The sequence below is a fragment of the Haematobia irritans genome, chromosome 4 (assembly GCF_050003625.1).
Source record: "Haematobia irritans isolate KBUSLIRL chromosome 4, ASM5000362v1, whole genome shotgun sequence".
NCBI lineage: Eukaryota > Metazoa > Arthropoda > Insecta > Diptera > Muscidae > Haematobia > Haematobia irritans.
In genome coordinates, this window is record NC_134400.1 from 117,149,546 (window position 1) to 117,221,634 (window position 72,089).

General features: G+C 34.2%; 1 protein-coding gene and 1 long non-coding RNA gene across 2 annotated transcripts; both read right to left on the minus strand.

Annotated features, from left to right (window-relative positions):
• Positions 1 to 8,513: 8,513 nt before the first annotated feature.
• Positions 8,514 to 33,050, minus strand: Rh7 (G protein-coupled receptor family protein rhodopsin 7). Its single transcript, XM_075307515.1, has 4 exons — positions 32,354 to 33,050; positions 21,304 to 21,489; positions 21,106 to 21,236; positions 8,514 to 9,847 (listed from the first exon to the last, which is right to left on the minus strand). The coding sequence occupies exons 1-4, from the start codon at positions 32,761 to 32,763 to the stop codon at positions 8,667 to 8,669; spliced, it is 1,908 nt and encodes a 635-aa protein (XP_075163630.1). The 5' UTR covers positions 32,764 to 33,050; the 3' UTR covers positions 8,514 to 8,666.
• On the minus strand, positions 11,263 to 12,860 carry LOC142236244 (uncharacterized). Its single transcript, XR_012721955.1, has 3 exons — positions 12,017 to 12,860; positions 11,571 to 11,783; positions 11,263 to 11,504 (listed from the first exon to the last, which is right to left on the minus strand). It is a non-coding gene; the product is annotated as an uncharacterized LOC142236244 (long non-coding RNA).
• Positions 33,051 to 72,089: the final 39,039 nt, after the last annotated feature.

Below are 72,089 nucleotides of genomic sequence, written 5' to 3' on the forward strand. Positions count from 1 at the left end.
AATTTGCACTTAAAATAGCCTGATTGCGTTCTTTGTAATACTTGTCCACAAGGACTGCATCGGAAGTATAAAAAAATCATTAGGGGATCCCAAGATGCGGTTTAGAAGAAATGCTTGTGCACTTGTCTAAAAGGACTGCATCGGAAGTGGAAAAAAATCATTGGGGGATCCCACTATGCGCTTTAGAAGAAATGTTTGTGGACTTGTTCAAAAGAACTGCATCGGAAGTTGAAGAAACTCTATGGGGGATTCTGGGATGGGCTTTAAAAGAAATGTTTGTGGAACAACTTCAAATTTTTTTTGCTGGGATGTTACTTGGAGACAAATTTTAATTGAAGTTTTTTTTTTTGTTTTCTTCATGTGCCATCAAGATTTAATCAGTAAAAAATATAAAATTGTACGTCTTTGACGCAAATTTTTATATAAATTGATGGGGAATAACCCAAAGCAACTTTTTACAAAGTTTTTATTTTTTATAGTGGATTAATAAGGAAAAGGATTAATCGGGTAAAATGGCGATTGTAGCGGCTAAACTCGAACTTAATATCCACCTTAAGATAATTGCTTTTTAAAAAAGGGATTTGAAATCCGCTTTTAGTAGATTTGGAGCCCAATGTGTTGGTTGGAAATCGGTTCTAATAATGAAAATTCTACATTTAGAGTTATATATTAGTTGTATCAATCTCCCTCCTTTAATGCAATCATTTTTTCATGCCTACACACAAAACATTTTTTTCTGGTTCAATCACGAAATTAATTGATCCAATTAATTTTTTAATTGAAATGTCTTCAATCACAGAAATGATAGTATCAATTAAAAAATTAATTGAAGGTCAATTAAAAAATTAATTGATCCAATTAAAAAATTAATTGATACTATTAATTTTTGGGATTGTTTTTTGTTTCAATTAAAAAATTTGTTGAATCAATTAAATTTTTAATTGAATATTTTTTAAAACTCAATTAAAATTTTAATTGGAAAAATTTCCGTGAAATTTTTTTCTGTGTACTATCATTTGGCAATCATTTCAATAGAATTTCGTTTGTGATTCAAGACACATGGTTGAATCAACAAAATCAATATATTTTGAAACATTTGTTTTGAATCCTGTTGGCACGACCAACTTTAAATAAATTTCGTAACTGCTATTTAGTAAACAGCACTGATATACAGTATTCACATGGTAAAATAATTGTCAGATAGTTGCAGTATTACAAAAACAATAAAAACAACAAAATTCAAGTACATCCAGATGTCAGTTTTGTTTACAAATATAATGTTAGTAAACAAAAGATATTAAATATTTTTAATTTGTTTTGTTTACATTTTAATTTTAGTTACCAATAGTAAACTATGTAACCAATAGTTACCTATGTAAACAGTAGTAATCAAAACATGATTTTGACAAAAATAACCTGTGGCATGTAAAATGTAACCAATAGAACCTACGTAATCCATGTAACCAATAGTTACCTATGTAACCAATAGTAACCATACATGTTTTTGACAATAGTAACCTTTGGAATGTAAAATGTAACCAATAGTACTAAGACATGTTTTTGACAGCTGGATGTACTCAGCTGTGAACAGCTGACTGTGATATAGTACCTTTAGTAGTTTTATCATGCAGTATTCACAACCGAATCCTATTTGAAATATTTATACCCTAAACCACATAGTGGTTAGGGTATAATAAGTTTGATCTGCCAAAAAATGTGCCTACCAGAAATATTGATTTTAGACCCCATAAAATATATACCGATCGACTCAGAATCACCTCCTGAGTCGATCTAGCGCTTGGTGTCCGTCCGTCTGTCCATGTATTTGTTGTTCACAAGATTCCGGTCACAATTATTAACCGATTTTGATGAAATTTGGTACAGGGAGTTTTTTGGGCACAAGGACGAAAGTTTTTGAATTTGGATGAAATCGGATCAAAATTTAGATATAGCTCCCATATATATGTATCGCCCGATTTCGACAAATGGGGTAACGTTGCGCCTTTTTTCAAACGGATGGTCACCAAATTTGGCAGAAGGTAATCTTTTTCACCACCCTTCAAGTCTGCAAAATTTCATCCAAATCGGTTCAGATTTAAATATAGCTCTCATATATATGTATCGCCCGATTCTTCTAAATTTGGCCATAAAACCCTTATTTATCAACCAATCTTATCCAAAGTTGGCTAAATGTAATCTTCTATAGCACTAACTATATGTGCAAAAAATCATCGAAATGGGTTCAGATTTAGCTATAGCTCCCATATATATGTACCGCCCGATTTTTCTAAATTTGGCCATAAAACCCTTATTTATCAACCGATCTTACTCAAAGTTGGCTAAGTGTAATCTCCTATAGCACTTACTATATGTGCAAAAAACATCGAAATCGGTTCAGATTTAGCTGGCATATATATGTATAGCCCGATATTCCCAAATTTGGCCGTAGAACCCTTATTTATTAACCGATCTTTCTCAAAGTTGGCTAGATCCCGTCCCCTATAGTACAAACGGTATGTGCAAAATTTCATCGAAATCAGTTCAGATGTAGATATAGCTCCCATATATGTATCACCCGATTTTGAAAAAGTCGCCCCTAATAACCTTATTTTTGACCATAGAGGCCTCATTTCTTAACTGATCTTACTCAAATTTTGAACAAGGTAACCGTCTGTGGTATTAATCAAACCCGAAAAATGTTATGCAAATTGGTTCAGATTTAGATATAGCTTCCATATATATGCATTGCTCCATTTTCCCAAATTTGGCCATAGTACTCTTATTTATTAACCAATGTTATTCAAATTTCAAATTTTGATGTACTGGCCGATCATATTTATACGTACTTGTAGCTCTTACATAAGAATAATGCTCGATTTTCACAAATTTGGATTTATTACCCACACTAATTGAACAATTTTCTCTTTTTTAATAATGGGCTAAATATTAGTGGCATACTAACTCCGTAGGTGTAATATCAAAACAGCCAGTGTTGCTAGAAGTAGAGGAAATTCCCCATATGTAGGGATTTTCTAATATTTAGCGTCTTGTAGGGACGTAGGGCCACAATGTAGGACATTTTCACTCAACACAATTTGTAATAATTTTTACATTTTGGTGGCTCCAGAGGAGGAAATTAGAAGCCGGCAAGGCTTGATCTTTAACAATGTGTGGTAACAACAGTGGTAAACTCGTGCCAAAAAAAATCAAACAAAATTTGAAGATTACCACAAATCTACAAACAAATATTTCTATAGAAAATTTTGTCAAAACTTTATTCCTGTAGAAATTTTTCTCAACATTTTATTTCTATAGAAAATTTTCTCAAAATTGTATTTCTATAGAATTTTTTTTCAAAATATTATTTCTATGGAACTTTTCTCTAAATTCTATTTCTATAGAATTTATTGTCAAAATTTTATTTTTATAGAGATTTAACAAAAAAGATTACTATTTTGGGTAGAATTCTACCAACTGTGGCAACCGTGGTGGTAATACAAATTTATATTCTAAGTTATATACGTTGCATATTCATGTTTTAAGATAATAAAGTACTTAGAACCATTTTTGTTTTGTAAAACTTTTGAAATTTAACGAAAAATATTTTAGGGAAATTTGTATGGGAAAGTAGGGAACTTTTTTTGTCCTTGTAGGGTAAACCGAATATTTTCCCTGGCAACATTGAGTATGAGCTATAGTCAGATTGAGACAATGTTTATACTAATTCAGTAAGGGTGGTTTAGGGTATGATATAGTCGGCCCCGCCCGACTTTCTACTTTACACTGGTAGAAAAATGTTTCGTACTATTAACGAACGGGCTTCGTTGATTATTTTTCGTTAATATTACGAAATTTTTCGTTATAAGAACGAAAGTGATCGTTAATACAACGAAATAAATCGTTAAAAGACAATTTTGTGTTTTGGTTTTTCGTTATATTAATGAACCCTGTTTCGTTAATATTACGAATATTAACTTTGTAATTTTTTCAAAAATTAGAATAAAATTTTTTTCCAAGATGAAATTATTATAATCATTTGCACATAGAGAGTAACTTTTGGAAACTTTTAGCCCTTAAAACAGTCGTTTTATATACTTCGAAACTGGAATTGAAAATTTCACTTATAAAACGAAAGCGATCGTTAATATAATGATATGAATCGTTAAAAAATAAATTTTAAATTGTTATATTTCGTCATATTAATGAAATATGTTCATTAATAATATGAATGGGCGTTTGAGTATTTCTGCCTCTCCGTACTCTCTCTCTCTAAAACGTCTCTCCATACTCTCTCTAATACGTCTGTAGCAGGGATGGAAAATACAATTTTTAAGAAAGTACAAAAAAGGTATTTTTTGAGCGGAATGGTACTTTTTGCTAAATTTCAACAAAAATTTCACTGGAAGATTATTGTCGAGAGACTAAATTTTAAAGAAAATAAAATTTTGACAAAATTTTCTATATAAATAAAATTTTGCAAAAATTTTCTATAGAAATAAAATTTTGCAAAAAAATTCTGTAGAAAAAAAATGTTGCAAAATTTTTTCTATAGAAATAAAATTTTGCAAAAATTTCCTATAGAAATTAAATTTTTACAAAATTTTCAATTGAAATAAAATGTTGACAAAATTTTCTATAAAAATAAAATTTTGCAAAAATTCTATATAGAAATAAAATTTTGACAACATTTTCTACCGAAATAAAAAATCGACAGTATAGAATCGCATTCTTTTTTCGACTAAAACATTCTTGAAGTTCAATAAAATCCTATTTTTGACTATGTCTTTTACAAAATCAAGATTTTCTTCCCACATGAACATGTCTGGTTTGCCATATTTGTAAAAGATTATTAGCAAATAAGGTTGATAAAGACTTTCTCAAAATATTAAAATATTTTGTCAAAGCTATTGTACCATAAATCTGATATCGGCTCAAAAATGTCTACACAAAAGGTACTAAATCATTGGCGGGGGTACTACGGTACTGACCGGGGTGAAAAAGTATTGAAAAAGTACTATAGTACTGCATTTTCCATCCCTGGTCTGTAGCGTCTATGTAATTTGTACATACACATTTAAGCATGGCAATAAGCATGTTTGCGTGTGCGTCTTGAAAAACAAACGGTAAAAAGTTCAACAGAAAACTAGTCTGGGGCCGAATCACCGCATTCGTCATCGAGTTCTGTTTCGTATAGAGAAACATTTCGATCGCATTAAATTTTTGGATCACCGCATTCGATCGTAATTTATTTTGTCTACTACTTTTTTTTACATTGCTGTAAACATATGGTAATAAGAAATTGAAAGAGAGTAGAATTTCAAAATAATGTTTTGTTATCAAATTACGTTATTTCTGAGATATTTATAGTGTTTTTGTGTGTTAAAATATATGTGTAAAAATATATTATGAATCCAAGTGTTTTTTCCCTCGTTTTCGGCTTCAGACGATGAGTACAAAGTGGCATTAATAAGGAAAAATATTCGTGACAAAAGCAATCCTTTAGCATTGCCTGAAGTAGAGTATGAGTAAATTGTGTTTTTAACATCCATAGATTTAAAAGACGTTTTCATATGTCAAAAGAAGCTTTTAAATATGTTCTTGAAAAAATAAGTTTTTTTTTGAAGCGGCTACTGAGCATTCCTTTCTTTGATCCGATTCCCTAAATGCAAGTAATATTATATTTTCTTAAATGTATTTTGCCAAAATGGAATAATAATTACATTTTCACCAACTTTTTTCTTTTTGTTTACCTTTTTTCTGCTCAAAAATCACTACATACTTCGTTTTCGATAGCATGCTACCTATCGTGTTCAACTTCGAGTAGAAACAGTTCGATAACGACTGCGGTGATCCGCGTAAACTACATTACGAAGACGAAGTACTCGATTTCGACTGCGGTGATTTGGCCCCTGATGGGCAAACCTTAACAACATTTACGTTCTTTTCGCTGAAGAGTGCACAGGCTTATTACCAAAAACAATAGAAAAGGAAGATTGGAAAATGGGCGACGTCATACCAAAAGTTGCATTTACGGTGTTCGATACATACACGTTCGTTCATTTTTAATTTGCAATATTTTTGTTAAAAACTCACAAATGATGTTAAATTTTGTGTAAATAATAATGAGAAACTTTTGACCGATTGTTCTACGTCATTCCCTGATATAAATTTCTTTTTATTTTTAGTTTAATTTGTGGAACAAAAAATCATAAACGACACGTTTGCATCGAACGCCGTCAATGGTTTGACACCCTCTGCTGCCATTTTCCCATCTTCATCTTCCATTGTTTTTGCTTATTACAGTTTCGTTGTGAATAATAAACATAGTTAAATTGGTGTTTTTTGTATATTCGCAATAAATTTAGTGTAAATTTTAAATCTTTAGTGAAAATGCCAGGGGGAAGTGAACTTTCAGATGAAGAAGGCGGAACAATTGCCGTAATGAACCTTGGTTGCAAAAATAAATTGGATAAATGGACACGGCGATACGATTATCATTTCTTGGTCATAGAAATTAGAGGCTTTTTTTCTTAAGTGAAAGTCACACTATATGATTATCAAATTACTTAATTTATCAATAAATATTACTGTACGAGTATATAAATCCTATTTCAAAGATCTTAACAAAAAATAATACACTACCAATGACTACACTCAAATGCAATAATTGGTTGGGTTTCATTAATACAATGAATGAATGCAGCTTATACGTTCATACAACGTATAAGCTGCATCCATACAATGAATAAATTTCATTCATACAACGAATAATATTCGTTAATGCAACGAAAAGGCTACGTAATAGCAACGTAATTATTCGTTAATACTACGAAATGTATTCCATAAAGGGTTTCGTAAATACAACGTAAAATTACGTTGTTATAACGAAATGCTACGTTGGCTGACTTTTAATGAAGAATTTCGTTAATACAACGTAGAAATTCATCGTATTAACGAAACTTTTTCTACCAGTGTACATACTTGTTTTAAATGTCACTTCAATTATTTGGTGCTCAAAAGACGATATATCTTATTTCTTTCAAACGAAACATCACAAAGGACGGTTTTTAAGCCGCTGCAAATTTTATTGTCATCCACAATGCAGTCCAAGTTATTCTTTAAATGATGACCGATTGTAATTAATGGGCGTAAGTAAAAGTCACGATATTGAAGTGCATCATTCACGTTGGGTATATTATAGGGCACAAATAATCTACAGGATGCTTTGTCTACTTGAAACCTCACAGAGATGTCGCAGTGAATAAAGTGGTAGGTTCTGAACTGTTTTTATAAACATGAATGCACCAAAATCTAACTATTCTTATTTTATTTATTTTTAAATAATAATCCAATATTGCAACGTTGTACAACGGTCCCAAATGGATACAAAGGGCCCTGGGCCAGATTCGGCCGAACACTCAAAAGTTATTTATTTATCATAATGCCTAACACACTATCGGGACGCACTCAGCAATAAGAAGAAGTTAATCACTTGTGGTTTCAAAATTGGCTTGCTTGTCCAAACGTGTCTGTAGGAAAAGACCAAAATAACTTATAGCGACAAAAAATAAGTTATATGCACAGACTGGTAATACGGGTCCATTTTTATGCCTTTTAATATTTTAACAAAAGTCGACTTTCAACTGAAGGTCATAATGGGGTGTGTATTAAATTTTGTGTCCCCAACCGCTAAAACATTTTAAGGACATAAATTTGTTATCATACATTGTATTTAGCTATACCAAACATAAAAATAAAATTCAAATGAAATTAATTTTTTATTAGGTTTTGTGCTATTAAAATTGGTAGGCACGACCAAATAAAGAAGGGAGCAACGACCCATTCCATCGTCTGATACAACCAACTCCATATATAGTATTAGTTGGATTTCCCATAATTCGATTGAGTCGACCGAATTTGTCGGGTGACACAACTGCCAACAGATAGTTGGTCCAATTGCCAAAAGGTGGTTGGCAATAAATTCGGTTATAACAACCAATTTGTATTCTCTGTGTATTTTGTTTTTTCGTCATATATTTTTGTATAAATATATTTTTTCCATTAAAAATCAACAAAAAAAATAAAAAATATCGTAATTTGCAAAAACTTTCCAAAAAAAACACAGGTTCAAATCGCAGCGGTGATGACTTTTTTTACTTTTTTATTAATTTTCTATTCTTTTTTGCGAAATTTAATTGTCCAACCCTTAAATGTTCACTTAAAACGGCCTAATTCCGTACTTTATTCCAAAAGGATTGCATCGGAAGTGAAAAAAAAAATCAATAGGGATGCGCTTTAAAAGAAATGTTTGTGGACTTGTCCAAAAAGACTGCAAAGGAAGTGGAAAAAATCGATGGGTGCTTCTGGGATGCGCTTTAAAAGAAATGTTGTTGTGGAATAACTTCCGATTTTTTTGCTGGGAAACGAAGAAATAAACAAACATAATTTCTATATAGATGAAAATAATTTTTTTTTCTGTTTTGAAAGAATTATCCATGTGAGTGACATCAATAGCACAAAAATTATTTTTTTTACAACTTAGTAGGCAATAATATTATTTAAATATTTCTTTTGTTTTACAGATATGATTTTTTTTTTGAAAATGACATTAATGCATTTTTCTTAAAATATTTTGTCCAATGTATAATTTAAATTCTTCTTTGGTTTTACAAACTTGTTTCCAGGGGTTCCTGCTTTATTGCAGGTCCTGTATCGCTGGGCATAATACCATTGGTATCGGTATCAATCGCAGCAACTGGTATTGAAATGGAATTTCTGATTGATGAAACCCTATCGCTAACTATAAAAATAACCTCTTCTTCAGAGTTGGCTGACGCCCGCTCGTTGATAATAAAGACTCCACTTCCTTGGGAGCCCGTAATAATCGCCTTTGGTGAGCCTTTGGTTTTCTGTGGATCCTTAACAATCATACATTTTTCAGCCATCATCGAAGGGCGTGGTGTTAATATAGCGCCTCTCGGATATGAGGATATAGCATCAGTTGCGGATCTGGATCGTACATTTTTCTTAACCATAAATGACCTATTATTGCAGACATTGTTCTTACTATCACGTCGACGGATGCTGGCAATATATTGTGAAGGTTCCATTCCGGTAATTTCATATTGGCGTTGCCTTCGCGAGGACTTTGTCATGTATGATGACCTTGTTATGGAATATTGAGCAATGGGCTTGCGTTTACAGAATATTCGCAACAATTCATGACGAAACCGTTTATGGGATATCGTGTACAAGAAAGGATTGAGGCATGATGCCGTTTTACAAAATAATGCTGGTATCATGGCACGCGTGGGTGTCAAACAGCCATCTTTATTGAATATCCCACAAACGGCTACAACGGAATAGGGTGTCCAAGCCAAAAACCAAAGCAATATGACTAGCAATACAATGAGGGCCAGGCGCATTTCAGTTTTTTGTTTGTTTTTGTTGCTCTGAATATTTTCACGTGTAGCAATCACAACTTTCAGGATATGGAAGTAGCAATAGCAAATTATGTTCAGTGGGACAAACCATGCAGCTATAAAGAAGGAGAACATAAAGATACGCGCATTCATTGATCTGTCCAAATAGTCAAAGGAACATGTGGTAAAATAACCCTCCGGAACATATCGGGAGAGGCCAATCTCTGCCAATGGCATGGAAGAGAAAAACAATGCATATAGCCACACGAATGCGATCCAAAATGAATAGTAGTGGGTACTGTAATTGATGCGATTGGGATTTAGTGGATTCACCACAACATTGTAGCGGTCCATCGCAATAATGGTTAGCATTCCAATGGATGCTGTACCACTGAATCCTCCAATGAAGCCATATATTCGGCAACCTGCAAAAGGAAAATTATGTGCATTAGTAATTTCAGCAAGTGATGGTCTCAAAAAAGCATATACGGCCGAAAGTTCAGCAAGGCCTAATCTTATGTAGAAACTTCTACTAACGACTGACATCCACAATCGAATTACTTGGGTTATGGTAATACTTACCGATGGCAATGTTTCTTAAAACTTCTTAACGTCGTCTTCTAAATTGTAAGTTAGCCCATACGTGGTTTATATTAGACAAAACAAGTAAGATCAGAGTTAAGTTCGGTCCGGCCGAAGCTTAAATACCCACCACCATGGAAACGCAGAGAAATTCCAATAACATTGACTTTTTATGTTATACCCTCCACCATAGGATGGGGGGTATATTAACTTTGTCATTCCGTTGTAACACATCGAAATATTGCTCTAAGACCCCATAAAGTATATACGTATATTCTGGGTCGTGGTAAAATTTTGAGTCAATCTAAGCATGTCCGTCCGTCCGTCTGTTTAAATCACGCTACCTTCCGAACGAAACAAGTTATCGACTTGAAACTTGGCATAAGCAGTTGTTATTGATGTAGGTCGGATGGTATTGCACATGGGCCATATGGGGCCACTTTTACGTATAGACCCCTTATAAATCGACCATTAGATATGGGTTGCGGAGTCTCTTGGAAGAGCAAAATCCATTCGATCCGGTTGAAATTTGGTACGTGGTGTTAGTAAATGGTCTTTAACAACCATGCAAAAATTGGTCGATATCGGTCTATAATTATATATAGCCCCCAAATAAACCGATCCACAGATTTAACCTCCGGAGCCTCTTGGAGGTGCAAAATTCATTCGATCCGGTTGAAACTTAGTACCTGCTGTTAGTATATGCACGCAAAAAAATAATTCTTTCCTCCCAAACGAAATTTTAGACAAACAAAGTTCGTTTCTCATTTGCTTTTCGCTGTAAGGAAGTGTATTTGGAAGAAAAGTATATACTTTTTGTGTTAAACGTTTATTCTTTTCCAGGATGTAAAAACAAATTCATAAAGACAAAAAAACATTGTTTTCTTGCTAATTGCATTTTCCCTCACATCTTTCTCACATCCACGAGGTTTTTTAGTTCTTAACACCTTTTCCTGTAATCCCGTGTAAAAATTGGTGGATCTGACCAGATATTATTAGATCTGCCGCCATATCTGATTAGATACGGTAGTATATCTAGGCAGATATGGTCAGATCCGAAAAATGGTAATATCTGATCAGATCTAATTCTAAAGGAGTTAGATCTGACCAGATCTCAAATTTTGCCCACATCTAATTATATCTAATCTGATATAATTAGATGTTAATATATATAATTATATATAATTTTATCTACAAATTGTAACACTTCCCCGTTACATATAATATTACCCTATTTAATAAAACGAATTATATAATATACTATATTAATAATGGTAAAACTGTATTATTTAAATTACTATTGAGATCGTACATTTTATGTATGTTAAATAACTTAAGTTTTAGAATTCATTAAAAACAAAAAACAAAAAAACAAACAATAGTGGTCTATTTACTACTTTTGTCGTTTGATCTCGCCAAGACGTTGGGACATATCCCTCTCGACGTTTTTTTTCGATTGTGGCTCCCAATTCCGCTCTTTCGCAACCCGGAATCAAAAATCTAAAGACAGAAAAAGATTTATCAGTTAATTTGAAATTTATAGATTTGGTATAAGGGTATACTTACCAACAATAGCTTCTCTGGCCCTGTAATTTAGGGCAAAAACGGGTTCTAACTGTCTCTCCAAACCCTGTGCCCTTGGGGGTTGTCCACGCCTTCCAGCAACTTGAATACGCCTTCCAGCAACTTGCGAGCCACATGCGAAGCCTTGCGGGACGTCCCCAATGCCATGTTGTGAATGATGGCACGACAATATATGCTATTCCCAAAACATATCATCTGTAAAGAAACAAAAATAAAATTACTTAATTATTCATGGTTATGTTGAAATCATTTTATTCATTATTCCACAAAACATTTATATTTCTATCAAATCTTATCAACCTATGGATGGGAAGCATCCAGAGCATTGCAAAATATATAATTTTGTCTAAATTCATTGTTTCAAAAAAAGTAAAAGTAGGTCCAACAAAACACTTTTGACAACTATTAGATTTGCTCTTGATACTTACCTTTTCATCAAAATTGCTGCCAAGAAACTCTCCTCATCATCACTACATTGGACGGATTGCTCTACCGTAATTTCTGGTAAAGCCTGGCTTTGTTTTACAGCTTCTAGTTGATCCTCCGTCTCTCTTATGTTCTTTTGCAGAAACTCAATTTCATTTTCCTGAAAGAAAAACCATTTATTTTTATATTTATATATAGATAATAACAAAACACAAAACTTACCTCGTCACTGGACGTAGTTATGAGAAGATATTAGATTTTTATATGAAATAAAAATATCAAACTCGCATTATCAAATATTTGATATATATATTTTTTTCAAATTTAATAACACAGGCGTTGCTAATGGTGATAGTTATGGGGTGACATTTTTGAAAACAAAAAGACAGTTGTGTCTGAAAGTTAAGCATTTTATGAAGACACTTTAAAATGATATTTAAAAGGGTTTCTTGAAACTGTCGCAACATATAAAGATTGTTTGGTTATGTTCACCACTTGTTTTGATGTGCGACCAAACATACGTGCTTGTAACCAAGTATATCACGTTAATATTCTCGTAACAAACACATTATTTTTAAACACAAACATATACAAATAGTTTTTTATCCGTGTTACAGAACTGGTTCATGATTTAATGCGATATATATATAATTAGATATGGTGCTATATATAGTATATATAATTAGATATGATGTCATATATGAAGATATACAATTAGATCTTACCAGATATGACTGATATAAATAGATATAACAACATATATAATAAGATCTTGAATCAGATCTAATCATATATAACACTATACATAACATATCTCCGTAGATCTATTTATATCTACAACCATATCTGAGCAGATATAATTATATATACTTTGATATTATTAGACATGATTAGATCTCTCAATTTTTACACGGGATACCAACAATGTAGAAGAAATTATACGATTTTATAAATTTTTAAAATTTTTTTACCTTTCGCCTGGACGGAGAATCGAACCGCGGACCATGCACTTTGTAAGCCAACACACTAACCACTGAGCTATGTACCTGTTATGGTCATCAATAGATAAATATCCATATAAGTTATATTTATATAGCATAGCTTGCGGCGCCCACGAACCGAATAAACAAAGTTTATTTAACAGAAACAAACATTTAATTTGGCACCGTGGAGCAGTGGTTACTACGTCAGACTTGCATGCCAAGGGTCGTGGGTTCGATCCCTGCTTCGACCAAAGTTTATTTTTTTTTTTTACATATATTCCAGATATGTTCGGAAGATTCCGAAAAAATGTTCAACATTACATTGTAGTATATTAAATTTTGAACTGTAAAATGTGTCTTATTAAAGACCTAAAGTCAGAAAAGAACAGTGTTTGATATAAACGAAATGGACTGTGTTGTTGTTTCCAAAATAACTTTTTTTATTGAAAAAATAAAAATTTTGTAACAAACGAATTTTTTTGGTGAAAAAAGTTTAAAATTTTCGAAGCAATTCAAAAAACTCTCACAAAAGAAAAACGTTTTCGGTGCACGTTTTCCAAACGTTTTTTTCTTTGCGTGTGGTTTCTAACAAACATGCAAAAATTGGCCCATATCGGTCCATAATTATATATAGCCCCCATATAAACCGATGCCCAGATTTGACCTTCGGAACCTCTTGGAGGAGCAAAATTCATCCCATTCGGTTGAACTTTGGTACATTGCGCTAGTATATGGCCACTAAGAGCCATGCAACAATTGGTCTATATCGGTCTATAGTTATATATAGCCGATTGTCAATTACACAAAAATTGGTCCATATCGCCAAAAACAATCTACCAAAATTTTATTTCTATAGAAAATTTTGTCAAAATTTTATTTCTTAAGAAAATTTTGTCAATATATTACTTCTATAGAAAATTTTGTCAAAATTTTATTTCTATAGAAAATTTTGTCAAAATTTTATTTCTATAGAAAATGTTGTCAAAATTTTATTTCTATTGAAAATTTTGTCAAAATTTTATTTCTATAGAAAATTTTGTCAAAATTTTATTTCTATAGAAAATTTTGTCAAAATTTTATTTCCATAGAAAATTTTTTCAAAATTTTATTTCTATAGAAAATTTTATTTCTATAGAAAATTTTTGTGAAAATTTTATTTCTATAGAAAATTTTGTTAAAATTTTATTTCTATAGAAAATGTTGTCAAAATTTTATTTCTATAGAAAATTTTGTCAAAATTTTATTTCTATTGAAAATTTTGTCAAAATTTTATTTCTATAAAATTTGTTTTCAAAGTTTTATTTCCATAGAAAATTTTTTCAAAATTTTATTTCTATAGAAAATTTTGTCAAAATTTTATTTCTTAAGAAAAATTTATCAAAATTTTATTTCTATAGAAAATTTTGTCAAACTGAATTATTTACGTATTTAATCGGCCTTTTTTGTTTAATATATACCTCGGATGGACTAACTTACAATTGGTAAGACGGTGTTAAGAAGTTTTAAGATACCTTGCCATCGACAAGTGTTACCGCAACCCAAGTAATTCGATTGCAAGTTTCTATGCAATCCATGGTGGAGGGTACATAAGATTCGGTCTGGCCGAACTTACGGCCGTATATACTTGTTTTGTTTAATATATACCCCGTATTGACTAACTTACAATTTAGAGGACGGTGTTAAGAAGTTTTAAGATACCTTGCCATCGACAAGTGTTACCGCAACTTAAGTAATAAGATTGTGGATGACAGTCTTTAGTAGATGTTTCTACGCAATCCATGGTTGAGGGTACATAAGATTCGGCCTGACCGAACTTACGGCCGTATATACTTGTTTATTATTAAAAAAAATCATCGATATTTGTTAATATATACTTATATATTTTTGCAAAACACTGTATTTTATATTTATTAATATTGAATATAATTTGAATACTATCATTTGTATAATCCCATAAATCCTATTTTTATAATCCTATAGTAACTATGATTACATTTCATTTCACATTTTGCTTGTTGGTACTACAATATTGGTTCCACGTTTTGTTGTGTTAGCATTTTGATCTAGAAGTGAGTTAAATCACTTCGTTAGTAGTTGCCTTTCAGTCAGGTTACTGGTCCTTTTCTGCAGACGTTTAAATCGCCAAGAATAAAAATTTCGGACCATCCTATTATATTATCTTTTAAATCATCTATAGCTTGAGACATCATAGACCGAAAGTTTGGTCCAGGGTATGAAGGACTTCTATAAACTATAAATAATGTATGATTCTTTAAGTTTTTGGCACAGTGTATTGAAAAGTATGTTCGCCGTTGCTCCATTCCCTTTGCAAATTGCTTCCGATTCAATTAGCCTTTCAATTTGACGTATACCAAATATCAAAAAATTACATATCCTACTTTTACGACCGCTCTATGTCTTCTGAAAATTTTATGTAAATCGCTTTAGCCGTTTTCGTGCTCAAGTAATTCGGAGAACTTAAGCCATTGGTCTTAAAAAGTCGGGCAAGGGGAGGCTGCCCTCCCCGTCCAAATATCGGAAAAATCATGTACCCCATAATAATTTCATAAAATCCCCCTCGTTCTCTGTAAATATCAAGTAAAACGAAGAAGTTTAGTTTTTTCACTGAAGTTTAGATTTTTCATCCCTACCTTTGAGCTGAACATGGGATCGGGCAGCACTCAGTGATAAGAGAGAAGTTCACCAATGTGGTATCACTATGGACTGAATAGTCTACATCAGGCTGCCACCTAACGTAACCTAACCTATCCCTACCAAATATCGAAAAATAAAGTAGCCAATCTTTGTCCAGAGGCCAAACGAACATTCTCTGAAAATTTCAAGCAAATTGGAAAACTTAAGTACAAGTTGTCAAAAATTCGGGCAATGGAGAGGTCCTTCTCCCCGACAAAGATATAAAAAAAAACAAGTATATACGGCCGTAAGTTCGGCCAGGCCGAATCTTATGTACCCTCCACCATGGATGCGTAGAGATCCACAATCGAATTTTTATAAATTGTGAGTTAGTCCATAGGTGGTATATATTAGACTAAAAAGGTATGTATAGGTAAGTCTACAAATAATTACGAATCGATACGGACTTTTGCACGGTACGTAGAGAGCCAGAATTGAAATATGGGGGTCGCTTATATGGGAACTATATACAATTATGAACTTGATATGGACCAATTTTTGTGTGATTGGGGATCGATTTATCTGAGGGCTATATATAACTGTAGACCGATATGTTAGGCATGATTGTTAACGGTCATACACTAGCACAATATACCAAATTTCAACTGGCTCGGATGAAATTTGCTCCTCCAAGAGGCTCCAAAACCAAATCTCGGGAACGGTTTATATGGGGGCTATATATGATTATGGACTGATATGGACCACTTTTGGCATGGTTGTTAAATATCATATACTAACACCTCGTACCAAATTTCAACCAGATCGGATGAATTTTGCATCTCCAAGAGACTCCAAAACCAAATTTCGGGATCGGTTTATATGGGGGCTATATATGATTATGGGCTGATATGGACCACTTTTGGCATGGTTGTTAAATAGCATATACTAACACCACGTACCAAATTTCAACCACATCGGATGAATTTTGCTTCTCCAAAAGGCACCGGAGGTCAAATCTGGGGATCGGTTTATATGAGGGCTATATATAATTATGGACCGATGTGGGCCAATTTTTGCATGATTGTTAGAGACCATATACTAATACCATGTACCAAACTTCAGCCGGATCGGATGAAATTCGTCCGTCCGTTGAAATCACGCTAACTTCCGAACGAAACAAGCTATCGACTTGAAACTTGGCATAAGTAGTTGTTATTGATTTAGGTCAGATGGTATTGCAAATAGGCCATATTGGACCACTTTTACGTATAGCCCCCATAAAGTCATCCGATCCGATTGAAATTTGGAACGTGGTGTTAGTATATGGCCGCTAACAACCATGCCAATATTGGTCCATATCGGTCTATAGTTATATATTTATTTATTGATTTATCATATATCGCTTTATATATAGCCGATCCCCAATCACACAAAAATTGGTCCATATCGTTTCATAATCATGGTTGCGACTCGAGCCAAAAATAATCTACCAAATTTTTATTTCAAAATTTTCTTTCTATAGAAATTTTGTCAAAAATTTATTTCTATGGAAAAGTTTGTCGAAATAGAAAATGTTGTCAAAATTTTATTTCTATAGAAAATGTTGTCAACATTTTTTTTCTATGGAAAATTTTGTCAAAATTTTATTTCTATAGAAAATTTTGTCAAAATTGTATTTCTATAGAAAATTTTGTCAAAATTTTATTTCTATAGAAAATTTTGTCAAAATTTTATTTCTATGGAAAAGTTTGTCAAAATTTTATTTCTATAGAAAATTTTGTCAAAAGTTTATTTCTATAGAAAATTTTGTCAAAATTTTATTTCTATGGAAAAGTTTGTCAAAATTTTATTTCTATAGAAAATTTTGTCAAAATTTTATTTCTATAGAAAATTTTGTCAAAATTTTATTTCTATTGAAAATTTTGTTAAATTTTATTTCTATAGATTATTTTATCTAACTTTTAGTTCTATAAAAAATTTTGTCAAAATGTTATTTTTATAGAAAATTTGTCAAAATGTTATTTCTATAGAAAATTTTGTCAAAATGTTGTTTCTATACAAAATTTTATCAAAATTTTATTTCATTCGTTTTGTTTTGTTATTGTTGGTTTTTTTCCTTTGCCCAAATAAATTTGACAAACATTATTTTCCTCTGTTGGTTAAGCTACACTTGTAGTTTAGTCAATGCATGGTTTTAAGCTGAAATCAAAAACAACAACAAAATTTTATTTCTATAGAAAATTTTGTCAAAATTTTATTTCTATAGAAAATTTTGTTAAAATTTTATTTTTATACAAAGTTTTGTCAAAATTTTATTTCTATAGAATATTTTGTCAAAATTTTATTTCTATAGGAAATTTTGTCAAACTGAATTATATACGTATTTAATCGGCCTTTTTTATCACGTATGGACTAACTTACAATTTAGAAGACGGTATTAGGAAGTTTTTTGAGACACCTTGCCATCGGCAAGTGTTACCGCAACCCAAGTAATTCGATTGTGGATAACAGTCTTTAGAAGAAGTTTCTGCGCAATCCATGGTGGAGAGAACATACGCTTCGGCCTGGCAGAACTTACGACCGTATATACTTGTTACACTTAAGTACTTAAGTACGGGAAACGAAGGGAAAATATCGAAAAATGAAATATTGCGTTTATATGTTCAACATCTAACATTTTAAATATTTCAATTATAATGTTTTGCTTTTAAATATTAAAATCTGTTAATTTTAAAAATCTATTTATTCTGGCGGTTTCAGTAAAAAACAGTTCCTGGTATTTATGCAGTTGGTAAAATTAAGTTCAATGTGAAGATGACGATGGAAATATTTTGGTAGTGCAGAGTTGACCAAATCAGTTTATCCTAGCAACCTGATAATTGAAAAATATGAAAATATAAGATTTTCAAGCGAAACATGTTATTATATAAAATAAATATTTTTATTTCAATAATTACAACATTACGGTTTATCCACTATTACTATATGACATGCTGTGGCAGTCTCAAGCTGCAACGTACTTGGAGATTATTTCATCCTTCCACGCAATTCTTCACTATGCAGTGAAACATCTCAGAAGTGGATGACCCCGTTCGCCTAAATTTAGTCCACATTTGGGAGGTGTCCACGTATGATAAATTAATTTTAATTTAATACTATAAGCAAACGTCCCATGAAAATGTCACACTCTCTATTACTCCCACATTTCTGGTAGACACTCTCTACTTTCAACCACACTGTCAGTTTTCTAGGAAAAATTATGATATTTTAACATAATAAACATAAAAAATATATATTTCTACTGCTTCATCACCATATTTTTATACCCACCACCATAGAATGGTGACGGGGGTATAATAAGTTTGTCATTCCGTTTGTAACACATCGAAATATCGATTTCCGACTATATAAAGTATATATATTCTTGATCAGGGAGAAATTCTAAGACGATATAACGATGTCCGTCTGTCCGTCTGTCTGTCTGTCTGTCTGTCTGTCTGTCTGTCTGTTGTAATCACGCTACAGTCTTCAATAATGAAGCAATCGTGCTGAAATTTTGCACAAGCTCGTCTTTTGTCTGCAGGCAGGTCAAGTTCGAAGATGGGCTATATCGGTCCAGGTTTTGATATAGTCCCCATATAAACCGACCTCCCGATTTGGGGTCTTGGGCTTATAGAAATCGTAGTTTTTATCCAATTTGCCTGAAATTGGAAATCTGGAGGTATTTTATGACCATAAAGAGGTGTGCCAAAAATGGTGAGTATCGGTCCACGTTTTGGTATAGCCCCCATATAGACCGATCTCCCGATTTTACTTCTTGGGCTTATAGAAACCGCAGTTTTTATTCAATTTACCTGAAATTGGAAATCTAGAGGTATTGTAAGACCACAAATACGTGTGCCAAAAATTGTGAGTATCGGTCCATATTTTGGTATAGCCCCCATATAGACCGATCTCCCGATTTTACTTCTTGGGCTTATAGAAAACGCAGTTTTTGTTCAATTTACCTGAAATTGGAAATCTAGAGGTATTGTAAGACCACAAATACGTGTGCCAAAAATTGTGAGTATCGGTCCATATTTTGGTATAGCCCCCATATAGACCGATCTCCCGATTTTACTTCTTGGGCTTATAGAAACCGCAGTTTTTATTCAATTTATCTGAAATTGGAAATCTAGAGGTATTGTAGGACCACAAATATGTGTGCCAAAAATTGTGAGTATCGGCCCATATTTTGGTATAGCCCCCATATAGACCGATCTCCCGATTTTACTTCTTGGGCTTATAGAAATCGCAGTTTTTATTAAATTTACCTGAAATTGGGAATATAGAGGTATTGTAGGATCACAAATACGTGTGCCAAAAATTGTGAGTATCGGTCCATATTTTGGTATAGCCCCCATATAGACCGATCTCCCGATTTGGGGTCTTGGGCTTATAGAAACCGTAGTTTTTATCCAATTTGTCTGAAATTGGAAATCTAGAGGTATTTTAGGACCATAAAGAGGTGTGCCGAAAATGGTGAGTATCGGTCCATATTTTCGTATAGCCCCCATATAGATCGATTTCCCAATTTTACTTCTTGGGCTTCTAGAATCCGAAGTTTTTATCCTATTTGCCTGAAATTGGAAATCTAGAGGTATTTTCGGGTCACAAAGAGGTGTGCCGAAAATGGTGAGTATCGGTCCATATTTTAGTATAGCCCCCATAAGAACGATCTCCCGATTTAACTCCTTGGGTTTCTAGAAACCGTAGTTTTTATCTGATATGCCTGAAATTGTAAATATTCTGGTATTTTAGGCTCACAAAAACGTGTATCGGATTAAGTTTTTATCGGTCCATTTGGTAATGCCTCCATATAGACCGACTTAACTTCTTGAGGGTGTAGAAGGCGCACTGATCATGAAAAATGCTTGAAACTCAATGTAAAATTTCCAGATTTTACTTCTACAGATTTATGATTTCAAATCAAGACGTTATTTTATAATTTTCTAGCACACTTACAATAGATGTTAATGATTCCTCTAAAACTCAAACAAAAATGGTTCTTATAAATCCAGAATCTGATATAGTCTTCATAGGTGAAATCTTTAAATTTATCTTCGGGAAGTGTCCCCAAGTCCTCAAGCCCTCCTGAAATTTCAAAGGAAACCCTAATATTTGGTTCATGATGGTGGGTATTTAAGATTCGGCCCGGCCGAACTTACTGCTGTATATACTTGTTAAACATCAAATGTTGACAATTATATCATTGATGTCAGTTATTCTAGTGAAGACACATAAAATAATAGAATACAATAAGTTGGAACAAAGTTAAATAGCAACGTTTCCTAAACACGTTAAACATTTTTAAGGCGCATGACGTCCAAATTAATATTGAAAAATTTTAACATCTTTGGCAAAGTGATGAAAGATGTTAGATGTGTGTAGTGTAAGAGGGCTATTAGCCATTATTTCTATGCAATAATACTTACCCCAATCCCCTAGAATTGGTCCTCGCATATAATTGTTGAAAGCCGCTAAGGGACACTTGAAAACAATAATGAAATCGCTTATGGCCAAATTAAGAACCAGCAAATATGGGGATGTTCTCAATGTTTTACATCTGCAAGTGGGACACATCGACTCATCAACATCATATTATGTTTGTGAAAAAACATCCACCATCTTACCTGAGAAACATGTAGATAACCAAACCATTACCGGAGGTGCCAATACAAAATATGACCATGTATAGCGTTGCCATGACATAGTAATATCTGTCACTAGGAGGCTCAAATTGTAGCCAGAATGGATTAACACGTGCAATCAAATTGTAGTCATAGTTGCCTCTGAATGCTTTCAGAGCGGGATATAAACTGAAACGAAATGAATTAAAATCAAATTCAACGATAAAGAGCAAATGGATTCGAGTATTGTGTTTGTACTAGCCAAATAAGACCGCTGTCCCTTTTAAAAATATTATCTTAATAGATTCTGAAAGGCAGCTATTCTATATGACAACAAGTATATACGGCCGTAAGTTCGGCCAGCCCGAAGCTTATGTAGAAACTTCTTCTAAACACTGCCATCCACAATCGAATTACTTGGGTTGCGGTAACGCTTGCCGATGGTAAGGTATCTTAAAACCTCCTAACACCGTTTTCTAAATTATAACTAAGTCCTTACGTAGTATATATTAAATTAAAAACAAGTAAGAAAAGTCTAAAGTCGGGCGGGGCCGACTATATAATACCCTGCACCACTTTGTAGATCTAAATTTTCGATACCATATCACATCCGTCAAATCTGGACCAGCGTTGCCATTTTGGTCCGATCGGACCAAAATTGGTCCAAAAGATTTCTAATTTTTAAATTTGATCCGATGGTCGAACCAAATGGAATTTAGCCCATTTTGGTTCATTTTCATTTGGTCAAATCTATGAATTTTTTGAAGTATTTAAAATTTTTATCACGTAGTCAATAGTATCTATGCACTGAAAAAAAATAGTGGCGTGAGGCTGAAGACTCATTTCTCTGATATAAAGTTTGTTTCCTAGCCCAAAAGTCTGAGATATTTTTAACACTTTATTTTAAGTCGTTTCTTACTTGAAACATAAAACAATTTTCAATTGTAGTCTTAATTTGGAAATTTAAGTAGTGGTTCAGACGTTTTTAATGGGCATTAATAGCACATGAAGAAAACAGCTGGAATAATTAATAAAATTTGTTTCCTAGAATCAAGTAAAACGCAAAACTCAAATTTTCAAGTGTATTGTAACGTAGATGTGTCCTTACTTCAATTCTCCGCTTCTTTGGAATCAGAATCAATACTAAAATCATTAATGTACAGACAAAATCTTTGGAACCAACCACCAATGTTTTTTTTTTCAGTGTGGGATTAGATACCATTTCAATCACAGAAAATCGAATGAAAATTTCGTAAAAATAGTAGGATTGAGCTATATAAGAATATGGACCGCATGAAATTATGGATGCAAAGCAACACTACAAAAAATTGGATGAAAATTCGGAAAACTATTATAATCTCTCTAGAAGTAAGATCGTGACTGTTGTTGTTTTTAACCATCTTAGAGATGGTCGAAAGTTTAAGTCAACTTTTTTTATATTGAATTTCGACTTTTGATGTCAACTAAAATTGACTTTAAATTTTTTTTTTCAAATTGTCTATTTTTTCAAATTCTAAAAAAGTTGAAAAGTCGACGTTTTGACTCCTAGGTTAGGTTAGATGGCAGCCCGATGCATCAGGCTCACTTAGACTATTCAGTCCATTGTGATACCACAGTGGTGAACTTCTCCCTTATCACTGAGTGCTGCCCGATTCCATGTTAAGCTCAATGACAAGGGACCTTCTTTTTATAGCCGAGTCCAAACGGCGTTCCACATTGCAGTGAAACCACTTAGAGAAGTTTTGAAACCCTCAGAAATGTCACCAGCATTACTGAGGTGGGATAATCCACCGCTGAAAAACTTTTTGGTGTTTGGTCGAAGCAGGAACCGAACCCACGGCCTTGTGTGGGCAAGGCGGGCATGCTAACCATTGCACCACGGTGGCTCCCAACCATGACATTCATGATTCCTATGACAACTGCTAAATTATATCATTTCTTTCTGGTTTACTTAACTTTTTTAATAAAAGCACTATGTACAATAATATAATACTTTTTAAGGTATTTTCTTCGAAATTGGAAATTTGGTCCGCTGGAGGGAATTTTGGTCCGATTTTGGAAAAAATTTGTCCAAAATAAATTTTCGTTGTGGCAACGCTGATCTGGGCAGAATTTGATAGACTTCTACAAAATCTATAGACTCAAAATTTAAGTCGGCTAATGCACTAGGGTGGAACACAATTTTAGTAAAAAACAAGTAAGTAAAGTCTAAAGTCGGGCGGAGCCGACTATATTATACCCTTCACCGCTATGTACACAAACATTTGTGTTACCATCTCAACTACTTCAAATTTGTTGGGAGCTGTATAAAGGTTTGCGTTTCCAGATACAAATACTTTTAATGGAGACATTTTTTTGTATTTCCACAAAATCTCTAGAATTAAAATTTAAAGCGGATAATGCCCTGGGATGAAACACAATGTTAGTAAAAAACCAGATCGGGGATAACTATACATGACAACTATATCTAAATCTGAACCGATTTTTTCTAAAATCAATAGCGATCGTCTTTGTTCCCCAAAACGACCCTGTGCCAAATTTGAGGACGATCGGACTTAAACTGCGACCTGTACTTTGCGCACAAAAATCGACTCAGAATTTAATTCTAAGACGATCGGTATACTAAACGATGGGTCTCAGACTTTTCCTTCTTGGTTTTATATACAAATGCACAAACTTATTATACCCCACAGTGTGGCGCAGGGAATAAATATGGGAAATATGAAGCGGCAGAAATTTTAATGCAATTGTACAAAAGAGCATTTATGATTTATCACGCGATACCTATGTATTCGAGCTATAGGATATTTCGAGTAACATTTACAATTTTTGCTACTTAGCAGTGGCGATTTTACAAGGATATTGGTTAGATCTCGCCAAGATATGTAGTCAAGAGTGGGTTGTGATATATTATTTGGTCAAGTCGGGCGACTTGGAGCCTTATTAATGTTATGTATTCGAGTTATAGGACAATTTTAGTAATATTTACAATTTTTTCAACTCATCAGTGGCGATTTTACAAGGATATTGGTTAGATCTTGCCAAGATATGTGGTCAAGTGTGGGTTGCGATATATTATTTGGTGAAGTCGGGCGACTTGGAGCCTTATTTAAAACTCAACCGTTCTGTGGAAATTCTGGCATTACAGTGTATAGGATATGACTAAGATATGGGGAAATCATCACAGAGTTCTGTATAAAGTCAAGGAATTTTGGCCATATTTGTATAAACCGGAAAAACGAATATATGGAGGCTTTATCTAAATCTGAACCAAATTAGATGACACTTGATACACCTAAATATCATACTTTTACGTATAGCCCCCATATAAACGAACCCCCAAACTTGGCTTGCGAATCCTCTTAGAGAAGCATATTTCATCCGATCCGGCTGAAATTTAGTACATGGTGTAGGTATATGGTCTCTAACACTCATGCAAAAATTGGTCCTCATCGGTCCATAATTATATATAGCCACCATATAAACCGATCCCCAGATTTGGCTTGCGAAACCTCAAAAAGAAGCAAAGTTCATCCGATACGGCTGAAATTTGGTACATGGTATAAGTATATGGTCTCTAACAACCATGCAAAAATTGGTCCATATCGGTCCATAATTATATATAGCCCCCATATAAACCGATCCCCAGATTTTAACTCCGGAGCCTCTTAGAGGAGCAAAATTCATCCGATCCGGTTGCAATTTGGTACGTCGTGTTAGTATATGGTCTCTAACAACCATGTAAAAATTGGTCCATAATTATATATAGCTCCCATATAAACCGATTCCCAGATTTGGTTTGGGATCCTCTAAGAGAAGCAAATTTCATCCGATCCGCCTGAAATTTGGTACATGGTATTAGTGTATAGTCTCTAACAGCCATTCAAAAATTTGGCCATATCAGTCCATAATTATATATAGCCCCCATATAAACCGATCCCCAGATTTGAACTCCGGAGCCTCTTGGAGGAGCAAAATTCATCCGATCCGGTTCAAATTTGCAACGTGGTGTTAGTATATGGCCGCTAATAAACATGCCAAAATTGGTCCATATCGGTCTATAGTTATATATAGCCGATCCCCAATCACACAAAAATTGGTCCATATCGGTTCATAATCATGGTTGCCATTCGAGCCAGAAATAATCATGCAAAATTCTATTTCTACACACAAAGAAAATTTCATTAAAATTGAGCCAACGAAAATTTTTCATTGATATAACGAAACATTTTCATTAAGACAATGAAAATGTTCGTTAATAGTACGAAAAGTTTCGTTATATCAATGAATTTGTTTCATTGGCTCAATTTTAATGACACATTTCATTAATATAACGAAACTTTTTCTACCAGTGTATAGAAAATTTTGTCAAAATTTTATTCCTACACAGAAAAAAATATCACCAAAATATTTCCAATTAAAAAGTTAATTGAATTCGAAATTGTTTTCAATTAATAAATTAATTGGTACAAGTAACTTTTTAATCAAGATAGAAACATTAAGTTAATTAAGTCAATGATTGAAAATTTTAAAATTTTTAATTAAAAAGTTAATTGATACAATTAACTTTTAATCAAATTCGGAAGACTAAGTCAGTTTATGATGATGATGAACATTTTTTTAAATTTTTAATTAATTTTTTTTTCAAACAATCAATTGTTAATCCAAATAAAAATTCTACGCCAATTCTGAATTTAATTGAAAATAGTTACCTTTTTTTAATTAATAAATTAATTGAGTTTTGCAATCAACATCAATTAAATTTTTTATTGAATCAATTAAAAAATTAATTGAAATATGGCAATGAAATCAATTAATTCTTTAATCAAGAACTTTTTCTATGCCCAATTAAAACTGTGATTGATACTATCATTTTCGTGATTGAAGACATTTCAATTAAAAAATTAATTGGATCAATTAATTTCGTCATTGAATCAGAAAAAATTTTTTTTGTGTGTATAGAACATTTTGTCAAATTTTATTTCTATAGAAAATTTTGGAAAAATTTTATTTCTATAGAAAATGTCAAAATTTTAATTCTATAGAGAATGTTGTCAAAATTTTAAATCTCTTGAAAATTTTGTCAAAATATTATTTCTATAGAAAATTTTGTTCAAATTGTATTTCTATAGAAAATTTTGTCAAAATTTTATGCTATAGAAAATGTTGTCAAAATTTTATTTCTATAGAAAATTTTGTCAAACTTAATTATATACGTATTTACCCAAGTAATTCGATTGTGGATGACAGTCTTCAGTAGAAGTTTCTACGCAATCCATGGTGGAGGGTACATAAGCTTCGGCCTGGCCGAACTTACGGCCGTATATACTTGTTTTTTTCCTAACATTGTGTTCCACCCTAGTGCATTAGCCGACTTAAATTTTCAGTCTATAGATTTTGTAGAAGTCTATCAATTTCTGTCCAGATCGAGTGATATTTAAATGTATGTATTTGGGACAAACCTTTATATATAGCCCCAACACATTTGACGGATGTGATATGGTATCGAAAATTTAGATCTACAAAGTGGTGCAGGGTATACTATAGTCGGCCCCGCCCGATTTTAGACTTTCCTTACTTGTTTAGTGTTACAAACAATCCCACTATATTAATAGTGTTCTTCCGAAAACTATACCGAAAGAGTATTTTAATATGATTTATGGCTGATGTAAGAGAACAACATCATAAAGGGTGATTCTTTTGAGGTTAGGATTTTCATGCATTAGTATTTGACAGATCACGTGGGATTTCAGACATGGTGTCAAAGAGAAAGATGCTCAGTATGCTTTGACATTTCATCATGAATAGCCGAACGATCTGCCACAACGTCGAATTTTCAGTGAATGGGCCCTAGAAAAGTTGGCAGAAAATCCGCTTTTTTATCGACAAATTTTGTTCAGCGATGAGGCTCATTTCTGGTTGAATGGCTACGTAAATAAGCAAAATTGCCGCATTTGGAGTGAAGAGCAACCAGAAGCCGTTCAAGAACTGCCCATGCATCCCGAAAAATGCACTGTTTGGTGTGGTTTGTACGCTGGTGGAATCATTGGACCGTATTTTTTCAAAGATGCTGTTGGACGCAACGTTACGGTGAATGGCGATCGCTATCGTTCGATGCTAACAAACATTTTGTTGCCAAAAATGGAAGAACTGAACTTGGTTGACATGTGGTTTCAACAAGATGGCGCTACATGCCACACAGCTCGCGATTCTATGGCCATTTTGAGGGAAAACTTCGGAGAACAATTCATCTCAAGAAATGGACCGGTAAGTTGGCCACCAAGATCATGCGATTTGACGCCTTTAGACTATTTTTTGTGGGGCTACGTCAAGTCTAACGTCTACAGAAATAAGCCAGCAACTATTCCAGCTTTGGAAGACAACATTTCCGAAGAAATTCGGGCTATTCCGGCCGAAATGCTCGAAAAAGTTGCCCAAAATTGGACTTTCCGAATGGACCACCTAAGACGCAGCCGCGGTCAACATTTAAATGAAATTATCTTCAAAAAGTAAATGTCATGGACCAATCTAACGTTTCAAATAAAGAACCGATGAGATTTTGCAAATTTTATGCGTTTTTTTTTTTTTTAAAGTTATCAAGCTCTTAACAAATCACCCTTTATATATTGTTAGTTGTCCAGAGAGCGCCTTATAACCGTAGCTTTAGGCTATTTCTAATTTATTCTAATGTCTAAATGTATTCCACATCAAAGCAGGTTTCCCTTTGACCGGGAACCCGGGAAATTCAAAAAAAAAAATCCCGCTTTCCCGGGAATGCAAAAAGTCCGGGAAAAAACCCCTACCAAGAAATAAAATCTGGAGATCGGTCTATATGAATATACCAAAACATGGACCTATACCCACTATTTTCGGCATACATTTTTATGGTCCTAAAATACCTCTAGATTTCCAATTTCAGGCAAATTGGGAAAAATCTACGGCTTCTATAAGCCCAAGAAGTAAAATCTGAAGATCGGTCTATAAGGGGGCCATATCAAAACATGGACCGATACTCACCATTTTCGGCAAACCTTTAAAATATCTCCAGATTTTCAACTTGAAGCAAATTGGATAAAAACTACGATTTCTATAAGCCCAAGAAGTAAAATCGGGAGATCGGTCTATAAGCCCAAGAAGTAAAATCTGGAGCTCGATCTATATGGGGACTATATCAGAATATGACCGATACTCACTATTTTTGGCACACCTTTTTATGGTCCTAAAATATCTCCAGATTTTCAACTTGAGGCAAATTGGGTGAAAACTACGATTTTTATAAGCCCAAGAAATAAAATCTTGAGATCGGTCGAAATACCTCTAGATTTCCAATTTCAGGCAAATTGAATAAAAACGACGGATTCTATAAGCCCAAGAGTCCAAATCGGGAGGTCGGTTTATATGGGGACTGGTCTATATCGGCCATCTTCGAGCTTGACCTGCCTGCAGACAAAAGACTAGTTTGTGCAAAATTTCAGCATGATTGCTTTATTATTGAAGACTGTAGCGTGATTACAACAGACAGACAGCCAGACAGACAGACTGATCAAGAATATATGTACTTTATATAGTCGTAAATCGATATTGCGATGTGTTACTAACGGAATGACAAGGCGACCGGACATATCCCCCAACGGACATTTCGCCCAAAATGATTTTTGGGCGTTATGACCTCCAATGGGGCGGTCACATCGCCCAATTTTAGTTTGGGCTTTATGTCCTCCCTCATCGCGGTCATATGTCCCAAAAAATAGGCGGTCAAAACGCCCAATATTTTATGGGGAAAATAATGTCGGAATACAAATCAAAAACTGTCCTAAATGAAGTAGTTTTTATCCCCAATTTTGGTTAACTAAATACGTACGGTATTTAATTCCAAATGCCGTAACTAGAAAGACAGTGCAGATCTCGTGGTCTATAAGTAAATTAAGGAGAAAATGGTGCAAAACGCTCCACAAAGTCCTCAAGAACTTGCCAAATCAGAACATATGAGTGAATACTAAATGTGCGAAAGTGTGCCGGAAAAGATATTTTAGCAAAACACTATTATGGAAGCCGATTTGGCATACAGTCTCTTTGTGTTCCAACCCAGTAACTGAAATAATGAATGAATGAAATATGGATGATGGAGATGCTATTGTTTTATTGATGTCCCTTTTTCGGTCGTTGTTAAATTCATCACATTCAGTTCGTCCTCAAATCCTAGCGACTTTCAGTTTATTATCTTGTTCTAAACATTAAAATTGGAAAGAGATGCCTCATCTGCCTCCAAATCGCGCGTGCGAATCCTTTTTTAAATTCATCACATTCAGTTCATCCTCACATTTTTGCAACTTTCGTTATATTATCTTGTTCTAAACATTAAAATTGGAAAGAGATGAGATGATCGATTTGCTGCTGATGGGTACTTGAAATAAATCGCGCGCGCGATTTTTTTCACGTACCCATCAGCAGCAAATCGATCATCTCATCTCGTTCCAATTTTCAGTTTAAAATACATAATTTTCAATTCAGCATTTGTCTGGTTTGTTCAAAAGAAAAAAATTATCAATTTCCGAATTTTCATGTTTCAATATATAAATTCAAATGTCTTGGAGTTTAACCGACCTATTTCACGAGCGAAATAGGTCTTCGTAGTGCCACTTTAGCCGCTTTTCCATTTCAATCGTACGCTGAGAAGAAAAATGGTCAAAAATTCTGTTCCAGTCAAAAACAATTAAAACAAACGATGAAGCCAAGATATGCTAGTTTTACATCTTCTTCCAGCATATAAAGGGTGATTCTTTTGAGGTTAGGATTTTCATGCATTAGTATTTGACAGATCACGTGGGATTTCAGACATGGTGTCAAAGAGAAAGATGCTCAGTATGCTTTGACATTTCATCATGAATAGACTTACTAACGAGCAACGCTTGCAAATCATTGAATTTTATTACCAAAATCAGTGTTCGGTTCGAAATGTGTTTCGCGCTTTACGTCCGATTTATGGTCTACATAATCGACCAAGTGAGCAAACAATTAATGCGATTGTGACCAAGTTTCGCACTCAGTTTACTTTATTGGACATTAAACCAACCACACGAATGCGTACAGTGCGTACAGAAGAGAATATTACGTCTGTTTCTGAGAGTGTTGCTGAAGACCGTGAAATGTCGATTCGTCGCCGTTCGCAGCAATTGGGTTTGTGTTATTCGACCACATGGAAGATTTTACGCAAAGATCTTGGTGTAAAAGCGTATAAAATACAGCTCGTGCAAGAACTGAAGCCGAACGATCTGCCACAACGTCGAATTTTCAGTGAATGGGCCCTAGAAAAGTTGGCAGAAAATCCGCTTTTTTATCGACAAATTTTGTTCAGCGATGAGGCTCATTTCTGGTTGAATGGCTACGTAAATAAGCAAAATTGCCGCATTTGGAGTGAAGAGCAACCAGAAGCCGTTCAAGAACTGCCCATGCATCCCGAAAAATGCACTGTTTGGTGTGGTTTGTACGCTGGTGGAATCATTGGACCGTATTTTTTCAAAGATGCTGTTGGACGCAACGTTACGGTGAATGGCGATCGCTATCGTTCGATGCTAACAAACTTTTTGTTGCCAAAAATGGAAGAACTGAACTTGGTTGACATGTGGTTTCAACAAGATGGCGCTACATGCCACACAGCTCGCGATTCTATGGCCATTTTGAGGGAAAACTTCGGAGAACAATTCATCTCAAGAAATGGACCGGTAAGTTGGCCACCAAGATCATGCGATTTGACGCCTTTAGACTATTTTTTGTGGGGCTACGTCAAGTCTAAAGTCTACAGAAATAAGCCAGCAACTATTCCAGCTTTGGAAGACAACATTTCCGAAGAAATTCGGGCTATTCCGGCCGAAATGCTCGAAAAAGTTGCCCAAAATTGGACTTTCCGAATGGACCACCTAAGACGCAGCCGCGGTCAACATTTAAATGAAATTATCTTCAAAAAGTAAATGTCATGGACCAATCTAACGTTTCAAATAAAGAACCGATGAGATTTTGCAAATTTTATGCGTTTTTTTTTTAAAAAAAAGTTATCAAGCTCTTAACAAATCACCCTTTACAATAAAAACAGGATTCGATATTTGTCAATAAGAGGCATATATATCTATTAAATATTAAAAAAAAAATTAATGGATAGATGAAGTAATCATATCTAGCTTTTGAATGATTTAAAAAAATACTTTTTGTTATTTTAAACTATTGTTTATATTCAATTATATTCAAACGGTCATAACACCCACATTTTTTATGGGGCTTATGACCGCGATGAGGGAGGACATAAAGCCCAAACTAAAATTGGGCGATGTGACCGCCCCAATGGAGGTCATAACGCTCAAAAATCATTTTGGGCGAAATGTCCGTTGGGGGATATGTCCGGTCGCCGAATGACAAACTTATTATATTATGGAGGTCATAACGCCCAAAAATCATTTTGGGCGAAATGTCCGTTGGGGGATATGTACGGTCGCCGAATGACAAACTTATTATACCCCCGTCACCATTCTATGGTGGTGGGTATAAAAACATATATATGAGGGCTTTGTCTAAATCGAAGAGAAATTTTAAGTTGCGGGGTTCATATGAGACTAAATAGGTTGAAAGGAGTTATATCTACATCCGAACCGATTTCAACCAAAAGTGGCGTGCATAGTTAGATATAGAGTATATTTAACATACTCCCTATGTAAAGTCTCGCGTAAGTCGGAGTAAAACGTTGCTCGATATGGTCTTAGGGGTGTAAATCGGGAGGAAGATATAACATATATGGGGGCTATATCTAAATCTGAAATGATTTCAACCAAATGTAGCATACATAGCTAGACTGTTAATTATACTCCCTGTGCTAAATCTGAACTGATTTCAACCAACTATCAGTTATACTCCTTGGGCAAATCTTAAAACAAATCAGGGTAAAACACTGGCTTCTGTTGGCCTTAGGGAGATTTTTGTTTTCGATTTACGTCGGAGGTTACCGGGCCTAATTTCTGTGAAATTTATGTACAGAGTACTCCATTTATATTTATATTGTACTTACCTTTCATTTAATTCGATTAAACCATTCTTGGATGAATTGACATATTTTGTGCAGCCAGTTACATTGTTGGGTATGCAGAGGAGTTGACTTGAGGTGTAATTTTGCCCTTCGTACATATCTTCTGGTAAATCCGTAATAATAGCGGATGTGGTATTTAGCATTGTATAAATGCCATCAACTGCAGTCAAAGAGAAGAGCATGACTGTTAAAACCACCCTGATGTCTATGCCATTCAGGCGAAAAGGACGGACCTGTGTACAAGTTTTTTCGGTCATTTCAACGGCATTGTTTTCAAGAGATCTACTCCTCCGTCTCGTTTTCCTTCGATATGAATAAAGAGCTGTAGTCTTTATGTCAACACCATTGTTAGGCTGATTGGAACTTGACATAGCGACACTTTCTAGAGTCATCTGGTTTCCGTCTCTTTATGCGAGTTCTGTAGGGGTAAACGTTAAAGTTCTTCTCAATTTGTTTCGAAAGCAATTGTAGCTGCTCGTAACTTTTCATTGGATAACTTGTGTCCTTTAACTTTCAGCCCGAGAAACTTTACAACACTCTGCTAAAGTTTTGCCAATTGTCAGCCAAATAGTAATACCTCAAATAGGATTGAATATCGATGATTGAGCGAACTGTTCTACTTTTTTTTTGTTCTCAAGGTGCAGCAAACTTCTATTCGTAGGCCTCAATACAATGATGGGATACTCTAAAAAAGACAAAAAGTTCAACTTTCAATTTCAATAGCAAATCCAAACTGAAAGTAATATCGGTTCGATTGTGCTTTTTATCTTAATAATCCTATTCATACTATCAATAGTTGATAACCGTCGAAAAGTTTTTTTATAAAGGATGCCAAATACGGTTATCCACCTATTTCAAATTTTATGTAGTATACACAGGAAAAAAAGTTCGTAGTTGAACTACACCGAAAGAATTCTCTTTGTTAGTTTTACGAAGAATTCGTCATTAACTATTCATCGTTAATTCTTCATTACAACAACGAAAATATCTTTCATTTTGGTAAATTTTACGGAGAACATTTTACGAATTTACGAAACGTCTACGAAATATTCTATATTAACTTTTCTTCCTAAAAAGTTCGCACTTTTAACGAAACTTTCTTCAAATTTCATGATTTTTGTGAAGAAGTTTTTACGAATTTATAAATATATTACGAAATATTCTGCGTTAAAATTTCTTCATAAAAAGTACGAAACATTTTCTTTAAAATAACGAAGAAGTTTCATTGAAGTTGTAAAATTTCCGTTCGCAACATAAACTTGTCTTTGATAATGTGCTTGAGTGTATTCCTTTTTACTATTTTTTGTGCATGTCTATGCTACTCTCTCATTTGGATGACAGCATGCTATGAATAAAGCAATGAAACTAAAAACAAGTAAGGAAAGTCTAAAGTCGGGCGGGGCCGACTATATTATACCCTGCACCACTTTATAGATGTAAATTTTCGATACCATATCACATCTGTCAAATGTGTTGGGTGCTATATATAAAGGTTTGTCCCAAATACATACATTTAAATATCACTCGATTTGGACAGAATTTGATAGACTTTTACAAAATCTATAGACTCAAAATTTAAGTCGGCTAATGGACTAGGGTGGAACACAATGTTAGTAAAAAAATAAGGGAAACATTTAAATCTGAAGCAATCTTAAGGAAACTTCGCAAAAGTTTATTTATGATTTATCGCTCGATATGTATGTATTAGAAGTTTAAGAAAATTAGAGTCATTTTTTCAACTATTCGACTAAGCAGTGGCGATTTTACAAGGAAAATGTTGGTATTTTGACCATTTTTGTCGAAATCAGAAAAGCATATATATGGGAGCTATATCTAAATCTGAACCGATTTCAACCAAATTTGGCACGCATAGCAACAATGCTAATTCTACTCCCTGTGCAAAATTTCAACTAAATCGGAGCAAAAAATATGCCTCTGTGGTCATATGAGTGTAAATCGGGCGAAAGCTATATACGGGAGCTATATCTAAATCTGAACCGATTTCAACCAAATTTGGCACGCATAGCTATAATGCTCATTCTACTCCCTGTGCAAAATTTCAATTAAATCGGAGTAAAAGATTGGCCTCTGTGGTCATATGAGTGTAAATCGGGCGAAAGCTATATATGGGAGCTATATCTAAATCTGAACCGATTTCCACCAAATTTGACACGCATAGTTATAATGCTAATTCTACTCCCTGTGCAAAATTTCAACTAAATCGGAGCAAAAAATTGGCCTCTGTGGACAAAGGAGTGTAAATCGGGCGAAAGCTATATATGGGAGCTATATCTAAATCTGAACCGATTTGGATGATATTTTGCAAGTTTTTCGAGACTCATAAAATATTGGGATGTTCGGAATTTGAGGAAGATCGGTTGATATACACGCCAATTATGACCAGATCGGTGAAAAATATATATGGCAGCTATATCTAAATCTGAACCGATTTTTTCCAAAATCAATAGGGATCGTCTTTGAGCCGAAACAGGACCCCATACCAAATTTTAGGACAATCGGACTAAAACTGCGAGCTGTACTTTGCACACAAAAATACATCAACAGACAGACAGACAGACGGACAGACAGACAGACAGACGGACATCGCTAAATCGACTCAGAATTTAATTCTAAGACGATCGTCATACTAAACGATGGGTCTCAGATTTTTCCTTCTTGGCGTTACATATAAATGCACAAACTTATTATACCCTGTACCACAGTAGTGGTGAAGGGTATAATTAAGCAAAAACTTAAAATGTAGAGTAGTGATGACATTTTTTCAAACTTATTACTACAACCAAATGCACTTTGGGATATATTGTTTTTCTAAAAGTTCGAACATTTTTCAAAAAAGTACGAAACATTTTTATATAAAGAACGAAATTGTTTCACAAAAAAAGTACGAACATTTTTCTTACAAACTACGAAAAATTTCGATGAACTTTTCTTCGTAAAAAGTACGAAATATTTCTTACTTTTGGTGTAAAACAATGACAAACGTCCTACTTTTAATGAAATTTTTCGTTCTTAAGTAATTATACTCACCACCTTAGAACGGTGATGGGGGCGATGGGGGTCTACCATTCCGTTTGTAACACATCGAAATATCGATTTCCGATTATATATGTATATATTATTCACCAGGGAGAAATTCTAAGACGATATAACCATGTCCGTCTGTCTGTTGTAAACACGCTACAGCTTTTAATAATGGCGCTATCGTCCTGCAATTTGACACAGATTCGTTTTTTTGTTCGCAGGCAGGTCAAATCCGAAGATGGGCTATATAGGTCCAGGTTTTGATATAGCCTCCATATAAACTGATCCTACGATGCCAGAAATTTGACATGTAGAGGCATTTTAGGATCAGAAATAGGTGTGCCGAAAATGGGCTGTATCGGTCCATGTTTTGGTATAGCCTCCATATACACCCTCAAAAAATCGCTTCTGTAACATATGCCCCAAGGTTAGGTTAGGTTGCAGCCCGATGTATCAGGCTCACATAGACTATTCAGTCCATTATGATACCACATTGGTGAATTTCTCTCTTATTACTGAGTGCTGCCCGATTCCATGTTAAGCTCAATGACAAGGGACCTCCTTTTTATAGGCGAGTCCGAACGGCGTTCCACATTGCAGTGAAACCACTTAGTGAAGCTTTGAAACCCTCAGAAATGTCACCAGCATTACTGAGGTGGGTAATCCACCGCTGAAAAACTTTTTGGTGTTCAGTGGAAGCAGTAATCGAACCCACGACCTTGTGTATGCAAGGCGGGCATGCTAACCATTGCACCACGATGGCTCTCCAAACACATTTTGCTTCAAGCATACACACAAAGAAAATTTCATTAAAATTGAGCCAACGAAATTTTTTCATTGATACAATGAAACATTTTCATTCAGACAATGAAAATATTCGTTGATAGTATGAAATGTTTAGTTGACTAACAGAAATTTCGCTATAATAACGAAAAATTTCATTATATCAATGAATTTGTTTCATTGGCTCAATTTTAATGACACATTTCATTAATATAACGAAACTTTTTCTACCAGTGTATATATATTTTCAGCAGTGGTCCACGCAAAATATTTTTTGTATTGCTCAAATATGTTATGTTTCATCTTAGGCATACACTGGTAGAAAAAAAATTTAATGAAATTTTATTTTTGTATATATATTTTTAAGGCGCCAATTATTTACTTGTATTCTTCTACTTGCAGCATACCCTCTAGGTCTCTCTTTCAAAACACATATATGTTTATAGACTATTTCTAAATTAATATATGTTTGCATCCACATATATTATAATTACAAACAGTTTATGTCCCAAACATAATATGTTCTGACATATTGGCATATATGACCCACACATGATATGCAAGTTTATGAACAATATATGCTTGCACTTAAAAATATTGTGTTAAAAAATTTTAGTTCCAAACATATAATTTTTATACCCAAACATCTGAGAACAGTCTTTGTCGTCCGATTTTACTTTTCTCTCCCGATTTTACTTTTTGGGCTTCTAGAAACCATAGTTTCTATCCGCTTTCCCTGAAATTGGAAATCTAGAGGTATTTTAGGACCGTAAATAGGTGTGCCGAATATGGTGTGTATCGGTTTATGGTTTACTATAGCCCCCATATGGACCGATCACCCGATTTTACTTATTTTTATCCAATTTGCATGAAATTTGAAATCTAGATGTTTTTTAGAACCATAAAAAGCTTTTCAGATAATGGTGTGCATCTTTCCTTGGTTTGGTATGGCTCCCATATAGACCGATCTCCCGAATTTACTTCTTGGGCTTCTAGAAACCGTAGTGTTCATCCAATTTGCTTGAAATTTGAAAGCTAGAGGTTTTTAGGGCCATAAATAGGTGTTCTGAATATATTGTATATCCGTATAGATTTTGATATATCCCCCTTATAAACTTTCCCTCCGATTTGGGGGTGTATATTTTGTAGGTTTTTCAGCATCACAATTAGGTGTGCTGAATTTGGTGTGTATCGGTGCATGTTTTTGGTATAGCTTATATAAGCCGTAGTTTTTGGTAAATCCTCCATTAGACAGATTTCCATTCTTGAAGGTATAGATCGTGAAAATTGCTTGAAACTGAATGTAAAATTTCCAGATTATACTTCTTCTAATAATTTGAATAATAATTGGTAAAAATCTGCAGATTTTAGATTTCAAATCAAGGCGTTAACAGGTTGGCTGATAAGTCCCCGGTCTAACAAAGAAAAGCACATTTTTTTGTCAAAATTCGTTTTTATTATTCAACATAGTTCCCTTCAAGAGCGATACAACGATTATAACGACCTTCCAATTTTTTGATACCATTTTGGTAGTACTCCTTCGGTTTTGCCTCAAAATAGGCCTCAGTTTCGGCGATCCCTCTTCATTGCAGCCAAATTTTTTCCCTGCGAGCATCCTTTTGGGGTCTGAGAACAAGAAAAAGTCGCTGGGGACCAGATCTGGGAAATACGGTGGGTGGGGAATCAATTCGAAGCCCAATTCATGAATTTTTGCCATCGTTCTCAATGACTTGTGGCACGGTGCGTTGTCTTGGTGGAACAACACTTTTTTCTTCTTCATATGGGGCCGTTTTGCCGCGATTGCGACCTTCAAACGCTCCAATAACGCCATATAATAGTCACTGTTGATGGGTTTTCCCTTCTCAAGATAATCGATAAAAATTATTCCATGCGCATCCCAAAAAACAGAGGCCATTACTTTGCCAGCGGACTTTTGAGTCTTTCCACGCTTCGGAGACGGTTCACCGGTCGCTGTCCACTCAGCCGACTGTCGATTGGACTCAGGAGTGTCGTGATGGAGCAATGTTTCATCCATTGTCACATCGTATTTATTTGCACACTTCTCTATACATGCAAAAAAATAATTCTTTCCTCCCAAACAAAATTTTAGACAAACAAAGATCGCTTCTCTTTTGCTTTTCGCTGTCAAGAAGTTTCTTTGGAAGAAAAGTATATACTTTTAGTGATAAATTTTTATTCTTTTCCAGGATGTAAAAACAATTTGATAAGGACTACACTGAAAAAACAGTCAACCCACCAGGAAGAAAACTTTTGACTAATTTTAGAAAATTTTTAATATTTTTAGAAATTTTTAACTAACCGGTTACAAGCGGTGGCATCACGTCGAAATCAGAATAATAAGTAAACCGTTTTCGACAAATTCAAGAAAATTTGTTAGACATAAATAATTTTTATACCCTGCGCCACACTGTGCAACAGGGTATTATAAGTTAGTGCGTATGTTTGCAACGCCCAGAAGGAGACGAGATAGATACATGGTGTCTTTGGCAAAAATGCTCAGGGTGGGCTCCTGAGTCGACATAGCCATGTCCGTCTGTCCGTGAACACATTTTTATACCGTGCGCCACACTGTGGAACAGGGTATTACAAGTTAGTGCGTATGTTTGCAACACCCAGAAGGAGACGAGATAGACACATGGTGTCTTTGGCAAAAATGCTCAGGGTGGGCTCCTGAGTCGACATAGCCATGTCCGTCTGTCCGTGAACACATTTTTGTAATCAAAGTCTAGGTCGCAGTTTTAGTCCAATCGACTTCAAATTTAGCACAAGTATGTGTTTTGGCTCAGAATAGAACCCTATTGATTTTGGAAGAAATCGGTTCAGATTTAGATGTAGCTCCCATATATATATATATATATATATATATATATATATATATATATATATATATATATATATATATATATATATATATATATATATATATATATATATATATATATATATATATATATATATATATATATATATATATATATATATATATATATATATATATATATATATATATATATATATATATATATATATATATATATATATATATATATATATATATATATATATATATATATATATATATATATATATATATATATATATATATATATATATATATATATATATATATATATATATATATATATATATATATATATATATATATATATATATATATATATATATATATATATATATATATATATATATATATATATATATATATATATATATAGATATATATATATATCGCCCGATATGGACTTATATGGCCCCAGAAGCCAGAGTTTTACCCTAATTTTCTTAAAATTTTGCACAAGAAAAACAATTAGTACTCTAGTCAAGTGAGCCAGATTTTATTGAAATCGATTCAGATTTAGATATAGCTCCCATATATATCGTTCGCCCGATTTACACCACAGTGGCCAATCTTTTACTCCGATTTATTTGAAATTTTGCACAGGTAGTAGAATTAGCATTGTAGCTATGCGTGCCCAATTTGGTTGAAATCGGTTCAGATTTAGATATAGCTCCCATATATAGCTTTCGCCCGATTTACACTCATATGACCACAGAAGCTAATTTTTAACTCCGATTTAGTTGAAATTTTGCACAGGGAGTAGAATTAGCATTGTAGCTATGCGTGCCAAATTTGGTTGAAATCGGGTCAGATTTAGACATAGCTCCCATATATATGTTTTTCTGATATCGACAAAAATGGTCAAACTACCAACATTTTCCTTGTTAAATTGCCACTGCTTAGTCGAAAAGTTGTAAAAATTACTCTAATTTTCCTAAACTTCTAATACATATATATCGAGCGAAAAATCATAAATAAACTTTTGCGAAGTTTCCTTAAAATTGCTTCAGATTTAAATGTTTCCCATATTGTTTTACTAACTTTGTGTTCCACCCTAGTGCATTAGCCGACTTAAATTTTGAGTCTATAAATTTTGTTGAAGTCTATCAAATTCTGTCCAGATCCAGTGATATTTAAATGTATGTACTTGGGACAAACCTTTATATATAGCCCCCAACACATTTGACGGATGTGATATGGTATCGAAAATTTAGATCTGTAAAGTGGTGCAGGGTATAATATAGTCGGCCCCGCTCGACTTTAGACTTTCCTTACTTGTTCTGTAATACAAATAATGTTGAAGAAATTATTTGATTTTATAATTTTTCTTAAATTTTATCTTTCGCCTGGACGGAGATTCGAATCGCGGACCATACAAAAGAAAAACATTTTCGGTACACATTTTCCAAAAGTTTTTTTTTTCTTTGCGTGTATATACCGGTCAGTAACTGAATTATATACGTATTTAATCAAATTTTTATTTGTCTGATATAAACCACGTATGGACTAACTTACAATTTAGAAGACGATCTTAAGAAGTTTTAAGATACCTTGCCATAGGTAAGTATTACCACAACCCAAGTAATTCGATTGTGGATGACAGTCTTTGCTAGAAGTTTCTACACAATCCCTGGTGGAGGGTAAATAAGATTCGACCTGGCCGAACTTACGGCCGTATATACTTATTTTTATTTTATCAAATAAAATTATTTTTTCGTTCTGTACATATCGCATATACTTCGAAGTAATTTTTTAAAGCCTATTTTGAGATAACTAAGTCAAGCACATACATTTAATGAAATAATCAACCACATACATTTAATGAATTTACACAGAAGTAGTTCTATTAAGAGTTTACTCATCACGGCATACAAGGGACACAGTGGGAATTTGTAGGAAATCCAAAAAGGAACAGTATACTGGAATAAATAAAGAGTAACCCCGTTCACAAATGGCCAAAAGTATTATTAATATTAATGGTCAATAAAATTGAGTTAATAACAGCAAATGATATAAGTGTAACATATCTTAATCAAATGGATGAACAGCACACGTGACTATAACCTGGAGTTTCTGCCATAAAATGCCTAAAAACATTCATATGATATTAATCGACGAATTGTAATTGTGTCACAATCATTAATTTGTTTATTCCCAACGGATATTGAACACATGCCAAAGTTCATTACAAACAGGGGAGCAACCATATGAAGAGGGAGAGTATATCTTCAATAAAAAACAAGTATATACGGCCGTAAGTTCGGCCAGGCCGAATCTTCTGTACCCTCCACCATGGATTGCGTAGAAACTTCTACGAAAGACTGTCATCGGTTTATATGGCGGCTATAAATGATTATGGACTGATATGGGCCACTTTTGGCACGGTTGTTAAATATCATATACTACCACCACGTACCACATTTCAACCAGATCGGAGTAATTTTGCTTCTGCAAAAGGCACCGGAGGTCAAATCTGGCGATCGGTTTATATGGGAGCTATATATAATTATGGACTGATAGGAACCATTTCCTGCATGGTTGTTGGGTACCATATACTAGCATCACGTACCAAATTTCAACCGAATGGGAAGAATTTTGTTCTTTCAAGATGCTCCGGAGGTCAAATCTGGGGATCGGTTTATATGGGGCCTATATATAATTATGGACCGATATCGACCAATTTTTCCATGGGTGTTTGTGCCCATATATTAACATCATGTACCAAATTTCAACTAAATCATATGAATTTTGGTCTTCCAAGAGGCTCCGGTGGTCAAATCTGGTGATCGGTTTATATGGTGGCTATATATAATTATGGACCGATATGGACCAATTTTTGCATGGTCATTAGAGACCATATACTAACATCATGTACCCCCCATCCTATGGTGGAGGGTATAACAAGTATATACGGCCGTAAGTTCGGCCAGGCCGAAGATTAAGATTATGTACCCTCCACCATGGATTGCGTAGAAATAAAATTTTGACAAAATTTTCTATAGAAATAACATTTTGACAATGTTTTCTATACAAATAAAATTTTGGTAGATTATTTTTGGTTCGAGTGGCAACCATGATTATGAACCGATATGGACAAATTTTTGTGTGATTGGAGATCGGCTATATATAACTATAGACCGATATGGACCAATTTTGGCATGGTTATTAGCGGCCTTATACTAACACCACGCTGCAATTTCAACCGGATCGAATGAACTTAGCTCCTCCAAGAGGCTCCGGAGGACAAATCTGGGGATCGATTTATATGGGGGCTATATATAATTATGGACCGATATGGACCAATTCTTGCATGGTTGTTAGAGACAACATTCTAACACCATGTTCCAAATTTCAACCGGATCGAATGAACTTAGCTCCTCCAAGAGGCTCCGGAGGACAAATCTGGGGATCGATTTATATGGGGGCTATATATAATTATGGACCGATATGGACCAATTCTTGCATGGTTGTTAGAGACAACATTCTAACACCATGTTCCAAATTTCAACCGGATCGAATGAACTTAGCTCCTCCAAGAGGCTCCGGAGGACAAATCTGGGGATCGATTTATATGGGGGCTATATATAATTATGGACCGATATGGACCAATTCTTGCATGATTGTTAGAGACCATATACCAACACCACGTACCAAATTTCAACCGGATCGGATGAATTTTGCTCATCCGATCCCCAGATTTGACCTCCGGAGCCTCTTAGAGGAGCAAAATTCAACCGATCCGGTTGAAATTTGGTACGTGGTGTTGGTATATGGTCTCTAACAACCATGCAAGAATTGGTCCATAATTATATATAGCCCATAATTATATATGGTTAATAGAGCCATTGAAAAGAAAATGCCAGATACAAATCTATACACGCCTGGACTGTACATGTTTCGGTTCGGGCGAATGAACCTTTCCTTTATTTTGTCAAAATTTTATTTCTATAGAAACTTTAAACTTAATTATATACGTATTTAATCGGCCTTTGTAGTTTAATATATACCAGGTATGGACTATGTGGTATATATTACGGTGTTAGGAAGTTTTAAGATACCTTGCCATCGGCAAGTGTTACCGCAACCCAAGTAATTCGATTGTGGATGACAGTCTTCAGTAGAAGTTTCTACGCAATCAATGGTGGAGGGTACATAAGCTTCGGCCTGGCCGAACTTACGACCGTATATACTTGTTATAATTTTTAATGGATTCTAACGCTTGTCTGAAACGTTTGACCTCAAATATTTTCAAAAATGCACAATTTTTTTCAGATTGGATTTAGTATTTTTTCGACAAAATTTAAATAATTTATATAATTTTATGAAATCTTAAACTGGTTTTAACCAATTAGAAATAAAACAAGTAAGGAAAGTCTAAAGTCGGGCGGGGCCGACTATATTATACCCTGCACCACTTTGTAAATCTAAATTTTCGATAGCATATCACATCCGTCAAATGTGTTGGGGGCTATATATAAAGGTTTGTCCCAAGTACACACATTTAAATATCACTCGATCTGGACAGAATTTGATAGACTTCTACAAAATCTATAGACTTAAAATTTAAGTCGGCTAATGCACTAGAGTGGAACACAATGTTAGTAAGAAAATATGGGAAACATTTAGGTTAGGTTAGGTTATGTGGCAGCCCGATGTATCAGGCTCACTTAGACTATTCAGTCCATTGTGATACCACAGTGGTGAACATCTCTCTTATCACTGAGTGCTGCCCGATTCCATGTTAAGCTCAATGACAAGGGACCTCCTTTTTATAGCCGAGTCCGAACGGCGTTCCACATTCCAGTGAAACCACTTAGTGAAGCTTTGAAACCCTCAGAAATGTCACCAGCATTACTGAGGTGGGATAATCCACCGCTGAAAAACTTTTTGGTGTTCGGTCGCAGCAGGAATCGAACCCACGACCTTGTGTATGCAAGGCGGGCATGCTAACCATTGCACCACGGTGGGAAACATTTAAATCTGAAGCAATTTTAAGGAAACTTCGCATAAGTTTATTTATGATTTATCGCTCGATATATATGTATTAGAAATTTAGGAAAATTAGAGTAATTTTTACAACTTCTCGACTAAGCAGTGGCGATTTTACAAGGAAAATGTTGGTATTTTGAAAATTTTTGTCGAAAAACATATATATGGGAGCTATATTTAAATCTGAACCGATTTCAACCACATTTGGCACGCATAGCTACAATGTTACTCCCTGTGCAAAATTTAAACTAAATCGGAGTTAAAAATTGGCCACTGTGGTCATATGAGTGTAAATCGGGCGAAAGCTATATACGGGAGATAAAGGGTGATTTGTTAAGAGCTTGATAACGTTTTAAAAAAAAGAAAACGCATAAAATTTGCAAAATCTCATCGGTTCTTTATTTGAAACGTTAGATTGGTCCATGACATTTACTTTTTGAAGATAATTTCATTTAAATGTTGACCGCGGCTGCGTCTTAGGTGGTCCATTCGGAAAGTCCAATTTTGGGCAACTTTTTCGAGCATTTCGGCCGGAATAGCCCGAATTTCTTCGGAAATGTTGTCTTCCAAAGCTGGAATAGTTGCTGGCTTATTTCTGTAGACTTTAGACTTGACGTAGCCCCACAAAAAATAGTCTAAAGGCGTCAAATCGCATGATCTTGGTGGCCAACTTACCGGTCCATTTCTTGAGATGAATTGTTCTCCGAAGTTTTCCCTCAAAATGGCCATAGAATCGCGAACTGTGTGGCATGTAGCGCCATCTTGTTGAAACCACATGTCAACCAAGTTCAGTTCTTCCATTTTTGGCAACAAAATGTTTGTTAGCATCGAACGATAGCGATCGCCATTCACCGTAACGTTGCGTCCAACAGCATCTTTGAAAAAATACGGTCCAATGATTCCACCAGCGTACAAACCACACCAAACAGTGCATTTTTCGGGATGCATGGGCAGTTCTTGAACGGCTTCTGGTTGCTCTTCACTCCAAATGCGGCAATTTTGCTTATTTACGTAGCCATTCAACCAGAAATGAGCCTCATCGCTGAACAAAATTTGTCGATAAACACATTTCGAACCGAACACTGATTTTGGTAATAAAATTCAATGATTTGCAAGCGTTGCTCGTTAGTAAGTCTATTCATGATGAAATGTCAAAGCATACTGAGCATCTTTCTCTTTGACACCATGTCTGAAATCCCACGTGATCTGTCAAATACTAATGCATGAAAATCCTAACCTCAAAAGAATCACCCTTTATATCTAAATCTGAACCGATTTCAACTAAAGTTGGCACGCATAGGTACAATGCTAATTCTACTCCCTGTTCAAAATTTTAACTAAATCGGAGCAAAAAATTGGCCTCAGTTGTCATATGAGTGTAAATCGGGCGAAAGCTATATATGGGAGCTATATCTAAATCTGAACCGATTTCAACCAAATTTGGCACGTATAGCTACAATGCTAATTCTACTCCCTGTGCAAAATTTCAACCAAATTGGGGTAAAACTCTGGCTTCTGGGACCGTATTAGTCCATATCGGGCGAAAGATATATATATATATATATATATATATATATATATATATATATATATATATATATATATATATATATATATATATATATATATATATATATATATATATATATATATATATATATATATATATATATATATATATATATATATATATATATATATATATATATATATATATATATATATCTATTTAAATCTGAACCGATTTCAATAAAATTTGCCACACTTGACTACATTACTAATTGTTCTTCTTGTGCAAATTTTTAAGGAAATTAGGGTAAAACTCTGGCTTCTGGGGCCATATAAGTCCATATCGGGCCAAAGATATATATGGGAGCTATATCTAAATCTGAACCGATTTCAATAAAATTTGGCACACTTTACTATAGTACTAGTTGTTCTTCTTGTGCAAAATTGTAAGTAAATTAGGGTAAAACTCTGGCTTCTGGGGCCATATAAGTCCATATCGGGCGAAATATATATGGGAACTATATCTAAATCTGAACCGATTTCTTCCAAAATCAATAGGGTTCTATTCTGAGCCAAAACACATACTTGTGCCAAAGTTTAAGTCGATTGGACTAAAACTGCGACCTAGACTTTGATTACAAAATGTGTTCACGGACAGACGGACATGCTATATCGACTCAGGAGCACACCCTGAGCATTTTTGCCAAAGAAACCATGTGTCTATCTCGTCTCCTTCTAGGTGTTGCAAATATACGCACTAACTTATAATACCCTGTTCCACAGTGTGGCGCAGGGTATAAAAATTAAAATTACCCATTAAAAATATGAAAAAGCATTTTATAAAAAATTGAATGAAAAGAACTTCCTTTGTAGTTATAATAAAGAACATCATTGGGAGTACATCTTCTGTAAGTGCTTTTTAAGATGTGCCTTTTGAAGAAATTCCAAATTTTTTTGCTGGGGCCTTTTTATCTAAGAAGTAAGAGTAACCCAAGTAGTTCGATTGTGGATGACAGTTTTTAATAGAACTTTGTACGCAATCTATGGTGGACGGTACATAAGATTCGTCCTGACCGATCTTTCGGCCGTATTTACTTGTTTAACATTTTACGTCGTATATATTTGTATATGGCGATATAAACCTTTATACAGTTCCCAAAAAATTTGATGGATTTTTAGACTTTCCTTAATTGTTTCTTTTTAATCTGTTATATTTAATCAAGAATAAGATCCATATGGATTTACATGACATTCAAAGATTTTATCTATGGATGACTGATAGATAATTAAGGCAGTTTGTAATAAATATGTTTAATTGGCTACAAAAATATTATTTCCCACAATAGAATATTCAATTGAGAATATAGAGCAAAGAAGATTTCATCAATTAAAATATTAAACTAAATTGTGTCGATTTACCGCGATCTTCAATTTGCATACTCCATTGCCCATTGTGAGTTTTATTTGATTTCGCCTATACAAATCTGAATAGATTTACAATACATTGACAATTAACGATGTACAAAATAGGTTGCTGCATTTTAGTGTTCGCTGCAATATAGTTCTGAAGCTGTGACATTCATTGCTAACAACGTCAATAACTACACGCTGCAAAAAACAACAATAATAATAATCCACCATAAGATGGGGGTAATATTAACATTGTAATTCCGTTTGTAACACATCGAAATATTGCTCTAAGACCCCATAAAGTATATATATTCTAGGTCGTGAAATTCTGAGTCGATTTAAGCATGTTTATCCGTCCGTCCGTCTGTTGAAATCACACTAGCTTACGAAACAAGCTATCGACTTGAAACTTGACACAAGTAGTTGTTATTGATGTAGGTCGGATGCTGTTGCAAATAATCCATATCGGACCACTTTTGTGTATAGCCCCCATATAAACCGATCCCCAGATTTGGCTTGCGGAGCCTATTGGAGGAGCAAAATTCATCCGATCCGGTTGAAATTTGGTACATTGTGTAAGTATATGGTCTCTAACAACTATGCAAAAATTGGTCCACATCGGTCCATAATTATATATAGCCCCCATATAAACCGATCCTCCGATTTGATCTCCGGAGCCTCTAAGAGAAGCAAATTTCATCCGATCTGGATGAAATTTGGTACGTGGTGTTAGTATGTGGTCTCTAACAACCATGCAGGAATTGGTCCATATCGGTCGATAATTATATGCAGCCCCCATATAAACCGATCCCCAGATTTGGCTTGCGGAGCCTCTTGGAGGAGCAAAATTCAACCGATCCGGTTGAAATTTGATACGTGGTGTTAGTATATTGTCTCTAAGAACCATAAAAAAGTTGGTCCACATCGGTCGATAATTATATGTAGCCCCCATATAAACCGATCCCCAGATTTGACCTCCGGAGCCCCTTGGACGAGCAAAACTCACCCGATCCGGTTGAAATTTGGTACGTGGTGTTAGTATATGGTCTCTAACAACCATGCAAAAATTGGTTCATGTCGGTCCGTAATTATATAGACCCCATATAAACCGATCCCCAGATTTGAACTCCGGAGCCTCTTGGAAGAGCAAATTTAATCCTATCCGGTCGAAATTTGGTACGTGGTCTTAGTATATAGTATCTAACAACCATGCAAGAATTGGTCCATATCGGTCGATAATTATATGCAGCCCCCATATAAACCGATCCCCAGATTTGGCTTGCGGAGCCTCTTGGAGGAGCAAAATTCATCCGATCCGGTTGAAATTTGATACGTGGTGTTAGTATATGGTCTCTCACAACCATACAAAAATTGGTCCACATCGGTCGATAATTATATGTAGCCCCCATATAAACCGATCCCCAGATTTGACCTCCGGAGCCCCTTGGACGAGCAAACTCACCCGTTCCGGTTGAAATTTGTTACGTGGTGTTAGTATATGGTATCTAACTACCATGAAAAAAATGGTCCATATCGGTCGATAATTATATATAGCCCCATATAAACCGATCCCCAGATTTGATCTCCGGAGCCTCGCGGATGAGCAAAATTCATCCGATTCTTGGTGTTAGTTTATGGTCTCTAAAAACCATGCGAAAATTGGTCGCCATCGGTTCATAATTATATATAGCCCCCATATAAACCGATCCCCAGATTTAATTTGCGGAACCTCTAAGAGAAGCAAATTTCATCCGATCGGGTTGAAATTTGGTACGTGGTGTTAGTATATGGTCTCTAGCAACCATGCCAGAATTGGTCCATAATCATTATAACCCTTATATAAACCGATCCCCAGATTTGACCTGCGGAGCTTTTGGAGGAACAAAAATTATCCGATCCGGATGAAATTTGGTAATTCGATTGTGGATGACAGTCTTTAGTACAAGTTTCTATGCAATCCATGGTGAAGGGTACATAAGATTCGGCCTGGCCCAACTTACGGCCGTATATACTTATTTTCCTTCAAACTACGAAATTTTCTTTAACAAATGAATATAATTAATTATTTCTAATATTTTTTTTTTTGAATGAATAACCAAAATGATACTGTCTGGTGGGTTCACTGTTTTTTGCGAGAAAAAAATTATTGATAAAAACATACGAAAATCCTAATAAAATGTTTATAAAGGTTCCTTCGATAAACTTTTAAAAGATTTAACGCTCAGATTTGTAGGTGTTTTATTGGAAATATTTTCTAATTTTAACTGATAAAAAATTCACTATTCAAAATTATCGTAAACGGTTTATCAACATTAAGTTCATTAAAATTCTACCATTTGATAAAAAATATGTAATTTTTCACCGACCTTAAATCGATAAAAAAGGACTTATTATACTATTCACCACCTTGTCGGCCAAATCTTTCATACCATGTCAAATCCCTCAAATTTTGTTGGGAGCTACATGAAGGTATACAAATATGCGAAATATTTTAAACTATATACATTTTTATGCTATTGCGCGAAATTTCATGTTTGATTTATCGGGCAATATGTATGTATTAAACGTATTGGTAAATTTGATTAACTTTTTTGTATTTTTTTCTACTTAGCAGTGGTGATTTTACAAGGCTACGCACTAAAAAAGCCAATTTAACTTTATTTTAGTTCATGGAATTATTATGTTTGGAGAAAGTTTCCTTTACTTTAATAATTTTTTGCGTACGTTAGTCAAATGAACTAGAAAACGGGAAAATATTATACCCAAATGAAGCGTAAAGATTAACTAAATTCGTTCTTCTCACAAAATAGTTCATTGGTCACTTAAATTTTTACATTTTACTACAAATACGCCCATCATGAACTTCGGATCGCATTAAAAACATTCTTGCAATTTCGAACTCCAATTTTTTGCCTTCAAACTACAAATTTTTCTTGAACAAATGCCATAACAGTGTGTAGGATATGACTACACGGAAAAAATAATTCTTTCCTCCCAAACGAAATTTTAGACAAACATAGTTCATTTCTCACTTGCTTTAAACTTCCTTTATTTCGAAGAAAAGTATATACTTTTTGTGATAAACGTTTATTCTTTTCCAGGATGTAACAAGTAAGGAAAGTCGGGCGGGGCCGACTATATTATACTCTGCACCACTTTGTAGATCTAATTTTTCGATACCATATCACATCCGTCAAATGTGTTGGGTGCTATATATAAAGGTTTGTCCCAAATACACACATTTAAATATCACTCGATTTGGACAGAATTTGATAGACTTTTACAAAATCTATAGACTCATGCACTAGGGTGGAACACAATTTTAGTAAAAAACAAGTAAGTAAAGTTTAAAGTCGGGCGGAGCCGACTATATTATACCCTTCACCACTATGTAGACAAACACTTGCGTTAGCATCTCAACTACTTCAAATGTGCTGGGAGCTTAATGCAATTGTACAAAAGAGCATTTATGGTTTATCAGGCGATACATATGTATGTTATTCGAGATATAGGACAATTTTAGTAATATTTAAAATTTTTGCTACTCATCAGTGGCGATTTCACAAAGATATTGGTTAGATCTCGCCAAGACATGTGGTCAAGTGTGGGTTATAATATATTATTTGGTCAAGTCGGGCGACTTGGAGCTTTATTTAAAACTCAACCGTTCTGTGGAAATTCTGGCATTACAGTGTATAGGATATGACTAAGATACACACAAAAATTTTTTTTTCTGATTCAATCACCAAATTAATTGATCCAATTAATTTTTTAATTGAAATGTCTTCAATCACGAAAATGATAGTATCAATCACAGTTTTAATTGGGCATAGAAAAAATTCTTGATTAAAAAATTAATTGATTTTTTCAGCAAAATTCAATTAATTTTTTAATTGATTCAATTAAAAATTTAATTGATGTTGATTGCAAAACGCAATTAATTTATTAATTAAAAAAGGTAACTATTTTTAATTACTTAGATTGGTTTAGAGTTTTTATTTGGATTAACAAATGATTGTTTGAAATACATTTTTAATTAAAAAAGTAAAAAAAATCAGCACTTTTTTTAACTGAATTAGTCTTCCGAATTTGATTAAAAAGTTAATTGTATAAATTAATTTTTTAATTAAACATTTTAAAAATTTCAATCATTGACTTAATTAACTTAATGTTTCTATCATGATTAAAAATTAATTGTATCAATTAATTTATTAATTGAAAAAATTTTCAACTTCAATTAACTTTTTAATTGGAAATATTTTGGTGATATTTTTTTCTGTGTATGAACCGATTTTAAACAAATTTGACAAACATAACGACACCGTTAAAACTACCTCTCGTGTAAAATTTGAAGCAAGTCAGGTCAAAACTCTGGCTTTTGAGGTCATATAAGTGTAAATCGGACGAAAGAGATATATGGGAGCTATATCTAAATATGAACCGATTTCAATCATATTTACCAAGCATTGGTAGAATGCCACCTCTACTCTCTGTGCAAAATTTCACGAAAATCGGTAGTAAACTTTGGCCTCTGTTGTCATATGAGTCTAAATCGGACGAAAGATATATATGGGAGCTATATCTAAATCTGAACCGATTTGGATAAAATTTTGCAAGTTTTTTTTCGAGTCTCATAAAATATTCGGATGTACGGAAGTTGGAGAACATCGGTTTATAAACACGCCAATTATAACCAGATCGGGGATAAATATATATGGCAGCTATATCTAAATCTGAACCGATTTTTTCTAAAGTCAATAGCGATCGTCTTTGTTACCCAAAACGACCCTGTGCCAAATTTGAGGACGATCGGACTTAAACTGCGACCTGTACTTTGCGCACAAAAATACATGAACAGATAGACAGACAGACAGACAGACGGACAGACAGACAGACGGACATCGCTAAATCGACTCAGAATTTAATTCTAAGACGATCGGTACACACAAAAAAATTTTTTTCTGATTCAATCACGAAATTAATTGATCCAATTAATTTTTTAATTGAAATGTCTTCAATCACAGAAATGATAGTATCAATTAAAAAATTAATTGACAGTCAATTAAAAAATTAATTGATCCAATTAAAAAATTAATTGATACTATTAATTTGTGTGATTGATTTTTATTTCAATTAAAAAATTTGTTGATTCAATTAAATTTTTAATTGAATATTTTTTAAAACTCAATTAAGATTTTAATTGGAAAAATTTTCGTGAATTTTATTTCTGTGTATACTAAACGATGGATCTCAGACTTTTCCTTCTTGGCGTTACATACAAATGCACAAACTTATTATACCCTGTACCACAGTAGTGCACAGAAAAAAATATCACCAAAATATTTCCAATTAAAAAGTTAATTGAAGTTGAAAATTTTTTAAATTAATAAATTAATTGATACAATTAACTTTTTAATCATGATAGAAACATTAAGTTAATTAAGTCAATGATTGAAAATTTTTAAATTTTTTATTAAAAAATTAATTGATACAATTAACTTTTTAATCAAATTCGGAAGACTAATTCAGTTAACCCTTTCACTACCGAAATAAACCTAATGTTAAAAACTTTAATTTTTCTTCTGTTTTTACTTGTACTAACTAACAGCATGTAGAACAAAAATTGCCATTTTGAAAACCTACTTCAAATACTTCAAGAGCTATATGAGCTTGTTTTGAAAATTTGATTCTTGAATTGTGACCAAGTGGCCTTACGAAAATAAGCGCTATTAGGCCTATAATGTCCTTCAAAGTGTGAGCAAAAATACAAAAAAGAACACGAAAAATTGTCAGCTATAGTTTTCGTATGAATGTCCATTTACTAGAAACATACAGTAGAAAAATTGTCTCAAATTTTCGTATTTTTCGTTTATTTCTAAAGAAGTTTACAAAAATGTATTTTGGATCTCACCAATATGGAAAATATTTATAGGTTATTTAGATTAAAGACTATACTCTAAAATAACATCGAGAAATAAATCAAAACTAAGTAGAAAAATAGAATTTGGTGTCTTTTCGGTAGTGAAAGGGTTAAAAAAAGTGCTGATTTTTTTTTTATTTTTAATTAAAAATGTATTTCAAACAAGCATTTGTTAATCCAAACAAAAACTCTAAGCCAATTCAGAAAGTAATTAAAAATAGTTACCTTTTTTAATTAATAAATTAATTGAGTTTTGCAATCAACATCAATTAAATTTTTAATTGAATCAATTAAAAAATTAATTGAAATTTGCTGAAAAAATCAATTAATTTTTTAATCAAGAATTTTTTCTATATCCAATTAAAACTGTGATTGATACTATCATTTTCGTGATTGAAGACATTTCAATTAAAAAATTAATTGGATCAATTAATTTGGTGATTGAATCAGAAAAAAAATATTTTGTGTGTGGTGAAGGGTATAAATATGGGAAACATTTAAATCTGAAGCAATTTTAAGGAAACTTCGCAAAAGTTTATTTATGATTTATCGCTCGATATATATGTATTAGAAGTTTAGGAAAATCAGAGTCATTTTTACAACTTTTCGACTAATCAGTGGCGATTTTACAACAAAAATGTTGGTATTTTGACCACTTTTGTCGAAATCAGAAAAACATATATATGGGAGCTATATCTAAATCTGAACCGATTTCAACCAAATTTGGCTAATTCTACTCCCTGTACAAAATTTCAACTAAATCGGATTTAAAAATTGGCCTCTGTGGTCATATGAGTGTAAATCGGGCGAACGATATATAATGGAGCTATATCTAAATCTGAACCGATTTCAATAAAATTTGGCACACTTGACTACACTACTAATTGTACTCCTAGTGCAAAATTTCACCAAATTGGGGTAAAACTCTGGCTTCTGGGATCGTATTAGTCCATATCGGGCGAAAGATATATATGGGAGCTATATCTAAATCTGAACCGATTACAATAAAATTTGGCACACTTGACTATAGTACTAATTGTTCTTCTTGTGCAAAATTTTAAGAAAATTAGGGTAAAACTCTGGCTTCTGGGGCCATATAAGTCCATATCGGGCGAAATATATATATGCACTCAAAAAAAAGTGAACTCTCTATTTCACTAAAGCCAATTTAACTTTATATTAGTTCATAGAATCATTATGTTTGGAAAAAGTTTACTTTACTCAAATAATTTTTTGCGTACGTTAGTTAAATGAACTAAAACACAGGAAAAAATTATACAAGAATAAAGCATAAAGGTTTCCTAATTTCGTATTTCTCACAAAATAGTTCATTATTTCCTTAAATTTGTAAATTTTACCAAAAATGTGTCCATCATGAACTTCGTATGGCACTAAAGACATTCTTGCAATTTTGAACTCCAAGATTTCTCTTAAAACTACAAAATTTTCTTTAACAAGTGCAAAAACTTAGTTATGTCTAATAAATTTTCTTGAATTTGTCGAAAAATATTTACTTATTTTTACCATATCGGAGTGATGCCAGCGCTTGTAATACTGTTTAGTTAAAATTTTCTAAAAAAAATCAAAATTTTCTAAAATTAATCGAAAGTTATCTTTCCTGGTGGGTTCACTGTTTTTTCAGTGTGGGAGCTATATCTAAATCTGAAGCGATTTCTTCCAAAACCAATAGGGTTCTATTCTGAGCCAAAACACATACTTGTGCCGAAGTCGATTGGACTAAAACTGCGACCTAGACTTTGATTACAAAAATGTGTTCACGGACAGACGGACAGGCGGATATGGCTATATCGACTCAGGAGCCCACCCTGAGCATTTTTGCCAAAGACACCATGTGTCTATCTCGTCTCCTTCTGGGTGTTGCAAACATATGCACTAACTTATAATACCCTGTTCCACAGTGTAGCGCAGGGTATAAAAACAATTTCATAAAGACTAACTCAAAAAAAAAAAAACAATCTTTTTTGACTTATAGCATTTTCCCTCACATCTTTCTCACTTCCACGAGGTTTTTTAGTTCGTAGCACCTTTTTCTGTAATACACACCATGTTGAAGAAATTATTCCATTTTATAATTTTTTATACACTCCACCATAGGATGGGGGGTATATTAACTTTGTCATTCGGTTTGTAACACATCGAAATATTGCTCTAAGACCCCATAAAGTATATATATTCTGGGTGGTGGTGAAATTCTGAGTCGATCTGCGCATGTCCGTCCGTCCGTCCGTCCGTCCGTCCGTCCGTCTGTTGAAATCACGCTAACTTCCGAACGAAACAAGCTATCGACTTGAAACTTGGCACAAGTAGTCGTTATTGATATAGGTCGAATGGTATTGCAAATGGGCCATATCGGTCCACTTTTACGTATAGCTCCCTTATAAACGGACCCCCAAATTTGGCTTGCAGACCCTCTAAGAGAAGCAAATTTCATCCGATCCGGCCCATATAAACCGATCCCCGATTTGGCTTTCGGAGCCTCTAAGAGAAGCAAGTTTCATCCGATCCGGCTGAAATTTCGTACATTGTGTTAGTATATGGTATTTAACAACCATGCAAAAATTGGTCCTCATCGGGGCATAATTATATATAGCTCCATATAAACCGATCACCAGATTTGACCTCCGGAGCCTCTTGGAAGGCCAAAATTCATCTGATTCAGTGGATATTTGGTACGTGGTGTTAATATATGGCCTCAAACACCCATGCAAAAATTGGTCGAAATCGGTCAATAATTATATATAGCTCCATATAAACCGATCGCCAGATTTGACCTCCGGAGCCTCTTGGAAGACCAAAATTCATCTGATTCAGTGGATATTTGGTACGTGGTGTTAATATATGGCCTCAAACACCCATGCAAAAATTGGTCGAAATCGGTCCATAATTATGTATAGCCCCCATATAAACCAATCCCCAGATTTAACCTCCGGTGCCTTGTGGAGAAGCAAAATTCATCCGATCTGGTTGAAATTTGGTACGTGGTGGTAGTATATGATATTTAACAACCATGCCTAAAGTGATCCATATCAGTCCATAATCATATATAGCCCCCATATAAACCGATCCCGAGATTTGGTTTTGGAACCTCTTGGAGGAGTAAATTTCATCCGAGTCAGTTGAAATTTGGTACATTGTGGTAGTATATGACCGTTAACAACCATGCCTAACTAGGTCCATATCGGTCTATAGTTATATATAGCCCTCAGATAAATCGATCCCCAATCACACAAAAATTGGTCCATATCAAGTTCATAATTGTATATAGCCCCCATATAAGCGACCCCCATATTTCAATTCTGGCTCCCTACGTACCGTGCATATGGATTAGTAATTATTTGTAGACTTACATACCTTTTTGTCTAATATATACCACGTGTGGACTAACTCAAAATTTAGAAAACGATTTAAGATACCACAACCCAAGTAATTCGATTATGTATAACAGTCTTTCGTACTTTTGTGTATAACAGTTTCTACGCAATCCATGGTGGAGTGTACATAAGATTCGGCCTGGCCGAACTTACGGCCGTTTATACTTGTTAAAGTTTACCTTTCACCTGGACTGAGAATCGAACCGCTGACCATGTAGGTACATAAGGTACATAAAATTCGGCCTGGGCGAAACTGCGGCGTCATATATTACTTTTGTTTTTTATTTACGAAATTTTCTTATACCAGGGAAAAAATATTTATATGAAATAAACTTTCTTGAATTTGTTGAAAAATATTTACTTATTTTTATCATATCAGGGTTGTAATATAGTTTAGTTAAAAATTTTTAAACTAACTGACATTTTCTTTAAAAGTGGGTCCATTGTTTTTTAGTGTATAAAATATGGTTTTTGATAAGTAAAGGGTGATTTGTTAAGAGCTTGATAACTTTAAAAAAAAAAAAAACGCATAAAATTTGCAAAATCTCATCGGTTCTTTATTTGAAACGTTAGATTGGTCCATGACATTTTCTTTTTGAAGATAATTTCATTTAAATGTTGACCGCGGCTGCGTCTTAGGTGGTCCATTCGGAAAGTCCAATTTTGGGCAACTTTTTCGAGCATTTCGGCCGGAATAGCCCGAATTTCTTCGGAAATGTTGTCTTCCAAAGCTGGAATAGTTGCTGGCTTATTTCTGTAGACTTTAGACTTGACGTAGCCCCACAAAAAATAGTCTAAAGCCGTCAAATCGCATGATCTTGGTGGCCAACTTACCGGTCCATTTCTTGAGATGAATTGTTCTCCGAAGTTTTCCCTCAAAATGGCCATAGAATCGCGAGCTGTGTGGCATGTAGCGCCATCTTGTTGAAACCACATGTCAACCAAGTTCAGTTCTTCCATTTTTGGCAACAAAAAGTTTGTTAGCATCGAACGATAGCGATCGCCATTCACCGTAACGTTGCGTCCAACAGCATCTTTGAAAAAATACGGTCCAATGATTCCACCAGCGTACAAACCACACCAAACAGTGCATTTTTCGGGATGCATGGGCAGTTCTTGAACGGCTTCTGGTTGCTCTTCACTCCAAATGCGGCAATTTTGCTTATTTACGTAGCCATTCAACCAGAAATGAGCCTCATCGCTGAACAAAATTTGTCGATAAAAAAGCGGATTTTCTGCCAACTTTTCTAGGGCCCATTCACTGAAAATTCGACGTTGTGGCTCGTTAGTAAGTCTATTCATGATGAAATGTCAAAGCATACTGAGCATCTTTCTCTTTGACACCATGTCTGAAATCCCACGTGATCTGTCAAATACTAATGCATGAAAATCCTAACCTCAAAAGAATCACCCTTTATTTATAATAGTTAAAACCAAAATTTCTATACTTTACAAATTTCCCATACGTTAGTAAAAGCTTTACCATATTAATGTTTGCTTCTTTTTGATCTAATTTCTAGTTAAAGACAAACTATCGCGATACTTTGTTTTTGTTTTTTAATGTAGAGGATGAGAAAGGGAATTTAATATGATTGTTATGTTTCTCTTTATTTCCGATTCGCTTCACCGAGTTTTTGTAATAGAATACATTTAGCCCCTGAGGTAGCAGACTGCCACATTTTTCATGGTGTACCTGTCCACCTCAGCTCTACTTAGTATTCACCATCTGATAACTATTAAGTCATTATGAAAATCGTCTCATAATGAATGGGCAAATTGAAAGTGCTTTCCCACCCCCAGCCAGTCGGGGACGAAATCACGTGCGTATCGTTTATTTTAGAAAATATGAAATAAAGCAAAACATAAAAGGACGACAGAAAGGAAGGAAATAATGGTACACAAATACGAAAACGAAAAGGTAAACAAAAATCAATAGAGGGACTAACAATTGAAATCAGCAAAGCATCGACTTAAGTAATTGTGGTTGATTGTACGTTGGATGGGTGACACAGATGTATGGGATTTGTACTCAGAATTCACTCAATTCATCTCGATGACATGCACGGGCATGCAATGCTTACAAGCAAGGCCACTTAAGTGCTTTAGCATTTAGTTCTCTTAACAACTGTGCCATTTACCATATTCCAACAAACTTTGAATTATTCATGCAGTTGCAATCGCAAAAATCGAGTGAAAATAGGCAAATGGCACAAAACACTGGAAAGATAAAACCAAAGTCCATCAGAGCCTACATTCGTAGCCTTTTACTGTAAAGCCTCAATCAAACAATAACCAGTTCGCACTATAAATTTGAAGGAGCACTTTCTTAGGATTATGTGGGATATAACAGCACAAATGTAACAAGATAGTGATCAGCGTGTGTATGCACCCAGAAAAATGTGTCTTTGAAAACAAACGAAAATAAGTAAATACGGCTGTAAGTTCGGCCAGGCCAAATCTTATGTACCCTCCACCATGGATTGCGTAGAAACTTCTACGAAAGACTGTAATCCACAATCGAATTACTTGGGTTGTGGTATCTTAACACTTCTTAACCCTGGAAAGTCATCCTTATTTTTTGTACACTAACGTCATCCTTCGTCATTTTGACTACGGCTTATTTCAAGACGCTATAATTTACATCGTAAGCAAAAATGAGAACCAAAATTGACTTTATTTTCTTATTCAATTTGTGTTTAATTAGTATAAAATAAAAATTCACAAAATAGTTCAATTAGTATAACTAAAATTTATGATTTCCCAATCGACTAAAATGCATTTTAAATCGAAAATGAAATTACGCGTCGTCATTTTGACGAACGATGACTGTCCAGGGTTAACATCGTTTTCTAAATTGTGAGTTAGTCCATACGTGATATATATTAGACAAAAAAGGTATGTGTAGGTAAGTCTACAAATAATTACGAATCGATATGGAATTTTGCACGGTACTTAGAGAGCCAGAATTGAAATATGGGGTGGCTTATATGGGGGCTATATAAAATTTTGAAACTTGATATGGACCAATTTTTGTGTGATTGGGGATCGATTTATCTGAGGCATTATTGTTAACGGCCATATACTAGCACAATGTACCAAATTTCAACTGACTCGGATGAAATTTCTTCCTCCAACAGGCTCCAAAACCAAATCTCGGGATCGGTTTATATGAGGGCTATATATGAGTATGGACTGATATGGACCACTTTTGGCATGGTTGTTAAATATCATATACTACCACCACGTACCAAATTTCAACCAGATCGGATGAATTTTGCTTCTCCAAAAGGCACCGGAGGTCAAATCTGGGGATCGGTTTATATGGGGGTTATATATAATTATTGACTGATATGAACCTATTCCTGTATGATTGTTGCATACCATATACTACCACCACGTACCAAATTTCAACCAGATCGGATAAATTTTGCTCTTCTAAGGGGCTCCGGAGGTCAAATCTGGGGATCGGTATATATGGGGGCTATATATGGACCGTTTTCGACCAATTTTTGCATGGGTGTTTGAGGCCATATATTAACACCACGTACCCCATTTCAGATGAATTTTGGTCTTCCAAGAGGCTCCGGAAGTCAAATCTGGTGATCGGTTTATATGGGGGCTATATATAATTATGTACCGATGTGGACCAATTTTTGCATGGTCATTAGAGACCATATACTAATACCATGTACCAAATTTCAGCCGGATCGGATGAAATGTTATTCTTTTAGAGGCTCCGCAAGCCAAATCTGTGGATCGGTTTATATGGGGGCTATATATAATTATGCACCGACGTGGACCAATTTTTTCATTATTGTTAAAGACCATATACTAACACCTTGTACCAAACTTCAGCCGGATCGGATGAAACATACTTCTCTTAGAGGCTCAGCAAGCCAAATCTGGGGGTCCGTTTATATGGGGGCTATACGTAAAAGTGGACCGATATGGTCCATTTGCAATACCATCCGACCTACATCAATAACAACTACGTGTGCCAAGTTTCAAGTCGATAGTTTGTTTCGTTCGGAAGTTAGTGTGATTTCAACAGTCGGACGGACGGACATGCTTAGATCGACCCAGAATTTCACCACGACCCAGAATATATATATATATATATATAAATATATATATATACTTTATGGGGTCTTAGAGCAATATTTCGATATGTTACAAACGGAATGACAAAGTTAATACGCCCATCCTATGGTGGAGGGTATAAAAAATCATTAATTTTAATTTGTCATTTTATTTCCAATAAGTTAAATTTTTGTTTAAAATAATAAAATTTACTTTATTCAGAAAAACATTTCCTAAACTGAAAGTAGTTAGAAATAGTTCAGAAACTAGAATAAGATATGGGATTTTACTAACTCTGATTTCTTCTCGGGGAGTAGGAATTTACAACTAATAATGACACTTTTATTCACTAACAATAATCATTCATTTCATTTTAAAACTCTTCTTTTATTACAAACAAGTAAGTAAAGTGTAAAGTCGGGCGGTGCCGACTATATTATACCCTTCACCCCTATGTAGGCCAAAATTTGTGTTACCATTTCAACTACTTCACATTTGCTGGAAGCTATATAACATAAAGGAGACAATTTTATTACTTCTACAAAATCTCTAGAATTAAAACTTAAATCGGCTAAAATTTAAATCTGCTATCTATGCGAAATTTCACGTAAATGGCAGTATAACTTTGGCCCCCTGGTCATATGAGTGCAAATCGGACGGAAGATATATGAGGCCATATAAGTTCAAATCGGACGAAAGATATATATGGGAGCTATATCTAAATCTGAATCGATTTTGACCATATTTAGCACATACAATAGTATCATTAAAAGTACCGCTTGTGCAAAATTTTAAGTAAGTCAGGGTAAAACTCTGGCTTTTGAGACCATATAAGTCCAAATCGGGCGAAAGATATACATGTGACCTATATCTAAATCTGAACCGATTTTAACAAAATTTGACACACTTAACGATACTATCAAACGTACCCCTTGTGCAAAATTTGAAGCAAATCACGGCAAAACTCTGGCTTTTGTGGCCATATAAGTTCAAATCGGACGAAAGATATATATATGGGAGCTATATCTAAATTTGAACCGATTTAAATCAAATTTACCAAGCATTGGTAGAATGTCAATTCTACCCTCTGTGCAAAATTTCACGAAGATCGGTAGTAAACTTTGGCCTCTGTGGTCATATGAGCCTAAATCGGACGAAAGATATATATGGGAGCTATATCTAAATCTGAACCGATTTGGCTGATATTTTGGAAGATTTTCGAGATTTATAAAATATTTGGATGTACGGTATTTCAAGAAAATCGGTTGATAAACACGCTAACTATGACCAAATCGGGGATAAATATATATGGCCGCTATATCTCAATCTGAACCGATTTTTTCCAAAACCAATAGCGATTGTCTCTGTCCCAAGAAACGGACCTGTGTCAAAATTGAGGACGATCGGACTTAAATTGCGAGCTGTACTTTGTGCACAAAATTACATATACAGACAGACGGGCGGACAGACAGACGGACATCGCTAAATCGACTCAGAATTTAATTCTAAGCCGATCGGTATACTAAAAGATTGGTCTATGACCACTATTTCTTGGCGTTACATACAAATGCACAAACTTATTATACCCTATACCACAGTAGTGGTGAAGGCTATAAAAATGAGACTCTGATTTAAAGATACATTCTGTTAAAAGCATAAACAGGTTAAAACCTTCATATGACTTAATCATATATTTAGTAGAAAATTATTTTAATGGGTTTGCTCTATACAAGACCTTATCAAACAAGAAGGGGAAGTTTCAATTTTGGAAAAAATAATTTAAGTTAAATCTCTTGATGAAATCACAAATTTTCTAATCCCGAAAAAAAATTGAGGGATCTAATTTGATACAATTAGATATGAGTAGATCTGAAAAATGGTAAGATCTAATCATATCTAATTACTATGGAATTAGATCTGATCAGATCTCATTATTGGCCTAAATCTAATGTCTTAGATATAATTATATCTATATAAAGTTGGATATGATGTTAGATTTCGTCATATGTGGAATTATATATAATTATATCTAATTCTGTCTAATCATATCCTTAGATCCTTCAATTTTTACACGGGTATCCCAAAAAGGTATGGAATTTGGAGAGCTCACCATATATTTGAATAAGGCTTAGCAAAGACAAATGTTTTAGTTCATTCATACTAAGAAGTATTCAATCCTTTCAAAACTTAAAGAAACATACTCTTTAACAAGTATATACGGCCGTAAGTTCGGCCAGGCCGTAGCTTATGTACCCTCCATCATGGATTGCGTAGAAACTTCTTCTAAACACTGCCATCCACAATCGAATTACTTAAGTTGCGGTAACGCTTGTCGATGGCAAGGTATCTTAAAACCTCCTAATACCATCTTCTAAATTGTATGTAAGTCCATACGTGGTATATATTAAATCAAACAAGTATATACGGCCGTAAGTTCGGCCAGGCCGTAGCTTATGTACCCTCCATCATGGATTGCGTAGAAACTTCTTCTAAACACTGCCATCCACAATCGAATTACTTAAGTTGCGGTAACGCTTGTCGATGGCAAGGTATCTTAAAACCTCCTAATACCATCTTCTAAATTGTATGTAAGTCCATACGTGGTATATATTAAATCAAAAAAGATCGATCCAATACGTATATAATTCAGTTTGACAAAGTAGACATAAAATTTTGACAAAATTTTCTACAGAAATAAAGTTTTAACAAAATTTTCTATAGAAATAAAATTTTCACAAAATTTTCTATAGAAATAAAAATTTTGACAAAATATTCTATAGAAAGAAAATTTCTACAGAAATAAAATTTTAACAAAATTTTCTATAGAAATAAACTTTTGACAAAATGTTCTATAGAAATAAAATCTTGGTAGATTATTTGTGACTCGACTGGCAACCATGATTATGAACCGAATAAAATTTGAACAAAATTTTCTATAGAAATAAAATTTTGACAAAATTTTCTATAGAAATAAAATTTTGAAAATGATGAAAATTTTATTATGAATCGAATACAATTTTAACAAAATTTTCTCTAGAAATAAAATTTTGACAAAATTTTCTATAGAAATAACATTTTGACAAAATTTTCTATAGAACTAAAATTTTGGTAGATTATTTTTGGCTCTAGTGGCAACCATGATTATGAACCGATATGGACCAATTTTTGTGTGATTGGACCAATTTTGGTATGGTTGTTAGCGACCATATACTAACACTACGTTCCTAATTTGAACCGGATCGGATGAATTTTGCTCCTCCAAGAGGCTCCGGAGGTCAAATCTGGAGAACGTTTTATATGGGGGCTATATATAATTATGGACCGATATGGACCAATTCTGGCACGGTTGTTAAAGATCATATACTAACACCATGTTCCAAATTACAACCGGCTTGGATGAAATTTGCTTCTCTTGGAGACTTCGCAAGCCAAATCTGGGGATCGGTTTATATGGGGGCTATATATAATTATGAAGCGATGTGGACCAATTTTTGCGTGGTTGTTAGAGACCATATACCAACATCACGTACCAAATTTCAGCCGGATCGGATGAAATTTGCTTCTCTTTGAGGCTCCGCAAGCCAAATCTGGGATCGTTTTATATGGGGGTTATATATAATTATGGACCGATGTGGACCAATTTTTGCATGATTGTTAGAGACCATATACCAACACCATGTACCAAATTTCAGCCGGATCGGATGAAATATGCTTCTCTTAGAGGCTCCACAAGCCAAATCTGGGGATCGGTTTATATGGGGGCTATATATAATTAAGGACCGATATGGACCAATTTTTGCATGGTTGTTAGAGGCCATATACCAATATCATGTACCAAATTTCAGCCGGATCGGATGAAATTTTCTTCTCTTTGAGGCTCCGCAAGCCAAATCTGGGGATCGGTTTATATGGGGGCTATATATAATTATGGACCGATGTGGACCAATTTTTGCATGGTTGTTAGAGACCATATACCAACACCATGTACCAAATTTCAGCCGGATCGGATGAAATATGCTTCTGTTAGAGGCTCCACAAGCTAAATATGAGGGTCCCTTTATATGGGGGCTATACGTAAAAGTGGACCGATATGGCCCAGTTTCAATACCATCCGACCTACATCGATAACAAGCTTGTTTCGTTCGGAAGTTAGCGTGATTTCAACAGACGGACGGACGGACGGACGGACGGACGGACGGACATGCTTAGATCGACTCAGAATTTCACCACGACCCAGAATATATATACTTTATGGGGTCTTAGAGCAATATTTCGATGTGTTACAAACGGAATGACAAAGTTAATATACCCCCATCCTATGATGGAGGGTATAAAAACATAATGGAAATTTTCATATATTTGTTTGGCTACCTGCAATCATGTATTTTTGTGTTTTTTTTTTTCAGTTGGAATCATGTTGTTATAGCCGTTGCCATTCGAGCCACAAATAATCTACCAAAATTTTGAGAATATTGTACAAAACAACTACCAAACAAAAAAAATCTCGATACTTATGTTCAACTCACGAGCAAGTTCTTCCACAACGGCGTGGATTTAGATCAAATCTGGTCTTCACTTTTCGATATATTTCTGGTATTGTTACCACTTTTTGGCCGCGACGCAACCATGGTTGCCACTCTAGCCAAAACTACCAAACAAAAACAAAATATTATTTTGTCAACATTTTATTTCTATAGAATTTTTTGTCAAAATTTTACTTCTATAGAAAATTTTCTCAAAACTTTACTTCTATAAAATATTTTGTCAAAATTTCACTTCTATAGAAAATTTTGTTAAATTTTTTATAGAAAATTTTGTCAAAATTTTATTTCTATAGAAACTTTTGTCAAAGTTTTATTTCTACAGAAAATTGTGTCAAAATTTTATTTCTATAGAAAATTTTGTAAAAATTTTATTTCTATAGAAAATTTTGTCAAAATTTAATTTCTATAGAAAATTTTGTCAAACTGAATTATATACGTATTTAATCGGTCTTTTTTATTTAATATATATCACGTATGGACTTACAATTTAAAAGACAGTGTTAGGAGGTTTTAAGATACCTTGCCATCGGCAAGCGCTACCGCAACACAAGTAATTCGATTGTGGATGGCAGTGTTTGGAAGAAGTTTCTACGTAATCCATGGTGGAGGGTACATAAGCTTCGGCCTGGCCAAACTTACGGCAGTATATACTTGTTTTCAATGTTTGCAACACCCAGAAGGAGACGAGATAGACACATGGTGTCTTTGGCAAAAATGCTCAGGGTGGGTTCCTGAGTCGATATAGCGATGTCCGTCTGTCCGTCTGTCCGTGAACACATTTTTGTAATCAAAGTCTAGGTCGCAGTTTTAGTCCAATCGACTTCAAATTTGGCACAAGTACGTGTCTTGGCTCAGAATAGATCCCTATTGATTTTGGAAGAAATCGGTTCAGATTTAGATATAGCTCCTATATATATATATTTCGCCCGATATGGACTTATATGGCCCCAGAAGCCAGAGTCTTACCCTAATTTGCTTAAAATTTTGCACAAGAAGAACAATTAGTACTATAGTCAAGTGTGCCAAATTTTATTGAAATCGGTTCAGATTTAGATATAGCTCCCATATATATATTTCGCCCGATATGGACTTATATGGCCCCAGAAGCCAGAGTCTTACCCTAATTTGCTTAAAATTTTGCACAAGAAGAACAATTAGTACTATAGTCAAGTGTGCCAAATTTTATTGAAATCGGTTCAGATTTAGATATAGCTCCCATATATATCTTTCGCCCGATATGCACTAATATGGACCCAGCAGCCAGAGTTTTATACCGATTTGCTTGAAATATTGTATTAACATAACACTTAGTCGTATAATCAAGTGTGCAAAATTTGATTGAAATCGGTTCAGATTTAGATATAGCTCCCATATATATCTTTCGCCCGATATGGACTTATATGGCCCCAGAAGCCAGATTTTTGGCCGAATTTGGTTGAAATTTTGCACTAGGAGTACAGTTAGTAGTATAGTCAAGTGTGCAAAATTTGATTGAAATCGGTTCAGATTTAGATATAGCTCCCATATATATCTTTCGCCCGATATGGACTAATATGGTCCTAAAAGCTAGAGTTTTGACCCAATTTGGTTGAAATTTTGCACAGGGAGTAGATTTAGCATTGTAGCTATGTATGCCAAATTTGGTTGAAGTCGATTCAGATTTAGATATAGATCCCATATATATCTTTCGCCCGATATGCACTTATATGGACCCAGAAGCCAGACTTTTATCCCGATTAGCTTGAAATTTTGCACAAGGAGTACAATTGGTAGTATAGTCATGTGTGCCGAATTGATTGAAATCGGTTCAGATTTAGATATAGCTTCCATATATATTTTTCGCCCGATATGGACTTATATGGCCCCAGAAGCCCGAGTTTTGGCCCAATTTGGTTGAAATTTTGCACAAGAAGTAGATTTAGCATTCTAGCTATGCGTGCCAAATTTGATTGAAATCGGTTCAGATTTATATATAGCTCCCATATATAGCTTTCGCCCGATTTACACTCATATGACCACAGAGGCCAATGTTTTGCTCCGATTTAGTTGAAATTTTGCACATGGAGTAGAATTAGCATTGTAGCTATGTCTGCCAAATTTGGTTGAAATCGGTTCAGATTTAGATATAGCTCCCATATATATGTTCTTCTGATTTCGACAAAAATGGTCAAAATACCAACATTTTCCTTGTAAAATCGCCACTGTTTAGTCGAAAAGTTGTAAAACTGACTCTAATTTTCCTAAACTTGTAATACATATATATCGAGCGATAAATCATAAATAAACTTTAGCGAAGTTTCCTTAAAATTGCTTCAGATTTAAATGTTTCCCATATTTTTTACTAAAATTGTGTTCCATCCTAGTGCATTAGCCAACTTAAATTTTGAGTCTATAGATTTTGTAAAAGTCTATCAAATTCTGTCCAAATCTAATGATATTTAAATGTATGTATTTGGGACAAATCCTTGTATATAGCACCCAACACATTTGACGGAAGTGATATGGTAACGAAAATTTAGATCTACACCCTCAAAAAAAATCGCTTCTTTAACATATGTTCCAAACATATTTTGCAGGAAGCACATATATTATTGCATACTGCCGAAACATTAATATGTTTGTTTTATGTGAACATATTATATGTTTGGAAGCATTTTGAGCCAAAAATATTATATGCTTGGAAGAATTTTTCCCAAACACGATTGTGCTCATTCCCTAACATACTCGTAATTTTCACTTCCACGAAATTTTATAGTTATTGGCACCTTTTTCTGTAATACAAGTAATGTTGAAGAAATTATTCACTTTTATAAATTTTTAAAATTTTACCTTTCGCCTGCACGGAGAATCGAACCGAGGACCATACAGTTTATAAGCCAACACACTATCCACTGGGCTACGTAGCTGTTATAGTCACCAGTAGATAATTATCGTTTTAAGTTACATTTATATAGCATAGTTTGCAGCGCCCACGAGCCCATGCAAACATAACATTATTTAACAGAAATATACATTTGTTTGCCACGTGGAGCAGTGGTTAGCATGTCTGCCTTGCATGCAAAGGGTCGTGGGTTCAACCCCTGCTCCGACCGAACATTTTTTTTTTTTTTTTTTTTAATTTACACATTTATATTTATACTATATTAATTTTTTTTAAATGAAACTTCGAAATGTGCGTTATTAAAGATTTATAGTCAGTAACAGTGCTTGATATAAACGAAATTGACTGATTTTTGGATAAAATATTATTTTTTATTGCAAAAATAACAATCTTGTAATAAAAAACTGTTTTTGTACAAAACTTTAAAATTTGGAAGGACTTCAAAAACTAACAAAAGAAGAACGTGGAGTCGAGTATAAACATACATACATAATTTTATAATATAAACATAAATTTATTTAGTAGTGAACAGTTTTTTACTAGCATTTAACACCATCGCTCTAAAATTCCTTTTATTTTTCTTTAATAATTCATTTTAAAGAAAATAAACTTTTTAAATTGTTTTAGCTGTAAAACTCGAACTTAATGCCCGCTTTTATATTTGATGGTGTCCGTCAACTCCTCGTGGACTACTTTTTAATAAAGAGGAACTAAAGTTTGTTTTTTTACATTTTACTGTGTAATTTTTCACTATTTCCTCCTTATTTCATTTTACTGTCCCAACTCTAAAAAGAGTATAGTGCCATTTCGTTATTTTTATGAAGACCCCTGATTTCTTTTAACGAACCAAGAAAAAAATTGTGCCCATAATGTCAAAATCATAAACCCAACGCACGTCCACACATACATAAAATGCTGCTCTCTAGGCGAAAACATATGCTGTTTGTTTTTCAAATGTCTATTCTCTTGGTTCCTAATGTCTATTCTCTTTATTCAAATTAAATAATATTTAGACTTAAACATATCAAATTTTTGGCCTTATCATAAAACAGTTTTCCGAAACAACGTACAAGCGGTTTCACAGAAATTGTTCTCTTTTGACTCTTTTGCTGTGTTATATTGATATCTTTCGTCAACTCTCCCGGTTTCCATCTCTATTTCTCTCTATACTCTCTCTTTGAATAAAATATCACAACATATGTATGTTTAGTCGAAATTTGTAAATTTATATATGTTTGTATTCACACATATGATTTTTATGAAACATTCATGCCACAAACATAATATATTCTAACATATTAATATAGATGTCCCAAACATTTAGTGTTAGTTTAGGAACATTACATGTTTGCACTTAAATATATTGTGTTTAAAAATTGTGCCCGAAACACATTTTGTTTATATCGGAACATATGAAAAACATATTTTTCTAACAGTGTACAAAGTGGTGCAGGGTATAATATAGTCGGCCCCGCCCGACTTTAGACTTTCCTTAAGTAAGGAAAGTCTAAAGTCGGGCGGGGACGACTATATTATACCCTGCACCACTTTGTAGATCTAAATTGTCGATACCATATCACATCCGTCAAATGTGTTGGGGGCTATATATAAAGGTTTGTCCCAAATACATACATTTAAATATCATTCGATTTGGACAGAATTTGATAGACTTCAAATTCTGTCCAAACCGACTCAAAATTTAAGTTGGCTAATGCACTAGGGTGGAACACAATTTTAGTAAAAACAAGTATATACAGCAGTAAGTTCGGCCGGGCCGAATCTTAAAAACCCACCACCATGAATCAAATATTAGGTTTCCTTTGAAATTGCTGGGGGGTTTGAGAACAGATAAATCAGAGCAGTTCAACCACTACACTTCACGAAGATAAATTTAAAGATTTTACATATGAAGACAATGTAAGATTCTGGATTTATAAGAACCATTTTTGTTTGAGTTTTAGAGGAATCATTAACATCTCTTGTAAGTGTGCAAGAAAATTATAAAATAACGTCTTGATTTGAAATTTTAAATCTGTAGATTTTCATCCGAGAAGTAAAATCTGGAAATTTGACATTGAGTTTCAAGCAAATTTTTAATGATCAGTGCGCCTTCTTTACCCTCAAGAAGTGAAATCGGTCTATATGGAGGCATTACCAAATGGACCGATAAAAACTTAATCCGATACACGTTTTTGTGAGCCTAAAATACCAGAATATTTACAATTTCAGGCAAATCAGATAAAAACTACGGTTTCTAGAAACCCACGGAGTTAAATCGCGACATCGTTCTTATGGGGGTCATACTAAAATATGGACCGATACTGACCGTTTTCGGCACACCTTTTTATGACCCGAAAATACCTCTAGATTTCCAATTTCAGGCAAATGGGATAAAAACTACGGATTCTAGAAGCTCAAGAAATAAAATCGGGAAATCGATCTATGTGGGGGCTATACCAAAACATGGACCGATACTCACAATTTTTGGCACACGTATTTGTGGTCCTACAATACCTCTAGATTTCCAATTTTAGGTAAATTGAATAAAAACTGTGGTTTCTAAAAGCCCAAAAATAAAATCGGGAGATCGGTCTATATGGGGGCTATACCAAAACATGGACCGATACTCACCATTTTTGGCACACCTCTTTATGGTCATAAAATACCTCTAGATTTCAAATTTAAGGCAAATTGGATAAAAACTTCGATTTCTATAAGCCCAAGACCCCAAATCGGGAGGTCGGTTTGTATCGGTTTGGACCGATATAGCCCATCTTCGAACTTGACCTGCCTGCAGACAAAAGACGAGTTTGTGCAAAATTTCAGCACGATTGCTTCATTATTGAAGACTGTAGCGTGATTACAACAGACTGACAGACAGAATTAGAATTAGAATTTCTCCCTGATCAAGAATATATATACTTTATATAGTCGGAAATCGATATTTCAATGTGTTACAAACGGAATGACAAACTTATTATACTCCCGTCACCATTCTATGGTGGTGGGTATAAAAATATGGGAAAAATTTAAATCTGAAGCAATTTTAAGGAAACTTCGCAAAAGTTTATTTATGATTTATCGCTCGATATATATGTATTAGAAGTTTAGGAAAATTACAGTCATTTTTACAACTTTTCGACTAAGCAGTGGCGATTTTACAAGGAAAATGTTGGTCGAAATCAGAAAAACATATATATAGGAGCTATATCTAAATCTGAACCGATTTCAACCAAATTTGGCACGCATAGCAACAATGCTAATTCTACTCCTTGTGCAAAATTTCAACTAAATCGGAGTTAAAAATTGGCCTCTGTGGTCATATGAGTGTAAATCGGGTGAAAGCTATATATGGGAGATATATCTAAATCTGAACCGATTTCAACCAAATTTAGCACGCATAGCAACAATGCTAATTCTACTCCCTGTGCAAAATTTCAACTAAATCGGAGTTAAAAATTGGCCTCTGTGCTCATATGAGTGTAAATCGGCCGAAAGCTATATATGGGAGATATATCTAAATCTGAACCGATTTCAACCAAATTTGGCACGCATAGCTACAATGCTAATTCTACTCCCTGTGCAAAATTTCAACTAAATCGGAGCAAAAAATTGGCCTCTGTGGTCATATGAGTGTAAATCGGGCGAAAGCTATATATGGGAGATATATCTAAATCTGAACCGATTTCAACCAAATTTGGCACGCATAGCTACAATGCTAATTCCACTCCCAGTGCAAAATTTCAACTAAATCAGAGCAACAAATTGGCCTCTGTGGTCATATGAGTGTAAATCGGGCGAAAGCTATATATGGGAGCTATATCTAAATCTGAACCGATTTCAATCAAATTTAGCGCGCATAGCTACAATGCTAATTCTACTCCCTGTGCAAAATTTAAACTAAATCGGAGCAAAAAATTGACCTCTGTGGTCATATGAGTGTAAATCGGGCGAAAGCTATATATGGGAGATATATCTAAATCTGAACCGATTTCAACCAAATTAGGCACGCATAGCTACAATGCTAATTCTACTCCCTGTGCAAAATTTCAACTAAATCGGAGCAAAAAATTGGCCTCTGTGGTCATATGAGTGTAAATCGGGCGAAAGCTATATATGGGAGATATATCTAAATCTGAACCGATTTCAACCAAATTTGGCACGCATAGCTACAATGCTAATTCTACTACCTGTGCAAAATTTCAGCTAAATCGGAGCAAAAAATTGGCCTCTGTGGTCATATGAGTGTAAATCGGGCGAAAGCTATATATGGGAGCTATATCTAAA

What these genes read in the sequence shown, in the direction of transcription:
- Rh7 (XM_075307515.1), bottom strand. Translation starts at nt 32,763, where the DNA reads ATGACTCTAGAAAGTGTCGCTATGTCAAGTTCCAATCAGCCTAACAAT. An exon ending in TTAATCGAATTAAATGAAAG is followed by an intron (nt 21,490 to 32,353) that starts GTAAGTACAATA and finishes ATTTCGTTTCAG; the next exon opens with TTTATATCCCGCTCTGAAAG. An exon ending in GTTATCTACATGTTTCTCAG is followed by an intron (nt 21,237 to 21,303) that starts GTAAGATGGTGG and finishes TCCCACTTGCAG; the next exon opens with ATGTAAAACATTGAGAACAT.